Source organism: Oncorhynchus clarkii, chromosome 3, assembly GCF_045791955.1.
Source record: "Oncorhynchus clarkii lewisi isolate Uvic-CL-2024 chromosome 3, UVic_Ocla_1.0, whole genome shotgun sequence".
Classification (NCBI taxonomy): Eukaryota; Metazoa; Chordata; class Actinopteri; order Salmoniformes; family Salmonidae; genus Oncorhynchus; species Oncorhynchus clarkii.
The window spans coordinates 14,405,452-14,476,583 of NC_092149.1; the positions used below are offsets into that span (position 1 = coordinate 14,405,452).

General features: G+C 46.7%; 5 protein-coding genes across 6 annotated transcripts in view; 1 reads left to right on the forward strand and 4 right to left on the reverse strand.

Annotated features, from left to right (window-relative positions):
- The window catches only part of LOC139405974 (cytochrome P450 11B, mitochondrial-like), a 16,955-nt gene extending 6,466 nt beyond the window's left edge, over positions 1-10,489 (reverse strand). The window contains exons 1-7 of the mRNA XM_071148435.1: positions 10,256-10,489; positions 9,666-10,153; positions 9,376-9,463; positions 8,539-8,751; positions 7,133-7,425; positions 6,056-6,211; positions 5,272-5,486 (exon numbers count right to left, since the gene is read on the reverse strand). Of these exons, the coding sequence (XP_071004536.1) occupies positions 5,272-5,486; positions 6,056-6,211; positions 7,133-7,425; positions 8,539-8,751; positions 9,376-9,463; positions 9,666-9,859 (1,159 nt within the window). The 5' untranslated portion in view covers positions 9,860-10,153; positions 10,256-10,489. The remainder of the gene's footprint in view (positions 1-5,271; positions 5,487-6,055; positions 6,212-7,132; positions 7,426-8,538; positions 8,752-9,375; positions 9,464-9,665; positions 10,154-10,255) is intronic.
- Positions 10,490-12,417: 1,928 nt separating this feature from the next.
- On the reverse strand, positions 12,418-25,675 carry LOC139405984 (dual specificity protein kinase CLK2-like). Its single transcript, XM_071148443.1, has 10 exons — positions 25,544-25,675; positions 23,185-23,209; positions 21,543-21,609; positions 21,327-21,443; positions 21,039-21,205; positions 20,508-20,602; positions 18,026-18,155; positions 17,864-17,946; positions 17,199-17,278; positions 12,418-12,498 (listed from the first exon to the last, which is right to left on the reverse strand). The coding sequence occupies exons 1-10, from the start codon at positions 25,673-25,675 to the stop codon at positions 12,480-12,482; spliced, it is 915 nt and encodes a 304-aa protein (XP_071004544.1). The 3' UTR covers positions 12,418-12,479.
- A 1,612-nt stretch (positions 25,676-27,287) lies between these two features.
- Positions 27,288-36,566, reverse strand: LOC139388544 (KH homology domain-containing protein 4-like). Of its 2 annotated transcripts, none has more exons than XM_071135268.1 (14): positions 36,335-36,566; positions 34,528-34,720; positions 34,191-34,319; positions 33,900-33,979; positions 33,691-33,743; positions 33,411-33,577; positions 31,636-31,847; positions 31,394-31,454; positions 31,177-31,234; positions 30,878-31,092; positions 30,577-30,717; positions 29,526-29,641; positions 29,264-29,355; positions 27,288-28,227 (listed from the first exon to the last, which is right to left on the reverse strand). In XM_071135268.1, the coding sequence occupies exons 1-14, from the start codon at positions 36,361-36,363 to the stop codon at positions 27,974-27,976; spliced, it is 1,800 nt and encodes a 599-aa protein (XP_070991369.1). In that variant the 5' UTR covers positions 36,364-36,566; the 3' UTR covers positions 27,288-27,973. The 2 variants fall into 2 exon arrangements, with proteins under 2 accessions (XP_070991369.1, XP_070991377.1); XM_071135276.1 differs by having other exon boundaries at positions 29,264-29,352; positions 36,335-36,505.
- Positions 36,567-37,416: 850 nt separating this feature from the next.
- LOC139405738 (low affinity immunoglobulin gamma Fc region receptor III-like) lies at positions 37,417-39,379 on the forward strand. Its single transcript, XM_071148161.1, has 7 exons — positions 37,417-37,429; positions 37,621-37,753; positions 37,980-38,149; positions 38,355-38,693; positions 38,855-38,947; positions 39,042-39,122; positions 39,257-39,379. Exons 2-7 carry the CDS (start codon positions 37,632-37,634, stop codon positions 39,274-39,276), a joined length of 825 nt encoding a protein of 274 aa, XP_071004262.1. The 5' UTR covers positions 37,417-37,429; positions 37,621-37,631; the 3' UTR covers positions 39,277-39,379.
- Positions 39,380-55,950: 16,571 nt separating this feature from the next.
- Positions 55,951-59,866, reverse strand: LOC139405739 (urotensin-2 receptor-like). Its single transcript, XM_071148162.1, has 2 exons — positions 59,587-59,866; positions 55,951-57,953 (listed from the first exon to the last, which is right to left on the reverse strand). The coding sequence occupies exon 2, from the start codon at positions 57,852-57,854 to the stop codon at positions 56,703-56,705; it is 1,152 nt and encodes a 383-aa protein (XP_071004263.1). The 5' UTR covers positions 57,855-57,953; positions 59,587-59,866; the 3' UTR covers positions 55,951-56,702.
- Between the last annotated feature and the right edge of the window lie 11,266 nt (positions 59,867-71,132).

Consider the following 71,132-nt stretch of genomic DNA (forward strand, 5'->3'; position numbering starts at 1 on the left):
CCGTAAATCTCAGTAAGGCAAAAATAATGGTATTCCAAAAAAGGACCAGTTGCCAGGACAACGTTGCCCTAGAGCACACAAAAACTATACATACCTCGGCCTTAACATCAGTGCCACAGATAACTTCCACAAAGCTGTGAACGATTTGAGAGACAAGGCAAGAAGGGCATTCTATGCCATCAAAAGGAAGATAAAATTTGACATACCAATTATGATCTGGCTAAAAATACTTAAATCGGTTACATGAAGCATTGCCCTTCATGGTTGTGAGGTCTGGGGTCCGTTCACCAACCAAGAATTCACAAAATGGGGCAAACACCAAATTGAGACTGCATGCAGAATTCGGCAAAAATGTCCTCTGTGTACAATGTAAAACACCAAATAGAGCAGAATTAGGCCGATACCCTCTAATTATCATAATCCAGAAAAGAGCCGTTAAATTCTACAACCACCTAAAAGGAAGCGATTCCAAAATCTTCCTTAACAAAGCCATCACCTACAGAGAAATTGTCATGTATCAGTATGCCGAGGTGAGTACGGAGTCAGGTGCAGGACACAGAACTGAGTAAAAATAACGTACTTTACTCTGAAAATATTCAACCATAAATTCCACGCAGGGACAACCCACCATAACACAGAAGACTGATAACACTAGACAAGGAACAATCACGCACAAAACATAATGAGAACCAGGGGGTTAAATAGGGAAATACAGTGCCTTGCGAAAGTATTCGGCCCCCTTGAACTTTGCGACCTTTTGCCACATTTCAGGCTTCAAACATAAAGATATAAAACTGTATTTTTTTGTGAAGAATCAACAACAAGTGGGACACAATCATGAAGTGGAACGACATTTATTGGATATTTCAAACTTTTTTAACAAATCAAAAACTGAAAAATTGGGCGTGCAAAATTATTCAGCCCCCTTAAGTTAATACTTTGTAGCGCCACCTTTTGCTGCGATTACAGCTGTAAGTCGCTTGGGGTATGTCTCTATCAGTTTTGCACATCGAGAGACTGAATTTTTTTCCCATTCCTCCTTGCAAAACAGCTCGAGCTCAGTGAGGTTGGATGGAGAGCATTTGTGAACAGCAGTTTTCAGTTCTTTCCACAGATTTTCTATTGGATTCAGGTCTGGACTTTGACTTGGCCATTCTAACACCTGGATATGTTTATTTTTGAACCATTCCATTGTAGATTTTGCTTTATGTTTTGGATCATTGTCTTGTTGGAAGACAAATCTCCGTCCCAGTCTCAGGTCTTTTGCAGACTCCATCAGGTTTTCTTCCAGAACGGTCCTGTATTTGGCTCCATCCATCTTCCCATCAATTTTAACCATCTTCCCTGTCCCTGCTGAAGAAAAGCAGGCCCAAACCATGATGCTGCCACCACCATGTTTGACAGTGGGGATGGTGTGTTCAGCTGTGTTGCTTTTACGCCAAACATAACGTTTTGCATTGTTGCCAAAAAGTTCAATTTTGGTTTCATCTGACCAGAGCACCTTCTTCCACATGTTTGGTGTGTCTCCCAGGTGGCTTGTGGCAAACTTTAAACTACACTTTTTATGGATATCTTTAAGAAATGGCTTTCTTCTTGCCACTCTTCCATGAAGGCCAGATTTGTGCAATATACGACTGATTGTTGTCCTATGGACAGAGTCTCCCACCTCAGCTGTAGATCTCTGCAGTTCATCCAGAGTGATCATGGGCCTCTTGGCTGCATCTCTGATCAGTCTTCTCCTTGTATGAGCTGAAAGTTTAGAGGGACGGCCAGGTCTTGGTAGATTTGCAGTGGTCTGATACTCCTTCCATTTCAATATTATCGCTTGCACAGTGCTCCTTGGGATGTTTAAAGCTTGGGAAATCTTTTTGTATCCAAATCCGGCTTTAAACTTCTTCACAACAGTATCTCGGACCTGCCTGGTGTGTTCCTTGTTCTTCATGATGCTCTCTGCGCTTTTAACAGACCTCTGAGACTATCACAGTGCAGGTGCATTTATATGGAGACTTGATTACACACAGGTGGATTGTATTTATCATCATTAGTCATTTAGGTCAACATTGGATCATTCAGAGATCCTCACTGAACTTCTGGAGAGAGTTTGCTGCACTGAAAGTAAAGGGGCTGAATAATTTTGCACGCCCAATTTTTCAGTTTTTGATTTGTTAAAAAAGTTTGAAATATCCAATAAATGTCGTTCCACTTCATGATTGTGTCCCACTTGTTGTTGATTCTTCACAAAAAAATACAGTTTTATATCTTTATGTTTGAAGCCTGAAATGTGGCAAAAGGTAGCAGTTGATACAAGTTCAAGGGGGCCGAATACTTTCGCAAGGCACTGTAATAATAACGTAATGGGAACCAGGTGTGTACAATCAAGACATAACAAATGTACATAACAAATGTACAGACAGTGAGCATAGCCTTGCTATTGAGAAAGGATGCTGAAGGGAGAGAGAGAGACTAAGAGAGAGAGAGACTAAGAGAGAGAGAGAGAGAGATTCATCCACGCCAACACATCCACACCAATACATCCCCACCAACACATCCACACCAACACATCCCCACCAACACCAACACATCCACACAAACACATCCACACCAACACATACACACCAACACATCCCCACCAACACATCCACACCAGCACATCCACACCAGCACATCCACACCAACACATCCACACCAACACATCCACACCAACACATCCACACCAACACACATCCACACCAATACACATCCACACCAACACATCCACACCAACACACATCCCCACCAACACATTTCCCCACCAACACATCCACACCAACACATCCACACCAATACACATCCACACCAATGCACATCCACACCAACACATCCACACCAATACACATCCACACCAACACATCCACACCAACACATCCACACCAAAACATACACACCCACACATCCAAACCAAGATATCCCCACCAACACATCCCCACCAACACATTTCCCCACCAACACATCCACACCAACACATCCACACCAACACATCCACACCAATACACATCCACACCAATGCACATCCACACCAACACATCCACACCAATACACATCCACACCGACACATCCACGCCAACACATCCACACCGATACATCCTCACCAACACATCCACACCAACACATCCCCACCAACACCAACACATCCACACCAACACATCCACACCAACACATCCCCACCAACACATCCACACCAGCACATCCACACCAGCACATCCACACCAACACATCCACACCAACACATCCACACCAACACATCCACACCAACACATCCACACCAACACATCCACACCAACACACATCCACACCAATACACATCCCCACCAACACACATCCCCACCAACACATTTCCCCACCAACACATCCACACCAACACATCCACACCAACACATCCACACCAATACACATCCACACCAATGCACATCCACACCAACACATCCACACCAACACATCCACACCAACACATTCACACCAACACATCCACACCAAAACATCCACACCAACACATCCAAACCAAGATATCCCCACCAACACATCCCCACCAACACATCCATACCAACACATCCACACCAACACATCCACACCAACACATCCCCAACAACACATCTACACCAACACATCCCCACCAATACATCCACACCAACACATCCACACCAACACATCTCCACCAACACATCCACACCAACACACATCCCCACCAACACATCCACACTAACACATCCACACCAACACATCCACACCAACACATCCACACTAATACACATCCACACCAACACATCCACACCAACACATCCCCACCAACACATCCATACCAACACATTCACACCAACACATCCACACCAACACACATCCCCACCAACACACCCACACCAAAACATCCACACTAACACACATACCCACCAACACACATCCCCACCAACACACATCCACACCAACACACATCCACACCAACATATCCACACCAACACATCCCCACCAACACATCCACACCAACACACATCCACACCAATGCACATCCACACCAACACACATCCACACCAATGCACATCCACACCAACACATACCCACCAACACATCCACACCAACACATCCACACCAACACACATCCACACCAACACACATCCACACCAATGCACATCCACACCAACACATCCATACCAATACACATCCCCACCAACACATCCACACCAACACATCCACACCAACACACATCCCCACCAACACATCCACACCAACACATCCACACCAACACACATCCACACCAACACACATCCACACCAATGCACATCCACACCAACACATCCATACCAATACACATCCACACCAACACATCCACACCAACACATCTACACTAACACACATCCCCACCAACACATTCCTACCAACACAGCCACACCAAGACACATCCCCACCAACACATCCCCACCAACACATCCACACCAACACATCCACACCAACACACATCCCCACCAACACATCCACACCAATCCACATCCACACCAACACACAGCCACACCAAGACACATCCCCACCAACACATCCCCACCAACACATCCACACCAACACATCCACACCAACACATCCACACCAACACATCCACACCAACACACATCCCCACCAACACATCCACACCAATCCACATCCGCACCAACACATCCACACCAACACACATCCCCACCAACACATCCACACCAATACACATCCACACCAACACATCCACACCAACACATCCACACCAACACACATCCACACCAACACATCCACACCAACACATCCCCACCAACACCAACACTTCCACACCAACACATTCACACTAACACATCCACACCAACACATGCCCACACACACCAACACATCCACACCAACACATCCACACTAACACATCCACACCAACACATCCACACCAACACATCCACACCAACACATCCACACCAACACATCCACACCAACACATCCACACCAACACATCCACACCAAGACACATCCACACCAACACATCCACACCAACACATCCACACCAAGACACATCCACACCAACACATCCACACCAACACATCCACACCAACACATCCACACCAACACATCCACACCATCACATCCACACCAACACATCCACACCAACACATCCACACCAACACATCCACACCAACACATCCACACTAACACACATCCACACTAACACACATCCACACCAACACACATCAAATGAGGAATTTTAGGAAAAATGAAAATGTGAAAGAAGACAACCTTCCAGGGCGAAGCGGAAGAGGTCAGGGCTGGGGTCGATAGTCAGACTGTGCCCCCTCTCCTCCTTTCCTCCCTCTTGCTCCACACGGGTCGCTAGCTGACAACAGAAATCCCTCGCTACTTCGTCTAGGAGGGGCAGGAAGCGACGTACGGCAGGAGCCATCATCACCTCCCTGTTGAGCAGGAGACGGTCGGCACGCCACTCTGTCCCGTTCCTGGTGGTAGAGAGGACCACAGTCAAATTACTGACTATATTCCCACCCTCCATACACTCTGTCCCGTTCCTGGTGGTAGAGAGGACCACAGTCAAATGACTGACTATATTCCCACCCTCCATACACTCTGTCCCGTTCCTGGTGGTAGAGAGGACCACTGTCAAATTACTGACTATATTCCCACCCTCCATACACTCTGCCCCGTTCCTGGTGGTAGAGAGGACCACAGTCAAATTACTGACTATATTCCCACCCTCCATACACTCTGTCCCGTTCCTGGTGGTAGAGAGGACCACTGTCAAATTACTGACTATATTCCCACCCTCCATACACTCTGTCCCGTTCCTGGTGGTAGAGAGGACCACAGTCAAATTACTGACTATATTCCCACCCTCCATACACTCTGTCCCGTTCCTGGTGGTAGAGAGGACCACTGTCAAATTACTGACTATATTCCCACCCTCCATACACTCTGCCCCGTTCCTGGTGGTAGAGAGGACCACAGTCAAATTACCCTCCATATACACACACACACACACACACACACACACACACACACAGGTATGTACTTGAGGAAGACTCCCTTGCTGTGCTGCCGTGTCTCTCTGTGTGTGGCCCATGGCTGCAGGGTCATGCGTCGGGGGTGAAGGCCCTCAGAGCGGAACAGCTCACTGATGTCAGACGGCAGCAGGATATTCACAGTGCTCTGGGTGCCCAGACGCTCCCTGTTGGTGACACACCCGACACAGTACATGAAACATGACAGCACACACACACACACGTACACACACACTCACACACACACACACACACACACACACACACACACACACACACACACACACACACACACACACACACACACACACACACACACACACACACACACACACACACACACACACACACACACACACACACACACACACACACACACACACACACACACACACACACACCGTAGTACAAGACCCTGTGGATGGACACCAGCCAGGTCACCAGTGATACAAGTCAGTATTCAACATCCATCCATGTCTGAGGACATTGGGAGATGACGTGGAAACTGGACACCAAGGGCAACAGTTACCTTCAAGTAGGTTTCAGTTTTGTCAGAGAGTTGTGGATGAGGATGGTGGATGGGTGTCAGCATCTGCCTCTGATTCCAACGGTTACTACCTTAACCTTTCAGAGTTAATACCTTAACCGTTCAGAGTTAATACCTTAACCATTCAGAGTTAATACCTTAACCTTTCAGAGTTACTACCTTAACCTTTCAGAGTTACTATATTAACCTTTCAGAGTTACTACCTTAACCGTTCAGAGTTACTACCTTAACCTTTCAGAGTTACTACCTTAACCTTTCAGAGTTACTACCTTAACCGTTCAGAGTTAATACCTTAACCATTCAGAGTTAATACCTTAACCTTTCAGAGTTAATACCTTAACCTTTCAGAGTTACTACCTTAACCGTTCAGAGTTAATACCTTAACGTTTCAGAGTTAATACCTTAACCTTTCAGAGTTAATACCTTAACCATTCAGAGTTAAGAGAAACATGATGTGAGACTGTGAGAGCTGGTAGGGCCCACAGCGTCACACTGCCACACACACGTTCATACAAACACACACGCACACACACACAGGTACCTGTAAATGGGGCCGAGGGTGTTGAAGGTCCTCTCCATGTGTTTGTGTAATAGTTTAAATCTGTCTTCTCTCCAGAACTTCACCAGGTTGAGCCAGCCACTGCTGCCCGTGTGGGGGATCTCCTCAAACCGCCTCAGCCCTCTACCTCCACCCCTCCCCGCAGGACCCCCTCTGGCGGGGGTTACCCCCTCCACACCGAGCCCTGCCACTGTCCCCGCCGGACACACACACATCCCCCTCTGTATCCTCACACACGCTGCTTGTCGCACGGACACACACATCCCCTGTATCCCCTGGAACACGGACGGGCTCACAGATACACTCCACATGGTCTGAGGTAGGGATGACCCTCACAGACTCTCATAGCTTCACCGCTACTCTCCACTCTCTACAGCGCAAATGTGCTTTTTTCTTCTCAATTATTGCTCCATCCCTCCATCCCTCCCTCCTCTCCTCCTTCGCCTGGTTGTCCTCCATCTCTCATAGAGCTGATAGAGGTGATGATTTATGTCTCAGAAGGTCAAAGTTCAAGAGAAACATAGCACAACAAAAATGTCAGAATGGTGTAGGATTAACACACGCACACACAGTCACAAACACTCATAGTCACACACAGACACGCAGGAACACACTCACACACACCTACAGTCACACACAGACACGCAGGAACACACTCACACACACACACACACACACCTACAGTCACACACACACATCTCTGTAGTACGTCAGTACCAAACTAGTCTTTATTAACAGTTTCTTTGTAACAACATAATAAGGACAGCGTTTGACTTATATATACCACAAAAGTCAAAGGTTATGTACAAAACAAAGATTAACAAGACAAATATTTGGGAACTAAGAACTGAAGTAAATGTGAAAACAACACTTAAGGTTATTATCTTGTTTGGGTTACTTCCCTGTGTGTGTGGGCCCCAAATGGGCCTAATGATCTGAAACAGGTACAGTCCAGTTTCATCCAGTTAGTTCCTGTATGGTCCAGACCAGTTCTATGCAAATAGTAACAATGACAGCCATGTCCTACTATCAGTGACATAGGGATGACGTCATTTCCCCTGACGAGTCATCCTCACAGCCTGGCTCTATTGTCAACAGTCTGATCAGCAGATAACTCAGTGAGAGAGAGTGAGAGAGATGGGGGGTGAGAGAGAGAGAGAGAGAGAGAGAGACAGGGAGCGCGAGAGAGAGAGAGAGTTAAAGACAGATAAGGAGATAAAGGGATAGAGGAGCAACTGTGACAAAGTCGTCTACCATTGTGTTCCCTCCAATCTGCTACTACGTTGTGTTAAAATGTTATTCTTCATCATTTAGGCATATTGCATGTTTTTAGCATGTTGCAGGTTGATTCTGTCTAGTATCTAGTATGTTCTCTTTGATCACATGACTTTGCAGGCCTCTCCGTTGACTGACATTGGAGTGGACGACTTGGTCTGCTTGCCTCCAAGCATCCCCATGTTGAAGTTGAGGCCTTGGAAGGCGCTCAGCAGGCTGTAGCCATCGTCCTTGGCCGGGGTCTCAGGACCAATCAGTTTAGCCAGTTGACGGGGGAGTGCCACTTTCCCTTGCGCCGCACTCAGGTGGCTGGTGTCCTTGGAACTCTGGGGGTTGGGAAGAGAGTTGGGAAGAGAGGGGTAGGGTGATGAGGAAAAAATACAGTTTAAATCTAGTCCTGCCATTTTTAACTTCAGTCTCAAATCCCCGAAGTAAGAAACATGGTCAGTATCAGAACTGGGAGGATGCCAGACAGATAAATGGTGAAGCAGCACTGCTTTAAGGGCTAGAAGATAGGGGCTAGGGGCTAGAGGCTAGGAGATAGGGGCTAGGAGATAGGGGCTAGGGTATAGGAGATAGGAGATAGGGGCTAGGAGATAGGGGCTAGTGGCTAGGGGCTAGGAGATAGGAGATAGGGGCTAGGAGATAGGGGCTAGGAGATAAGGGCTAAGGGCTAGGAGATAGGGGCTAGGAGATAGGAGATAGGGGCTAGGAGATAGGGGCTAGGAGATAGGGGCTAGGAGATAGGGGCTAGGAGATAGGAGCTAGGAGATAGGAGATAGGGGCTAGGAGATAGGGGCTAGGAGATGGGAGATAGAGGCTAGGAGATAGGGGCTAGGAGATAGGGGCTAGGAGATAGGGGCTAGGAGATAGGGGCTAGGAGATAGGGGCTAGGAGATAGGGGCTAGGAGATAGGGGTATAATTTGTTCTGCTAATGCAACACACTAACCTTGGAGAGCTGGTACTTCTTCCTGAAGTGATCCCTCATGGCGGCTCTCTCTGCGTGCTTCTGAGCATTCAGGGCTTCCCTCAGCATCCTGGAATCAACACAACTACATGTAACACATAGACAGACACACACACAAACATAAATACATCCCTGCCCTAAAACCCATCACCGCCAACCCCCAACCTGTCTGTTACCAAGCTGGTTTTCATCCATAATCTCCTCATGGTGTTGTTTCTAATCTCCACATTGACCACAGTGGTCATGTTGTAGTTATGTTTGCGGTCACTCACCTCTCTTTCTCCAGGTCAGTTTGGTAGGAGCGTGTGACGGAGGTCTGTCCCGTCCGTGGAGGGCTGCTCTTTACTCCTCCTGTCCACCTCTTGGCCCTGCGCCTGGCCCACACCTCTCTCTCCTTCACTCCTGTCACACAGCTGGACAGCTTCTTCATGGGCACCGCCAGAGACTGCTTCACCATAGTATCCATGTCTCAGGGGGTGTGTGTTAGGGTGTGTGTGTGTGTGTGTGTGTGAGAGAGAGAGAGAGGGAGAGAGAGAGAAAAAGGGAGAGTAAGTCCAGAACTCTCTGTAGTGTAACCTGGGTGTTACTTTACACTCAGAAGCATCAAAGAGTGTCCTTTTTCATTCGTGTTCTGTAGGACATATGTTTGTGTCTGTGCGCATCTCCCACATCTTCCTCCTTGAGGTTAGCTTGCTTGGACACACTCACTACAGTACAGACATCCAGTGTATTCATAGACAATGACTCAGGGGCTCAGTACCTGCAAGGACAAGGACACAGACAGGCAGTTAGAGATTACACCCAGACAGCATGTGCAGCGTTTCAGATAGACACACACAAGCCCAGTCCAGTACTTCCTTACCCAGACATCCACAGTAGGCCTGAGCCTCAAACACCCACAAAGTCCTTAGAGCTTCAGCCAGAGGCCATATACTGTAGCTAACCGTGTCCCATAGTCCAGTTCCACAAAGCCTTGAGGTCAACTGAAGGCAATGAGAAGAGCAACCCCACAGACAAAGTTCTTCCTGCTCTCCTTTCCTGCTCTCCTCCACTCCTTGTGCTGTGTGTACTATTGCCCTCTCAGGTGAAAATAACAGCTTTCCTCCCCGAGGATCTACTATTCAACCCATTTCCCCCTCATCCTCTATACCCCTCCCTCTTTACTATTACCCCCCCCCCCCCCCCCCCCCCCCCCCTGTGATGACCTCCTTATGGACTTAACGAGGGGAATCTTGTTAGCAGAAACAGGGACTGCACCCTGTGTATGAAGAAGACTTAGAGACACATTAGCTGATGTCATGTTGGGTTAGACACTCTCCTGACTGACTGTGTGCTTGTGTGACAAACAGAAAGGATGGCAGGGTATTATTACCTTTAAAAAGTTCCAACAAGTTACCATCCCTCACGCCTTCTAAATAGACGATGCCCTAAGCACAGGTCTGGGATCTGTTTATGCAATCCCAATACCCAATCTCCAACCATTAGAAGGCAGAAAGACAAAGTGATCTTCGATCAGGATGACGGTGGAGGTTTAAGACAGGCCAGATGGATGGAAGGGCTCTGAGTTCAGTAGATAATGGGAGTATAGAGGCAGACAGAGAGAGATAGACGGCGTGAGGGAAAGTCAGTCTGTCAGTATGAGACAGCAGTCTGTGTTCAGAGCAGAAGACAGTAGTTACTACATACTGATCTGAAGACCATGCAGCAAAAGGGGCGGGAATGAGGAAAAAGGACAATGTCTTTTCATACTCTAGATTCTGTTCTAGTCTCAAACAGCACCACTTCAACCATTATGGATCTTCAACAGGCTTGGAAATATAACAGTGTGCAGCCGTTTCCCCAATTGTTTTCCTATGTAAACCACCTGAGACTGACAGGGCAAGTCATTCCAGGTACTCAGACACAGCAGATAGAGAGAACAGGTGATGGAAAGGGAGGGATGGAGGTACAGATGGAGGGATGGAGGGATGGAGGGATGGGCGGGATGGAGGGATGAAGGTACAGATGGAGGGGAGGAGGGATGGAGGGGAGGAGGTATGGAGGGATGGGAGGGATGGAGGGATGGAGGTACAGATGGAGGGGAGGAGGGATGGAGGGGAGGAGGTATGAAGGGATGGGAGGGATGGAGGGACAGATGGAGGGGAGGAGGGGTGGAGGGATGGAGGGGAGGAGGGGTGGAGGGATGGAGGGGAGGAGGGATGGAGGGAAGGAGGTATGGAGGTACAGATGGAGGGGAGGAGGGATGGAGGGAAGGAGGTATGGAGGATGGATGGGAAGGAGGGATGGGAGGGACGGAGGTATGGGAGGGATGGGGGATGGAGGTATGGGAGGGATGGAGGTATGGAGGGATGGGAGGGATGAAGGTACAGATGGAGGGGAGGAGGGGTGGAGGGATGGAGGGGAGGAGGTATGGAGGGATGGGAGGGATGGAGGTATGGGAGGGATGGAGGGATGGATTGAGGGATGGGGATGGAGGTATGGGAGGGATGGAGGGATGGGGGATGGAGGTATGGGAGGGATGCAGGGATGGATGGTGAGGAATGGAGGGATGGGAGGGATGGAGGGATGGATGGGGGTATGGGAGGGATGGATGGAGGGATGGGAGGGATGGAGGTATGGAGGTATGGATGGAGGGATAGAGGGATGGAGGTATGGGAGGGATGGAGGTATGGATGGAGGTATGGATGGAGGGATGGATGGAGGGATGGATGGAGGGATGGTGAGGGAGTAGAGAGCAGTGAAAGAAGACATATGACCCCTGTTTATCTCAGGTCTGTTGTGAGACGGACAGAAAGAGTAGCTGTCAGGACACAGACAGTCTGGTTTACTAGCCGTGTGGCTAGTGCCAGGCATGCTAGGATGTGTGACAGGAATGCACACGAGTATGTGTGTGTAGGTGTGTGTATGGGTAGATGTGTGTGTCTATAACATTACACAAACTAAAAACACAACGAAAGGAGACATAAAACTGTGACAGAACCTTTGAGAAGGACATCAGGTGGCCAGCTGTTCCCTTTGGCTTGGTGTCCATTCATCTTCTCCTGCTGCATCAGGAATTGCTACAGTATCTTCATTTGACCAGTTTCTCACAGCAGGAAAATGATCCTGCAGCATCAGGAAATGTGAGTTATTATGTGGTATTATATAATTAATGGACAATTTTGTAGGGATTAATACATTGGACATTAGGGCAAATCAAATCTGACATATTTAAATGGGAATTACAAACTTTAGAAGCCTTTTTAAACCTTGAACACACTACCAGTTTGCATTTCCTGCTGCGCAGGAAGATGCTCTGCCTCAACATAGTGATGAAATTAAGATAGTAGATCTGTACAGTTCAAGCTCAGCCAGGACATATTAGACAGGACATGGGGAATGGAGGGAGAGAGTGTGTGTGTGGGGCCCCCAAGGTTCGCCATCTCCCAGTCAATCCAACCTCCCCTCTCCCCTCCCCCTTCTCCCCTCCCCTCTCCCCTCCCCCCTCTTCACCTCCAACCCCCTGGGCCTTGGTTTGTGACAGATGAGGACACCATTAATTCCTTAACGAGATGGAGGAGAGAACCCACAGTCCCTCTGTCACAGATCCTTATGCACAGATTTAGGACCAGCTCTTCAATAATTATACTCGTTGGGGGAGAAATTTGAAACTGACGACATCCTACTGCCACAGAGGGTGAGATAAGTCAACGGGCAACGTTAACACCTTTCAATGTACCACACAGATGCTGGGTAGGGACACTACAGTGTCTTTAGAGGGACATAATACTTAGAAACTACTGTTAGGAGAATAGTAGTTACATGGGATCTTTCATGATAAAGATAGATGTTATACAAACTGTGTAATGTGTTTGTAAAAAAATCAAATTAAATCTGAATTTATTTAAAGTGCATTTAACAAAGTCACAACACACTTTACAAAACAACAACAACAACATAATAATAATAATAAGACAAGAGACAACAGAGAAATCAAGAAGAGAGACAACAGACAGAAAATGACAAAAAACCTCAAGCAAACATAAGGAGGGTGGGGGGTCTGGGGGGGCTGGGGAAGGGGGTAAGACAGAGTACAGGGACACATGGGACAGCAAGACATTAAGGAGTCCAGTAGGGCAGGAGTGGTAGTGAGTCCATTTATAGCCAGGAGGAAGGTGGACGGTTAGCAGGGTGCAAAGTGTGTATGTCAGTGGAGGCTGCTGAGGGGAGGACGGCTCATAATAATGGCTGGAACAGACAAATGGAAACCAGGTGTTTAATGTATTTGATACCATTCCCCGTATTCCGCTCCAGACATTACCACGAGCCTGTCCTCCCAGTTAAGGTGCCACCAACCTCCTGTGGTGTATGTGTGTTGGAGCTTCCAGAATCACTGCTGTCTGAGCTTCTTAAGGGATTCCACTGTGGATCAGTGTCCAGCATGTGAAGGGCGGCCAGCCTGACCAGAACACACACACACACACACACACACACACACACACACATACACACACACACACACACACACGCACACGCACGCACACACACACGCACGCACACACACACTCTGTTTCTCCCTCTTTCTCTCTCATACACACGCACAGGTCAGGGATGTGCTAAGGTCATTCCGTTCAGACCAGTACAATAACAGGGCTGTCTAATGTTAGTGTGTGTGAATTACCATGACTCAGTCTGAGACTGCTCTCACTGACAAGACACACAGAGACTGTGAGCTTCACACACTCAAACACATGAGAATACAGAAGCCTCTCCAAAACATGCAACTAATAGTCGATCACACACACACACACACACACGCTGACTCACACACACACTGACTCACACACACTTCCTCCTTCAGTGTCTCTCTCTACACTCAGATATATACCGGTGAGGTCTCACTCAACTTTAATGTTATCCTGATTCACACACATTAACACCGTATGTTGACTTTCAGACTGAGCTTATGTTCAGTACTGCCAAGAGAAGGGAAAACACACACATTTGGATCACAACAGCCCTACAAGTAACTCACACCATTCTGGAAGAAGGGTCTCATGCAGACAGACACCAACACACTGCCTTAAAGCCACCTCTCAGCACTGCCTTAAAGCCACCTCTCAGCACGGCCTTAAAGCCACCTATCAGCACTGCCTTAAAGCCACCTCTCAGCACTGCCTTAAAGCCACCTCTCAGCACTGCCTTAAAGCCACCTATCAGCACTGCCTTAAAGCCACCTCTCAGCACTGCCTTAAAGCCACCTCTCAGCACTGCCTTAAAGACACCTATCAGCACTGCCTTAAAGACACCTCTCAGCACTGCCTTAAAGACACCTCTCAGCACTGCCTTAAAGACACCTCTCAGCACTGCCTTAAAGCCACCTCTCAGCACTGCCTTAAAGACACCTATCAGCACTGCCTTAAAGACACCTATCAGCACTGCCTTAAAGACACCTATCAGCACTGCCTTAAAGACACCTATCAGCACTGCCTTAAAGCCACCTCTCAGCACTGCCTTAAAGACACCTCTCAGCACTGCCTTAAAGACACCTATCAGCACTGCCTTAAAGCCACCTCTCAGCACTGCCTTAAAGCCACCTCTCAGCACTGCCTTAAAGCCACCTATCAGCACTGCCTTAAAGACACCTATCAGCACTGCCTTAAAGACACCTATCAGCACTGCCTTAAAGACACCTATCAGCACTGCCTTATAGACACCTATCAGCACTGCCTTAAAGCCACCTCTCAGCACTGCCTTAAAGCCACCTCTCAGCACTGCCTTAAAGACACCTATCAGCACTGCCTTAAAGACACCTCTCAGCACTGCCTTAAAGCCACCTCTCAGCACTGCCTTAAAGCCACCTCTCAGCACTGCCTTAAAGCCACCTCTCAGCACTGCCTTAAAGACACCTATCAGCACTGCCTTAAAGACACCTATCAGCACTGCCTTAAAGACACCTCTCAGCACTGCCTTAAAGCCACCTCTCAGCACTGCCTTAAAGCCACCTCTCAGCACTGCCTTAAAGCCACCTCTCAGCACTGCCTTAAAGCCACCTCTCAGCACTGCCTTAAAGCCACCTCTCAGCACTGCCTTAAAGACACCTCTCAGCACTGCCTTAAAGACACCTCTCAGCACTGCCTTAAAGCCACCTCTCAGCACTGCCTTAAAGACACCTATCAGCACTGCCTTAAAGACACCTATCAGCACTGCCTTAAAGACACCTCTCAGCACTGCCTTAAAGACACCTCTCAGCACTGCCTTAAAGACACCTCTCAGCACTGCCTTAAAGACACCTATCAGCACTGCCTTAAAGACACCTCTCAGCACTGCCTTAAAGACACCTCTCAGCACTGCCTTAAAGACACCTCTCAGCACTGCCTTAAAGACACCTCTCAGCACTGCCTTAAAGCCACCTCTCAGCACTGCCTTAAAGCCACCTCTCAGCACTGCCTTAAAGCCACCTCTCAGCACTGCCTTAAAGACACCTCTCAGCACTGCCTTAAAGACACCTCTCAGCACTGCCTTAAAGCCACCTCTCAGCAAATGCAACAGTACAGATTAATAAACAGTTTATACAACTCATAAACAAAAGTGTCAACAACAATCTTCAGTTACAGCATTACAAAAATAAAACTGTAATAGATAGAGTATGTGTGTGTGTGTAATGTTATGCTACAGTTAAAACAGTGTGCTCTACATAAATAATGCATGTTTCACTGCCACTAGGCCTGCCTCCACTGTGCAGCGAAGCTGTCAATCAGCATAAGGAGACTGCCAATCAAACCACAGGAGATTGGTGTCACCATAATTAAGGAGGACGAACTCATGGTAATGGCTGGAGCGAAATGAGTAGAATGATATCAAATACATCAAACATCTGGTTTGATGCCATTCCATTCACTCCGTTCCAGACATTATTATGAGCCTGTCCTCCCCTCTGCAGCCTCCACTGAATCAAACCCTAAAGGGAAGTGACAGACTCTCTCCATTCCATGTTTTATGTTAAAGGTGGAGAAGGATACTGTGAGGAATGTGTATGTGTGTCTGTGAGGAGTGTGTATGTGTGTCTGTGAAGAGTGTGTATGTGTGTCTGTGAGGAGTGTGTATGTGTGTCTGTGAGGAGTGTGTATGTGTGTCTGTGAGGAGTGTGTATGTGTGTCTGTGAGGAGTGTGTATGTGTGTCTATGAGGAGTGTGTATGTGTGTCTGTGAGGAATGTGTATGTGTGTCTGTGAGGAGTGTGTATGTGTGTCTGTGAGGAGTGTGTATGTGTGTCTGTGAGGAGTGTGTATGTGTGTCTGTGAAGAGTGTGTATGTGTGTCTGTGAGGAGTGTGTATGTGTGTCTGTGAGGAGTGTGTATGTGTGTCTATGAGGAGTGTGTATGTGTGTCTGTGAGGAGTGTGTATGTGTGTCTGTGAGGAGTGTGTATGTGTGTCTGAGGAGTGTGTATGTGTGTCTGTGAGGAGTGTGTATGTGTGTCTGTGAGGAGTGTGTATGTGTGTCTATGAGGAGTGTGTATGTGTGTATGTGAGGAGTGTGTATGTGTGTCTGTGAGGAGTGTGTATGTGTGTCTATGAGGAGTGTGTATGTGTGTCTGTGAGGAGTGTGTATGTGTGTCTGTGAGGACTGTGTATGTGTATGTGTGTCTATGAGGAGTGTGTATGTGTGTCTATGAGGAGTGTGTATGTGTTTCTGTGAGGAGTGTGTATGTGTGTCTATGAGGAGTGTGTATGTGTGTCTGTGAGGAGTGTGTATGTGTGTCTGTGAGGAGTGTGTATGTGTGTCTGTGAGGAGTGTGTATGTGTGTAACTGTCATCATGTGTTACCTGGTCTTGCAGATCATCGTAGAGGGGAGAGGTCCCCGTACTCTCTCCATCATGGCCAGGTGCTCCTGGTTGTCATGGGTCTGAGACAAACACAAACACTGGTCAGCAGAAGCTATAAACTCCCAACTTCACTTTCACTTGTATCACACAAACAACAAACACACACACAGTCTTTTGTAACTAACATTGTGGGGACACACAATTCAGTCCTTTTCAACATCCTGTTTTCCCTAACCCCTAACCCTTAACCGTAACTCTAACCCTTACTTTAACCCTAGCCCCAAAACCTAACTTTAACACTAACCTTAATCCTAACCCATAACCCTAAAACTAACCCTAACTCTAACTCTAACCCCAACTCTAACTCTAACCGTAACTCTAACCCTAACTCTAACCCTAACTCTAACCCTAACTCTAACCCTAACTCTGACCCCTAACCCCTAACCCTAACCCTAGCTCATAACCCTAAAACTAACCCTAAATCCTAACCCTAACTCCTAACCCTAACTCTAATCCTAACCCCCCTAGAAATAGCATTTGACATTGTGGGGGCTAACAAAATGTCCCCAGTTGGTCAAATGTTTGTTTGTTTACTATTCTTGTAGGGACTTCTGGTGCCCACAAGTATAGTTAAACATGTCCACACACACACGTCCACACAGTACCTGATATAGGGTGAAGCCTTCATAGTACTCAAACAGGATGCAGCCGATACTCCAGACATCACACGGATGACTCCAGCCCAGCTCTGAGTTGGAACAGTAACAAATGTTCAGCTAGCCAATAGTCCAAGATTAGAGTGTGTGAGTGTGATGTGTGTAGGTTACCCAGAATAACTTCAGGAGCGCGGTAGTGGCGTGTAGATATGATGGTGCTGTGGTGTTCGTGGTCAAACGTGGCACTGCCAAAATCCACCAGCTTTACTGTTGTATCCTTCACTTTCCTCTCATCCCGCTTCTGAGAGAGCGAGAGAAATAGAGGTGGGGGGGACAGAGAGAGAGGGGGGGGCAGAGAGAGAGAGGGGGGGACAGAGAGAGAGAGGGGGGACAGAGAGAGAGAGGGGGGACAGAGAGTGAGGGGGGGACAGAGAGAGAGAGAGAGGGAGGGACAGAGAGAGAGGGGGGGACAGAGAGAGAGAGGGGGGGACAGAAAGAGAGGGGGGGACGGAGAGAGAGAGAGGGAAGGACAGAGAGAGAGGGAGGGACAGAGAGAGAGGGGGGGACAGAGAGAGAGAGGGGGCAGAGAGAGAGGGGGGGGTGGACAGAGAGAGATGGGGGGGACAGAGAGAGAAAGGGGGGGACAGAGAGAGAGGGGGGGAACAGAGAGAGAGAGAGAGGGGGACAGAGAGAGAGGGGGGGACAGAGAGAGAGAGAGGGGGGGACAGAGAGAGAGGGGGGGCAGAGAGAGAGAGAGGGGGGGACAGAGAGAGAGATGGGGGGACAGAGAGAGAGAGGGGGGGACAGAGAGAGAGGGGGGGAACAGAGAGAGAGAGAGAGGGGGACAGAGAGAGAGGGGGGCCAGAGAGAGAGAGGGGGGGCAGAGAGAGGGGGGTGGCAGAGAGAGAGATGGGGGGGACAGAGAGAGATAGGGGGGGACAGAGACAGGGGGGGCAGAGAGAGAGAGGGGGGACACAGAGAGAGGGGGACACAGAGAGAGAGAGGGGGGGAGAAAGAAGAAGACAAGAAGAAAGGAGGGGAAAGGAAGATACTGGCATTTTATCAATTAGATATGCTCACCTTCTGCATCCACTATCCTCAGTCCTCTATCCTCCGTCCACTATCCACCGTCCTCTCTCCTTCGTCCTCTATCCTCCGCCCTCTCTCCTTCGTCCTCTATCCTCCCTCCCCCCTCCTTCGTCCTCTATCCTCCCTCCTCTCTCCTTCGTCCTCTATCCTCCGCCCTCTCTCCTTCGTCCTCTATCCTCCGCCCTCTCTCCTTCGTCCTCTATCCTCCGCCCTCTCTCCTTCGTCCTCTATCCTCCGCCCTCTCTCCTTCGTCCTCTATCCTCCGCCCTCTCTCCTTCGTCCTCTATCCTCCGCCCTCTCTCCTTCGTCCTCTATCCTCCGCCCTCTCTCCTTCGTCCTCTATCCTCCGTCCTCTCTCCTTCGTCCTCTCTCCTCCGTCCTCTCTCCTCTATCCTCCGCCCTCTGTCCTTCGTCCTCTGTCCTCCGCCCTCTGTCCTTCGTCCTCTGTCCTCCGCCCTCTGTCCTTCGTCCTCTGTCCTCCGCCCTCTGTCCTTCGTCCTCTATCCTCCGCCCTCTGTCCTCCGTCCTCTATCCTCCGCCCTCTGTCCTTCGTCCTCTATCCTCCGCCCTCTGTCCTTCGTCCTCTATCCTCCGCCCTCCGTCCTCTATCCTCCGCCCTTCGTCCTCTATCCTCCGCCCTCTGTCCTTCGTCCTCTATCCTCCGCCCTCTGTCCTTCGTCCTCTATCCTCCGCCCTCTGTCCTTCGTCCTCTATCCTCCGCCCTCTGTCCTTCGTCCTCTATCCTCCGCCCTCTGTCCTTCGTCCTCTCTCCTCCGTCCTCTGTCCTTCGTCCTCTATCCTCCGTCCTCTATCCTCCGTCCTCTATCCTCTGTCCTCCGTCCTCTATCCTCCGTCCTCTATCCTCCGTCCTCTATCCTCCGCCCTCTATCCTCCGCCCTCTATCCTCCGCCCTCTGTCCTTCGTCCTCTATCCTCCGTCCTCTATCCTCCGTCCTGGTAAGTAATGTCCTCTCTCGCCTCATTTTGAAAAAGGTAAAAGTTCATCTAGGATAATCGACAAGGAGAGTGACCGTGGATGAAAATGTGCTTGGTTGAAATGAGACGGTCCTTCTCCACTCAAATGACGTTTACAGGGGTGGAACCCAAAATAAATGTTTAAAGTGATCAAAACAAATTAAGATGCAAAACAGTTTATGGTTAAAACAATACAATACAGTAGCATATTGTTTTTAAAGTGTGCATGTTTTTATATATATTTCAAAGGGGGTGTGGTATGTTTCAAATGGGGTGTGGTATGTTTCAAATGGGGTGTGGTATATTTCAAATGGGGTGTGGCAGATGTCAAAACTCTTCTGCAGTAGGATACTGTAGACATGAGTATCCTCAATGAAAAGTGGCTATCGAGGAGGGGACGACACTCTTCTTTGCCTACTAATAAATTGACACACTCCTCGACCACTCATTGGTTTCCGGGTCACAGATGAGAGAGGACAGAGGAGAGAGGACAGAGGAGGGTCTTTTGCCCAAAGGAGAAACACCCAGATACAGCGTAGGTAAAGAAGAGAGTGATGAAGGAAGGATAAAGCCCTCCCCCTCCCTCTCACCTTCTCAGCGTTGTAAGTGATGGTGTAGTCAGAGTTGACAAACAGGATGTTCTCAGGTTTGAGGTCAGTGTGGGTCAGCTTGTTGATATGGAGAACTGCAGAGGGAAACAGATAAACCATGCATCCATCATGATAATACCTGGACAGCCAAGTTGAAACTGCCCAGCGTTGCACTTGCTGCCCATAGCTCCTCTACAGTATGTAGTAGACCAGCGGTATTCAACTCTGACCCTACGAGGTCCGGAGCCTGCTGCTTTTCTCTTCTACCTGATACTTAATTGCTCTAAATCAGTCCCTGATTAGAGGGGAACAATGAAAAAAGCAGTGGAAATGACTTTGAGGCCCAGAGTTGAGTTTTAGGCTTGTAGACTGAGCTACATCAATGAACCAGCACCCTCTTCTGGTCAACCAGACACGAAACAATCCCTGGTAAGTAATGTCATAGTCTATGGAAGTAGTCACCACCAACCCTGGTTCTGGAGAGCTACCAGCATGCACATGGGCATACATATATGTGTGTGACACACTCACAGTTGACAGCGAGGCAGATCTGGTAGGCCATCTGGCGGATGTGATCCATACAGTACGGCAGGAAGTTGTTCTCCTTCAGGAAGTCAAAAGTGCTGAGGGCTAGCAGCTCCATGGATATACACACATGACCATGGTAGTCAAACCAGTCCAGCATCTGAACACATTGACTGAGAGAGAGAGAGAGCGAGAGGGGGGGGGGGGGGGGGGGGGGGGGGGGGTAAAGAGAAAGCCACAGAAGGTGAGGGAAACAACTTCTCAAACTTTCTACTGGTTCATCAGACTCCGTACTGTTTGTTGTGTGGGTCTTTCTCGTTGATTTTCTCCAGGACATTGATCTCCAGTTTAGCAGCTTGTCTGTACTTCTCCATGTTCTTAATGATCTTCAGAGCTACACGTGCCCCAGCCCTGAGAGAGAGACAGAGAGAACAGCTAGCTAACAACCAGCACACGCTCCACCTGATGCTCGACGAGTGTGCATGTGTATTTTATAAATGCCTCTCATACCTGCGCTGGTCCACACACGTCACCACCTTCCCAAAGGTGCCCTCTCCCAACAGACTGATAACCTCATCTGATGGGGAAGACGAAGAGATGGAGGCATGGGGATTCAATTAAAGACTGGGAAGTAGAGGAGTCTCTTTTATGAGAGGGCTCGAAAACATTCACCTATCCTGTCTTTTCAATGTGTGAAGACTAGAGGATAGTGGGAGGGACTAGTAGATGAGAAGGTAAACATAACCTACATCTCTCTTGTAGAACGTCTCCATTCTGGTAGCCCAGGTGACCATCGTCAGGGTCCTTCTCGTTCTTCCCTGGCCCCCCACTGCTGCTCCGCTAGGGGTCAGAGGTCAGGGGTCAAGGGTTTAGAGGAGGGGACAACAGGGCAAAAGTCATCAGCATAGTTGGACTGGGCCTCTCAATAACACACACACACACACACACACACAGCTGACATAACAGCTGCTTAATAATCTAAAATGCTTGTAAGCTGAGGACTAGTGTTGCAAGCCCCCGATGATGTTATCCAATTCCACAGGCTCCTCCTAACTCTTTAAGAAAACAGTCCATTCCTGATGAATGTAATGACTTGGGACTGCCACCTGGAACTGAACTGCACTTAAACAGAGTATGCACTAGTGAACTATATCAGTAGTGGACTATGTTATCTGTACATACAGTAGAGTGGAGCCCTAAACCCTCTCCTGTCCTGTCCTGGTATTACGGGCCTAAATGAGAAATGTCATGTGACTGGCTGGCCTGCATGGAGCAGCTCTGTGACTATTTCCATCTACATTCTAAGACTGTTATTAATATCAGAACATCACAAGGAGAAAGAGTGCTGAGAGAAAGAGGGAGCCAGAGAGAAAGAGAGAGTGCTGAGCGAAAGAGAGAGCGAGAGAGAAAGAGAGAGTGCTGAGAGAAAGAGAGAGCGAGAGAGAAAGAGTGCAGAGAGAAAGAGGGAGCGAGAGAGAAAGAGAAAGAGTGCTGAGAGAAAGAGGGAGCCAGAGAGAAAGAGAGAGAGTGCTGAGAGAAAGAGAGAGCGAGAGAGAGTGCTGAGAGAAAGAGGGAGCCAGAGAGAAAGAGAGAGAGTGCTGAGAGAAAGAGGGAGCCAGAGAGAAAGAGGGAGCCAGAGAGAAAGAGAGAGAGTGCTGAGAGAAAGAGGGAGCCAGAGAGAAAGAGAGAGAGTGCTGAGAGAAAGAAAGAGAGTGCTGAGAGAAAGAGGGAGCCAGAGAGAAAGAGAGAGAGTGCTGAGAGAAAGAGGGAGCGAGAGAGAAAGAGAGAGAGAGTGCTGAGAGAAAGAGAGAGCCAGAGAGAAAGAGAGAGAGAGTGCTGAGCGGGCAACTTTCTCTGACTTAGAGGGTGGCTTACAGACTGAATGAACACACACACAGACTCTCTCTCTATGAGTTGTGGTAGAGAGGCAGAACACAGGTAGAGAGAGTGAAGGGTTGCTAGGAATAAAACTGAGCTGTATCAAACTTCACAAAACACAACTAAATGAATTCAAACATTAAGAAAAAGGCAGTGAACATATGAACAGTGCATAGCAGAGGAAAGGAGGGGATGGGAGAAAGAAGGAAAGGAGACAATGGGAGAGAGAAGCAGACGAGGAGGAGGAGGAGGGAAGATGCAGATGGGTACTCACAGAGAGGCAGAGACAGTCCAGAAAGCTCTTATACACAGAGTACAACTCTGTCTTCCCCATAACTCAGAGAGACAGAGAGAGGGAATTAAGAAGATAAGGGAAAAGAGGGGAGAGGAAGATGCAGCGTAGGTAAAGAAGACAGCGAAGAAGGGAGGATAAAGTCCACAAACAGTGAAACAGGAAAAGGAAAGATGACTGAAGAGAGGAGACAGAAACTAATGACAGAGCAAAAAGGAGTGCAGAGGAAGACAGAACTAATATAAGAGTGAGAAAGACAGAACAGACAAAGTAAACAGAGGGAAGAGAAAACAGAAAAAACAAAAGGACAGTGGCAGAGACAAAAGTAAGAGTGAAGTACAAATGAAAACAGATGAGAGAAAAAGACAGATTAGATGAACCGATGAAGACAGAACAGAGAAGCAAAGAGACAGACAGACAGATAAGGAGAAAGTAGATAGGGAAGGAGAGATATGAGAAGGATACAGGAGATTGAGAGAGATAAAAAGAGAGATGAGACAGACACTAATAATAACCTTTGGTCACACCCCCCAGGGAAAGTCCTGAGACCAGAATCAAGATGTGGAGTGTGTGTGAGTGTAGGTGTGTGTGAGTGTATGAGGGACATATTTTGTTTCCCTCCCTGACACTCCTGTCACCTCCTTAATCCCGGCACTCTGGCATAGTGCTTTTCTACACCTGTCCTCTGTGTATGCTGTTGAAGAAAAACTTGTTCCAAGGATCAGGCAGGGCTCATTTTCAAGTTAAGATTTTATTCAAGCAATTACAAGGAAGTTAACTCTCCGGATATACCAGGGAGGAACTTCAACATGTACACATTACTCAGTCATTTATATTCTTCACCTACACAAAGAACTGCTTTCAACGTGGCACCGTCATAGGATGCTACCTTTCCAACAAGTCAGTTTGTCAAATTTCTGCCCTACTAGAGCCGCCCCGGTCAACTGTAAGTGCTGTTATTGTGAAGTGGAAACGTCTAGGAGCAACAACAGCTCAGCTGCTAAGTGGTAGGCCACACAAGCTCACAGAACGGGACTGCCGAGTGCTGAAGGGTGTAGCGTGTAAAAAGTGTCTGCCCTCAGTTTCAACACTCCCTACTGAGTTCCAAACTGCCGTGTAGTGCATCTCTTCACTACAAGCACAGGTGCAACTTCTGAAACTTTTTTAGGAATAATGTTACCAAGCAGGACTAGACCCATCTCTAAGCTTTACACCAAACCAAGTGGGTGGGCTGCTGTTGGGCTGACACAAACTCAGGATTGTACCTTTAAAGTTTGCCGTCTGTGTTTGGTGATACTGACCGGCCTGTATGTCGGTTAGTAGATGGATAGGTGTAACAGATCAATATGGGAGCAGTATAGCTTTAATAGGCTAAATGGGCTGCTAGTGTTATCATTAAACAAACATTCACTTTAGCATCGTAATTGATTAGTCAGTTAGTCAGTTAAACTGACTGTTGATCTGGACGGTTATTTCATTGTCTGTAGTTACATACAATAAATATATTACCACTCTAACCCCCCAACGCTGACCCTTTGCCTTCCACCCAAACTACTGAGCTGAATAACATTAATCTATATCCAAGTAAATACAGTCAAACGTCAACAGAACAGAAGACATTAAGTCATTTTATTTTACCGTCATAATGTTTCATGGAATGTTATAACAGATTGGACTTTTTATTTCAGCTTTTGTGGTGTTCATCTCACATAGGAAAGAACAGGAAGTCACTGAAGGAGCTGTGTTTATTTGAATCATCATAGATCCTTTAGCCTGATGGGAGACGCATGTAGACCAAGTCCCCCTCCTCCAGTTCTAGAGTCCCAGAATTGGAGAGATACTGTCACCTTCCATGACTATTGTACTGTCCATTACACATTACACCCTGGTCATTCTTGAACAAACCAAAGTCCATGTACTCCTCTCACTGGAGCACTGAAGACAACAGCATCAGAGGAATAACAGATAAATCAACACGGTCAGTCTCTCAAAGCCACCAGACACTGGCGCAGTCTGTTAGTGATGTTGGACTCAGTGTCTGTATCTGGTCCCATTGGACATGTGTGTTTATACATGTAGATTGGTGTGTAAGCCAGCAACCTCTAGCTGCTTGGGCTGAAATTACTAATATAGGAACAATTTTGGGAACCTGTTCCTTGTCTGATTTGGACCAAATATAACATTCTCTTTACATACTGTCTTTTTAAATCTTTACATTACCTGCATGCTCTGTCTTCAGCTCCTCAACCTGGCTCTCACTCTGGCCTGCAATTCTACAATATCATACAAAGAAACTGTTGAATTCAATACAATGTAATCACATTAGATACAGCTGTCTTACTTGACCTGTGTTCTCTCTCTCCAGTTCCTCCACCTTGTTCTTGTAGAACTGCAGTTCAGTCTTAGTGATACACAGCTCCACTCTCTGTTCCACCACCATGTTCCTCAGCTCCACTCTCTGTTCCACCACCATGTTCCTCAGCTCCACTCTCTGTTCCACCACCATGTTCCTCAGCTCCTCTCTCTGTTCCACCACCATGTTCCTTAGCTCCTCTCTCTGTTCCACCACCATGTTCCTCAGCTCCTCTCTCAGTTCCACCACCATGTTCCTCAGCTCCTCTCTCTGTTCCACCACCATGTTCCTCAGCTCCTCTCTCAGTTCCACCACCATGTTCCTCAGCTCCACTCTGTTCCACCACCATGTTCCTCAACTCCACTCTGTTCCACCACCATGTTCCTCAGCTCCACTCTCTGGTCTACCACCATGTTCCTCAGCTCCACCACCATGTTCCTCAGCTCCACTCTCTGATCCACCACCATGTTCCTCAGCTCCACTCTCTGTTCCACCACCATGTTCCTCAGCTCCACTCTCTGATCCACCACCATGTTCCTCAGCTCCACTCTCTGTTCCACCACCATGTTCCTCAGCTCCACTCTCTGTTCCACCACCATGTTCCTCAGCTCCACTCTCTGTTCCACCACCATGTTCCTCAGCTCCACCACCATGTTACTCAGCTCCACTCTCTGGTCCACCACCATGTTCCTCAGCTCCACTCTCTGGTCCACCACCATGTTCCTCAGCTCCACTACCATGTTCCTCAGCTCCACTCTGTGGTCCACCACCATGTTCCTCAGCTCCACTCTCTGTTCCACCACCATGTTCCACAGCTCAACTCTCTGTTCCACCACCATATTCCTCAGCTCCTCTCTGTTCCACCACCATGTTCCTCAGCTCCACTACCATGTTCCTCAGCTCCACCACCATGTTCCTCAGCTCCACTCTGTTTCACCACCACGTTCCTCAGCTCCACTCTGTTCCACCACCATATTCCTCAGCTCCTCTCTGTTCCACCACCATGTTCCTCAGCTCCACTCTCTGGTCCACCACCATGTTCCTCAGCTCCACTACCATGTTCCTCAGCTCCACTCTCTGGTCCACCACCATGTTCCTCAGCTCCACTCTCTGTTCCACCACCATGTTCCACAGCTCAACTCTCTGTTCCACCACCATATTCCTCAGCTCCTCTCTGTTCCACCACCATGTTCCTCAGCTCCACTCTCTGGTCCACCACCATGTTCCTCAGCTCCACTCTGTTCCACCACCATGTCTCTCAGCACCTTCAGTTCAGTGCAATGTCAGGCTAGGTGGTCAACTGTTCAGCATCAGTCTTTCATCCTTCACTGTGACCCTGTTCAGTGATATCCTTCTCTCTGTCCCCTCTACTCTCTCCATGAGCCCATGTCCCAGACAGGCAGTGCAGCAACACCAGCAGAGCTACAACACCCCTCATTCTGAAACAATGTCTCTTCAGATCTAATGTAGTCTACTGGGCTCAGTCCCCTTCTTTATACACACTGGTGGTGTTGAACCAATACATGGACATTTAACAGGTGTCCTCGTGTAATATTTTGAGAACATAGCCAAGGAATGTGTGATAGAACAAGTAAATATGATTTCTTGGCAGTTGATTCAGATTGTGGGTTGTTAAAGACCATGGGAGATTCACACCTGCTAGTCAGTAAAACCACCCATTTTCTCTCTATTGCATGATCTGTCAAACTAGTCTTGAAATAAAACTCTCATACACAGAGATAATGCTAATTTATTCCACAAAAGCATTAGAACAGTTGAGTCAATTGCATTTTATAAAAGTCCAACAAGCATATTTATATGATCTGTACTCAAGGAAGAGAGAGATTTGATTAAGATTTGGACCAAGAAAGAAAATGGAGATGGGGGAAATATATTTTTTGACAAAGAAATAATTTAGAATGCATTGAAATCTCTTCTACCTCAGTGCTTTTCTACACTAGTAAAACCAGGAGTGGACACGTCCAAATCAACCAAAAACAGGGCACTATTACCCTCCATTTGTGTCTGTTCCTCAGCTGTCTCTCCTATACAGAGTTCAGAGTACACTTGAATCTGTGTGGAAGTCTGGGGCATCTTGCTGCTTGTCACCATATATCCAGTCTGTTGTGCCTGGTTGGCTGGTTCAGTCTGTTCTCTTTGTATCAGCCAGCCGGTCTGTTTAGTCCATTTTACACACACACACTGCTTTACTGCTGAGCACATGGCAAAACTGTTTTAACGAAATCTAAGTCATCACAAAATAAATTATATCAAGTGGAGGAGCAGGTAGGAGTGATGGTTCAAGGGAAAGGGGAAGAGGGGGGACTGGGGCTCAGTTTGGGGTGTAAAATCTTCATTTTGGCACCCTCCAAAAGGCCCTAGGTGTCAGGGGAGGGTATGAGGTTTAATACTCCTGTGTTATGGGGCCATCCAGAAGGGCATGGGCTGCTGTGACTGTGCCTGCTGTGTTTTGGCACGTTGGGGAGGCGGAGGGGGACAGCGGTACCCCAGAGTCCAGCCCGAGGATGACGTGGGGGTGGAGTGGGTTGCCCCAGCGACGTTACCATGGTTACCTGCCCCCAAGGTTTTGGGGGTGGAGTGGTCCTCCTCTTCGTCCGAGGAGTCACCAGCGTACGCCACGAGCCCCGTCTTCATCCTCTTCACTGAGGGATCTGAGAGAGATGAGAGGGAAAAACAGTGGGAGAAAGAGGGAGGAATGAGGGAGAAAGGAGAGGGGTGCAGGAGAGAGAGAGGGAAGACATACACACAAAGAGAAAGAACACAACCAAAGACCAGCACAATGGTTTCAAAAACAACAGTTGGAAGTCAATTGTTTTACCAACAGATAGGGAGAGAAAGTTAATAGATTGCATTGTGTTTGGCAGGAGGGGTGAGTTAGGTAGAGGAGGAGGGGCATGGGTCAGCAGCGGCAGTCATTGGTCGGTGGGGAGCGGCAGCGTTAGGGCCGTCCAATCACAATGCAGGACAGCGCCACAGGAGAAGAGCCCCACCCCCATCCGGCATCCCACCCAGAGAGACATGGAAGAGAAGAAAAACACAGAAAGAACACAAAAAAAAGAGAGAATCTTGTTAGTGAGGGAGTCAAACACGGGCACAGACACTCCTGTCTGATGACGTCATCAGAAAAGGACGGGCAGCGAGGGGACAGCACCAGCTAGACAGAGGGGGACTCCCAATCTGAAATCCATCCCTAAACACCTCCTAGATGTCACAAGATGAGATGCCAGGTGTAAGCAGTATGGTAATAGTTCAGCCGTACTCTTCTACAGGCCAATTGTAATTGTCTACATATCGCTTACACCTATAAAATACTCTCAGGCCTACACAGTGCCTAGGGCTAGGGGTTGACTTAGGATCAACAACAGAGTTACCTGAGGCAGTGGGGGATCGAAGCGTTGCCCAGTTCTTGATTCCGAACTGACTGGCTTTCAAAGCAGAACTTATCGAGGAACACTATGCCTGTCTGATGTAATCTGCTAGAACCTGTTCTGTCACGTGTGAGAACAGCATGTCTGCATGCAAAATGCTATTTGACTCTGACTACTGACAGCCAAGAGTCCGGGGGGGTGGGCAGCGTGCTTTATGGCTGAGGCCATGGATGGGGAGGAGTCAGGGGGGTTACATGGGGTGGGGCTGAGGCCATGGATGGGGAGGAGTCAGGGGGGTTACATGGGGTGGGGCCCTTACCCAGGGGGCCTTGCAGCAGCCTCCTCTCCTCCATCTTGGGTGTCATGCCTCCGTTCATTGGAATGGGTGGTGGAGGCATCAGCTGCCTACTGCTGGAGAGAAAGAGAGGGAGGGAGGGAGGGAGGAGGGAAGGAGAGAGAGGGAAGGAGTCAGTGTTGCAGAACATCAATCACAAGCAAACACAAGCCTGCACACACGGTGTGTCCAGCATCTGGGATGAAGGACACTGCTATAGAGCGACTTGTCGCCCCCCATCTCGTACCTGTCCCTCTCCCTCGGCGGCCCGGAGGAACTCGGTGGCGTGGGTCCTGAAGCCTCTGGGCCGGGGCTGCCCACAGGGAAGCCTGCACCTAAATTAGTCATATGAATGGGTCCATGCTATGAGCAGAAAAACACACAGGCGCATTAGCACACATCCTCCCCTAAATCACTATTATTAATAGTAGGCCTACAAGCATGTAGTTATCTAAACTATTGAATGGAACTGAACTGCAAAGTTATTATTCCAAAACGTTTTCCTTTTCACTACACCTTATTTAAGCAGCTGAGAATAAAAATATTATTTTAAGTTTATGCATGCTCTGATTGCACATAATCCAAAAATAGGAATGGACTGTATTAAAGTAACATTTCATTAAATCAAGAGGACACATTTAAATTAGGCCTGTGAAGAAACTAGTATTGCGATATATTTTCCAGGGCAAAAATTAAAACAGGAAGCAGACCAAACACTTTGGTCCTTTAAAAACCTGCTGTATGTAAAACATGATGTGCTATAGCCTGGAAAATAAACCTAATGACTCTGGGGGACAACATAACGATGGTTGTTTCCAACATTAGGGCCGTTTTCCTAAAGAAGTTCATCCGTTTCATGTTTGTTTCCTTGCCATGATACTGATATCGTACCTGCACTCATTTCAATATATTGAAGTACATTTGATGATTATCCAACAATACCTTTCCAGAATCTCCAGAATCTGAAAGTTCTATAAATCCAATACTACATGGACTCAGATAATAACAGCTATGGTTACAATGCTTTTCAATGAACGCCATAAGATCTACTAGGGAAAAAACAAGTTGACACAGAACAGACACTTAGACCCATTCAACAAGCAAACCTTTTCTATAGAATGCAGACAGGGACTCACAGAATTACAGACAAGAGACAGTGAGAATCATAATGAATTGAGTCTAACAGAAAGAGGAACAGATATCAGATACATGGACAGAAGATAAGAAAAGACAGGAAGACAACAGAAGCAGAAGAGACAGACTGGACGAGGTGGAAGAATAAAAGAATGGGAAATCACCTGGTATCCCAGCAGACCGCTGTCACTCTCGTCTGGCACCTCCTCCGTGAAGCGTCTTTTCTGCGGCGGATTGGCTGAGACTACAGGAGGCGGAGCTTTGGGCGGAACCGGAGCAGCGGGTGGGAAAGGAGGTGGGAGAGTCTGGGGACAGAAAAAAACAACTTGGATGTAATGCATGTTGAATACATCATATATACAGCCTATCAAGAAAATGTTTTTCAACTAGTTTCATAACTCGGATGTAATAGTCTTAATCTACTGTATTATAGTTCCAAGTCTAAATCTGATTGACCAGTCTTACCTGTGGTAAAGTGACAGGTGCAGGGGGGAGGGCGTACCGGGTGGGAGGGGGGAGACCGGCAGGCAGCCCAGGGGGAATGGGAGGGGGGACAGCGTAGGGGGGAGGAATGGGCTGAGGGGGAGGTACAGGGAGGGGGTAGCTGGGCTGGTACCCCGATGGGGGGTAGTAAGGGGGCTGGGGGGGCATCCCATTGGCCATGGGGGGCTGCATAAAGCCTGGAGGAGGAGAGGAAGAGGAACACGTCAGTATGTTGACACATTGTAGAGGCTGTAAAAGAGAAAGACAGCCAGAGTCTGTACCGGGAGTAGGCATCATGACACTCATCTGGTTGAGGAAGACAGAATAGTCTGCATGGACCTGGAGGGAGGAGAGAACAGTCACAGATCCACATGGCAAACAGAGCCCAGCTACATAATACAACACACTTCACATGGGACAGCTTGAAACAGGATTTAAGTGAAAGTAGAGCAGTGTACAGAGAACAGAGTGCCAGTCAGCAAACCATTAGACACTCACCGTCTGCAGCAGGTTGTCACACAGGGTCTTAGCTGCAGCAAGGCCCTCTGGTTTGGGATGACTGGGGAAGAGAGAGGAGTTAATGTGTGCCTGGTGTCTAAGCTGTGTCTCTGAGCTAATACAAATCAACATGGACTTTACTCCCCCATTAATACTGCCATTTACCTGATGTAGATGTACATGAGTTCAAGGCCCTCTCTGAGTTGATACAGATGAACACGAGTCTAGTCCATGAGACTTACCTGATGTAGATGTACATCGGTTCGAAGGCCTCTCGCCCAGAGGCGGGCTCCAGACAGCCTGATCCCTTCCCCCTGAGGAAGACCTTGGCCCCAGTCTCACCCTGGATGTGCTGCAGGTAGGAGCTGCCTGGCCCTTCCACCCTCTCCTTCACTGAGAAGCCCTGGATGGCATGCTCCAGACCCACAAACAACTTTTCCTGCACATAGTGCATCTGAAAGGATATGGATGTGAGTCTTAAAGATTCATCAATGACATTGACACTCATAAAATAACATTGACACACACTGAGCGACAATCACACACACAAACTCTGTTTTCTTATTAGTGTCAGCCATCAGCTAAATCAGCCGGTTACAGACTCATTTTCAGCCACCTACTTTTTCCACTTTATATTAACTAGGCTACTTTCCATTTAAACATTTCAATCCCTAGTCCGCCGTGTGGATAGAGTGAACGATATGCATCTTCTAGTGATCTATTGATAGGATAGGTGCCCATCAGTCACAAAGCAAGCGATGACAGGGAAACGCAATGTGCTGTCTGTCCCGCCTCCCAGTACAATTTGTGTGCACTGTGGTTGGTTGCAGTCTAATTTCTTTACACAGAGGAAGGAGAGAGCATGATGCTAGTGAATTTGCACGCCCCGCGTAGCGGATGGGCGAGGTAACGCCCCACGTAGCGGATGGGCGAGGTAACGCCCCACGTAGCGGATGGGCGAGGTAACGCCCCACGTAGCGGATGGGCGAGGTAACGCCCCACGTAGCGGATGGGCGAGGTAACGCCCCACGTAGCGGATGGGCGAGGTAACGCCCCACGTAGCGGATGGGCGAGGTAACGCCCCACGTCGCGGATGGGCGAGGTAACGCCCCACGTCGCGGATGGGCGAGGTAACGCCCCACGTAGCGGATGGGCGAGGTAACGCCCCACGTAGCGGATGGGCGAGGTAACGCCCCACGTAGCGGATGGGCGAGGTAACGCCCCACGTAGCGGATGGGCGAGGTAACGCCCCACGTAGCGGATGGGCGAGGTAACGCCCCACGTAGCGGATGGGCGAGGTAACGCCCCACGTAGCGGATGGGCGAGGTAACGCCCCACGTAGCGGATGGGCGAGGTAACGCCCCACGTAGCGGATGGGCGAGGTAACGCCCCACGTAGCGGATGGGCGAGGTAACGCCCCACGTAGCGGATGGAAGAGGTAACGCCCCACGTAGCGGATGGATGAGGTAACGCCCCACGTAGCGGATGGATGAGGTAACGCCCCACGTAGCGGATGGGCGAGGTAACTCCCCGCGTAGAGGACACAGTATTTTCCTTTGCGTGTTTCACATAGCCAGCCACATGGAGTCGTGGTGCATAGTAGACTATTTACTGTGCTTTGATTGACAACTAAACAGCAAGTGTTGACTAGTTTATAAAAAGTGTCAAACTGACTAAAGAAAAAAAAGAAAAATAAATCTCCTATATCCCTTTGCCATTCATAAATCATACAGCTACAGCGTGGTTATACTGCATGTCCATGGTGACATAAACCAAAGGATTCCCTAGGTTTCCTTTCCTAAGATGTCGGGACTAAAGTCACTGTAAATAAGACTTTAATCTCAAGAGAAGACATGTTAAACGCTCCCTTACTTAGAAAATAGTCCTGATCATATAAGCCTAGGCCATACCCCAAACAACTAATTCATTCATTTTCAGTAAATTAAAAAACTGCCCTGGCTGGCTACTTTTTCTATTTGGCTGGCTACTCTATGCACTTGTGGAAAACACTGCTTACCCCAGACTGAAAGTGTGGTCTGTGATGGTGGTTGATGGGAGGCAGTGAGGGAGGCTGGGGTTTGTGTTGCTGGTAGACTGGGACTGTGGCTCCGGTTCCGCTGTAGGAGGAGGTGGCCGCCTTCACCACTCCGTTAGTGATGATCTCCTTGATGCGGTTCACAGCTCCTGGAGAGAGATTGGATCGTCACAACATAGAAAGTCAGGAAAGAAGGACCCTGGTGATCATAAATGGTGATAATCTTAATCAAATTAGGTGAGGTAAATAAAAATGTACTGACTGTCAACAAGCTCCCTGGTCTGGCCCTGGACGTGAAGATAGAGGGGTCGGTCCCTGACGACAGAGAGAGAAGCAGTCTAAGCAGTAGCCTAAGACTTGATTGTATGACGCAATCAGACAACAGATCCACTTGTCTGTATAAAGAAAAGTAAATACCAGTAACATCCTTGGTAGAGCAGTGTGGTAATAAAGGTGTGAAGCAGGACTCACCCTTGTGGAGCCTTGTACTTCTCCACTGCTGCCATGTATCGCCCCCTGGTGGACACAGCAGCACCGCTCACTTTGCTGATCTTCACATAATAGGATGAAGAAGAAGCTGGTCATTTACTATCCTCAAGTGAGACACTTTCAGTCCCATACTGGTTTACATGACACTGATCCAGTCTGTACATGTGCGTGTCACACAGAGAAAGAGCTGGGTAAACATAGCAGTAAGTTTGACTGTTGACCAGATTGTCAATCAATGGGTCTAAAGATCACAATGATGTCATGGACTCTGACCTCGTCCTGTGTCTGTCCGCGGGTCAGCAGGTTCCGGCAGGGGAGAGGAACGTCGTTGATCTCCACCTCCGCAACCACCAGGTCATCCTTCGCTTTCATAGGAGGCTGGGGCTTCCCTGCACCCACAACCTGGTGATGACAAAGATTCATTTTTATGTGTCGCATGCTAACATTTACAACAATATCTCTAAAAAAAGAGAGAGATTAAGAGTGAGGGGATTATAGAATTTGGAGGCGAGAGAGGGACAGACAACGAAGACAGAGAGAAGACAGATTACAGGTGAGAGACTGAAAGCGTTTCTAATGTTTTCAGTGTAAGAGGTTTCCTGACCATTACCTTGTCTGGGGGTCCAGATGGTCCAGAGGGTCCTATCTGGGAGGGCTTGAGCTTGCCCTTGGCTACCAGCATGGCGTTGATCTTAGCTGCCACAGCAGCTGCAGCGTCCAGAGCACCTGTAGGAGCTGCCTCCGCCTCCCCCATCTGGTCTGAACCAGGACCTGGGCCCGGCTGGTCCCATTTACTACGGCGCCTGAGGAACAAAGAGGGGAGCGGGAAGTGGAACAGAGACAGGGGGAGGGGTAGTGAAAGACGGAGGGAGAAAAAGAGGGCAATGGTAAGTGGAAGGGATGGGAGAAGCAGAGGGAGAATGGAGGGCAGTGCAAAAGCAGCAATCACAAGGCCTCTCCCCAACCGTTTCTGTAAAAAGCTGGAGGGATCGGTGCTGGAGAAACGAAGGCCTAACAACTCTGACAGAGCTATGGATGCAAAAACTGACCATCTATGATATAACAATAAAAAAAGTTAACCATTTGTGGCAAAAAACAGTGTTTGTTTACATATACTTTTGGTTTTACTCCCATGTGGTAAAAAAAAAAAAGGTATATTTTGGGTTCTGATGTTGTATGTCAGTTGAGCTAAACTTTTTGGGTGACCGACTAATTTCACATGTTAGTTATATGCCTCCTGAGTGGCGCAGCGGTCTAAGGACCTGGAGTCCAACAGGGCGGCGCAAAAATGGTCCAGCATCGTCCGGGTTAGAAGAGGGTTTGGCCGCGGGGGCTTTACATGGCTCATCGTGCTCTAGTGACTCCTTGTGGCGGGCCAGGCACCTGCAGGCTGACTTCAGTCATCAGTTGAACAGTGTTTCCGCCAACACATTGGTGTGGTCGGCTTCCAGGTTAAGCGAGCAGGTGTTAAGAAGCGCAGTTTGGCGGGTCATGTTTCGGAGGACGCATGAGTTGACCTTCGCCTCTCCCGAGTCCGTTGCGATGAGACAAGATCGTAAAACGTAATAATATGAAATTGGGGAGAAAACAGGGGAAAACATTTTTTTTTAAATGCATGCTAGTTATAGATTTGTCAAATCTAAGAAGCAGTAGATTTTCTATGCTTCCCGTTATTAAGTTTTGTTTTTGTCTTTTACATTTGGTTTTGTACCCCAGCTTCAAACAGCTGAAAATACATTTTTGGTTATGGAAAATATATTTCACAGGGGATTAGATGGTACAATGATTCTCTACACACTGTACCTGCTTGTTTTGTCAAACTGAAATTAGGTTAACTAAATTATTACAATCAGGAAATCATGAAGTAAAAAATAATAAATGGATGTAGCAACTGCAGGTTGCCCCTTAAATGACCACATCAATTACAGGGTTCAGAGGTCGTAGGCTAACAAGTTAGTTTAGTCATTGCCATCTAACGTTACAATTAATGTTAACTTTGTGGATTAAATTAATGTTGTTGACTTGCTAACGTTAGCTAGCTAGTTATCCAACAGTTTTGTTCAAGTCGCTGTGCTTAACGTTAGTTAACTAGCAACCATACGTAGTTAGCTAATGTAACTTACCAAAACAAGTTATCGAGCTAACTAATCGATAGCTAGGTAACCAACTCACATCGATTTAAAAAAAAATAGACGTAACACCCAACGGCGCTCTTAGTTAGCTATATAACCAACAATTTTCTAAACTGGGTAGCGACAGCTAGCTACCTACAACGTTGGCTACTAAGCATACCCCACGTAGTTAGCTACAAGCACTCCGCCATTACAAATTAACTAGCTAGCTTTGTGCTGCTCAGTCAGTGTTGGGCAAGTCTGTGGTCAAATGCACCGTGATAACGCAACGTTCTTTCAACTCACCCGCCGTTTTGCGTTCCACTAAATGACATTAATCTTCTATTTGGTTGAATTTCTCTTTGCGTAAAAACACTAACGTTAATACGGACTCCGCCAGACTTTCAATATTGTCCAGACAGTGGAGTACTTCAAGTGCTTTCACTCTATGCGATATCGTTCCCACTTCCTGTTTTTGGGGGAAAGGACCGGTGCTGTGTTGAATTTTGCTTCCCTCACACAGATTATTTTCTTCAATCATGTGCGACGCTAGGGGACGTAGTGAGCGGGACGCAGCGTCTCACCGGATGATGCAGTCCTGTGGCTGCCTGCTATCATCGTTTTCCTGCCACCCCAGGTGAGTGTTGCGGATATGAACCAGATTCATCTCGGTTCAGGTTTCCCAAATGAAACCCCACAGCTTGGTCTACGTCTACAGACATCTTTACAAGCAGGATGCTGAGGTGATGATTGCCAGAGCCAGGTAAACTATGGTTGTTAGCCAGGTAAACTATGGTTGTTAGCCAGGTAAACTATGGTTGTTAGCCAGGTAAACTATGGTTGTTAGCCAGGTAAACAAACTATGGTTGTTAGGCCAGGTAAAGTATGGTTGTTGTCAGCACGTGGTGTTGTCTCTGTGTTTAAAAACAATAACATTGGCCCAATTGCAGTTTATTGCATGTGTAAAATGTATTGTTGTCAACTTTTTTTCAATAGGTGTGGGCCTTTGTGGACCGTTTAATTAGCCCAACTGTTTATTGACATTTTTCAGTAAACTGATTTCCCCTCCAACTACATGTTGTTTCTTAAAAACATGTTTGTCTAGCTACCGTTGCTAACCATGATTTATCTATGTACCATGATTCACTGAATAGCTCAGGAATGTCTCTCCTTCCTGTACTTTGTAAGTAGGCTATCAGCCAAGTTTAACCTTTTTTAACTACCTTGGCAATTAGATCACGGATCTGCAGTCTAAAATTAAATACCCAGTGCCACATAGACTTAGCCTATTTTTACTGCTTATGTCTGAGTTTGGGTTATCAGGTCCTATGCCTTATTATGCATAATGTCTTGTCTATTCTGTTCTAGTGTTGAGTACACTGGTGGTCTATCCATCATCAGGTGAGTATCATTTTAATACCACACACTCTTCATTTTTAGATCATGAATTATATTCAAGTTTACGGATCAAGTTACTTAATTTAGACTTTAGGTGTGGCAGACTGGGCAATATCTTGAAATAAACACTTTGGGTGCTTTGCCAAAACAGCCCAGAATGTGTTGAAATTCTACACTACTGCATGTGTTCACAGAGGTTCTACTGATGCCGACTCTGACCGTGGAGCCTTCAGGACGACAGGTGTACACTGAGGACACAGTCACCTTGGCATGTCGGTTACCTGGCCACTCTGGGCTGGGCTGGCAGTTCTACTGGCACAAAGACAGGTGTGACCTCCGGCTCCCTCTTTATGTTGCTTCTCTGATGGTGTATATTGGAGGTCGGGAGGTGTGATAGATTTCAGTGCAATCTAATAGAATGTGGGTGTTAGGCTACTTGTTGTATCCATCACTCCCTGAGTGATGATCGTAATACATGGCACTGGATAACTGTGTACAGGAACTGGAATATACTAACAAGTGGAACAAACTAATGCTCATAACACTATATTAGGCAGGACACTGTCCCTGTGGAGCAGATGTGGGGCAGTGGTGGAGGTGGGGCGGTCTACCAACTGTGGCGTGCCTCTGTCACACACACAGGCCAGTACTGGTGCAGAGCAGGGAGAGGACAGCCAGTCTTCTACACCCAATACAGCCAGGCAGCCTCTGTTAATGTCATTGGTGAGTGAGGAGACTAGCACATGAGTAATGGGTGTCTTGCATGTGGTGCCATGCTCTTTTTCATAGATTACTTGACAAGCCCCACTCATTACTCTAGCTCTTGTCAGTGACAATTGGAATATATTTCACTTCTCTACTTCTTTGTAATCTATATTTTTCTCAACTTCCTCCTCTAATCAATCTGTGTAATCAATATCCTCTCCAGAGCTCTTCACATCAGTGACTTTGTCAGCATTTCCTTCGACCGTGGTCAAAGAGGGCGGGGCTTTCAACCTCACCTGTGAGGCCCAGTTTAGCAACTGCAAGCTGAGCCAACATCATGGTAACCACAGTCTACATAGTCACCCTGATCCTGACCGTAACTGGACCACAGTGGTTGTAACATTCTCCTTCCTGCGGGACGGCTGGCCAGTGGCCAGGGACTCTGTCAGTGGGATGTACAGCGTAGCGAGGGCTTCTAGGTGTCACATTGGGACCTACAGCTGTGTGGCCAGAGCAGGCCGGGCCAGGAGGAGCAGTCAGGAGATCAGCATCACACTAGACAGTGAGTTCTTACAATATCACCTGAACGTTTAGTTTGCCAATTGCTATAGGTTTTCATTCCTCATTGCTGGTCTGAAATCATATTCATTATTCTGGTGCCAAAACTGCCACTCTTTACCGTTCACTTTGTATCCTGATCTCTCTCATGCTGCCTTCATCCAGACCTGTCTCTGATACTGGTCACCTGCTTTGGCACCTTCCTGATCCTCTCCGTGGCTCCATTGGCATTTTTTGTGAGACTATACGCGATGAGATGTAAGTGGCAGCATAGTGGATCTTAGTCTGACTCTTGAGTCTCTGGGACTGAGTCAGTTCAACACCTATCACTTCTCTTTGTGTGACCATGCAGTATGGCAGCTCAGAGGCAGAGGACAAGGAGAATTGCAGTGCAATGAGTGCAGTACAATACAGGGACCAAAATGGAGGACAGGTGAGACATGCTGTGAGAACTCATGTAGTTCACATGGCTGTATTAGTGCACAGGTGTAGGATCTTAATTTGATCACCCTGTTGCTTGTTTTTTACTCAAAATATTAAAACAGATGTTTTATTGTAATCTTGCAGATGTATCTGGACCCAGCTGACTTGAGAAACTTTATATAATTTATTACAAAATTGGAGTGTAGAATAATAAACATATATTTATTTGGAGAATTTTGACCAAAGAAGGTTTTTGTTTTATTTTCACCACACCCAAATAATACATTGATTCAACACTGCAACATGCCTGTATTGTCAAATAGAGCCAACTCTTTTCTCATAACAGGTTCCATATTTTGTAAAGAAATAACTGCCCACCACCAGTTGATTAAAAGTGAGTGTGAGTGAATCTCAACAGTGTAAGGCAAGCTATAATATGTTTGCCCTTATGTTCCATTTATTGGTGAATTGTTAGACCTAAAGGATTGTATGATGAATGGGCCAAGATCTGAGAATTGCATTCTGTCTCCATATAAACTCACAAAAAAAGAAACGTCCCTTTTTCAGGACCCTGTCTTTCAAAGATAATTCGTAAAATCCAAATAACTTCACAGATCTTCATTGTAAAGGGTTTAAACACTGTTTCCCATGCTTGTTCAATGAACCATAAACATTTAATGAACATGCACCTGTGGAACGGTTGTTAAGACGCTAACAGCTTACAGACGGTAGGCAATTAAGGTCACAGTTATGAAAACTTAGGACACTAAAGAGGCCTTTCTACTGACTCTGAAAAACACCAAAAGAAAGATAGGACAGACAGCTGATTGTCCTCACAGTGGCAGACCACGTGTAACAACACCTGCACAGGATCGGTACATTCAAACTTCACACCTGTGGGACAGGTACAGGATGGCAACAACAACTGCCCGAGTTACACTAGGAACGCACAATCCCTCCATCAGTGCTCAGACTGTCCGCAATAGGCTGAGAAAGGCTGGACTGAGGGCTTGTAGTAGGCCTGTTGTACGGCAGGTCCTCACCAGACATCACCGGCAACAACGTCTCCTATGGGCACAAGCCCACCGTCACTGGACCAGACAGGACTGGCAAAAAGTGCTCTTCACTGATGAGTCACAGTTTTGTCTCACCAGGAGTGATGTTCGGATCCGTGTTTATAGTTGAAGGAATGAGCATTACACCGAGGCCTGTACTCTGGATCGATTTGGAAGTGGAGGGTCCGTCATGGTCTGGGGCGGTGTGTCACAGCATCATCGGACTGAGCTTGTTGTCATTGCAGGCCATCTCAACGCTGTGCTTTACAGGGAAAACATCCTCCTCCCTCATGTGGTACCCTTCCTGCAGGCTCATCCTGGCGTGACCCTCCAGCATGACAATTCCACCAGCCATACTGCTCGTTCTGTGCGTGATTTCCTGCAAGACAGGAATGTCAGTGTTCTGCAATGGCCAGCAAAGAGCCCGGATCTCAATCCCATTGAGCACATCTAGGTCCTGTTGGATCCGAGGGTGAGGGCTACGGCCATTCCCCCCCAGAAATGTCTGGGAACTTGCAGGTGCCTTGGTGGAAGAGTGGGGTAACATCTCACAGCAAGAACTGGCAAATCTGGTGCAGTCCATGAGGAGGAGATGCACTGCAGTACTTAATGCAGCTGGTGGCCACACCAGATACTGACTGTTACTTTTGATTTTGACCACCCCTTTGTTCAGGGGCACATTATTCCATTTCTGTTAGTCACATGTCTGTGGAACTTGTTCAGTTTGTCTGAGTTGTTTAATCTTGTTATGTTCATACAAATATGTACACATGTTAAGTTTACTGGAAATAAACGCAGTTGACAGTGAGAGGACATTTCTTTTTTTGCTGAGTTTATTTTGAAGTCTAAGTTCGGGAATGGGGTTCAGATGAGCTAAGTGTCAATAGGTCAGAGGAGCTTTGATGCCCAACTTGACAAGGGAGGACTGTTTATGGGCAGAGACATGGAAAGAGGGAAAGACGGAGGGATACTCTGCTTTGACATAAAAAATGTATCCACTTGTCCTTCGATATTACAATGACAGAAGAAGTTAGCGCAAACAACAAACACTCCCTCCCTGATAGAAGGGCACTAATATGTACAGATCTTTTTTTAACCATGCTGCCCGACGCTCCTCAGCTCAGCAACAAAACAATAACAGCTGTGGTGGGGTGGCCAGTGGCGCTGTTTGTCCCTAATGCGGATTCCATCTTTAAGGCTCCCCTGGAGGATGGTTGACCACCCTTCATAGCGTATAAAATATTGCAGCATTAAGCCTATAATTACAACCAAATACTTGATATTTCTTTATAAAATAATTTACTTATTCAATGAATCAGGGATCAAATGGATTTATTTGGCTAATTCAAAGCAAGGTAACTAACTAAGGCGTGTTTATCTATAACCTTGTAAGGCTAAAATATTCTGGTTTCAGTGGAGATCTATTGACAGCATTGGAGATATTTGTCAACTAGGCTATTCCAAGAATATATTTTACAGTTGTCAGAATGACATAGCGAATGTTGAACAGAGGGGAATTCCAGCTTTCCACACAGATTTATTTTTCAGCTCCCAATATTCAGCGCTGTAGAGGCGGTTGGTCTCTACAGGAGAATGTGGCATTGGTTTGTTAAAGATGGAATCTGCAGTAGGGGGAAAAGGCTCCAATGGCCGCCCTTCCACCGTTCGTATCATTTTTGTTGATGAGCTGAGGAGTGTCACACGGCATGTTAAAATTCTTTGACAGATTCCAGCTTTAAGGCACCAGTTCATTAACTGCTTGTCGGTCATTTGCAGTTGGAGTACCGGTGACATTAATACATGATAATGTTAAATAGATAACTGTCGAGATAACTAGCCAGGCTTCACGATGTGTAGTTAGTTATGTAGTTATCTAATTAGTCTGTTGTCTATCATTATTTTATAGGCTAGGCCTACCTGCTGCTGTCTCTCTCTCTCTCTACTCTGGCCGACTCACACTGGCACACATGCAGGTGATGCGCACAGCTGCACACCATGACTTTTCTAGGATTTTCATGACTGTACAAACCCTGTTTGCTGACCAAAATGTGCGTTAACTGTGTAAATAACTCACTAATTAGCACCGAATATCAACATGTGCACACACACTGCTACACACAGCTCTTTGCTTTGATCTCAAAAGCTCACAACCCGGGATGATTGAAAGACTGCTCCTACCTGTCATTTCAATACAATCCTACTCGATGCAGTCTGCAGAAATGGGGAGAACAGCAACACATCGCATTCAGAGGGGACAAGGATCCAACTCTGATCCAATTGTCATTGTTTGATATTGCAATGTTTTTGTGTGATTGTTTTACTTGTCCATTCGGACAACTCAAATCTATATTCTTCTTGTTCAACTTTTTTAAATATTTTTTTTCTACAAGCCCTGTAGAAGGATGGAGAGACATGCCATATTTACAGTCTTTACTAGTAAGAGCCCATGTGCGAACTGCAGAGCCTATGTAGGTTTATGTAACCTCCAGCCTTCAAGGCACGCAAGCCTGGGTCTCGCCTGATGTTGGCGGCTGACACAGAAGTGTGAAGACAGGGGACGTGGCTGGGAGGAGGGTTCCTCATGGTGGGGGTGCCATACGGTGAACAAAGAGACTGTCTGTTCCCTGGTTTGAGTGTTTGCTGTCAAACCAGCAATTACGAGTAGGGGAGTTTTGAACAGGTTTTCGATTGCATTCGCTAAAATAAACCCTACCCTAATACTTTGATAAATGTTGTTACCACATTAAATGATGTAGTAAGTAACCATGTGTCAGTTGTGACTGGTTGTGATGCTTCAGGGAGTCAATAAATTCAGTTTCTTTGCTCACACAGCTTGGCCTACAGGACATGAGTAACTACACTGACATGAGTAACTCTCACAGCTTGGCCTACAGGACATGAGTAACTACACTGACATGAGTAACTCTCACAGCTTGGCCTACAGGACATGAGTAACTACACTGACATGAGTAACTCTCACAGCTTGGCCTACAGGACATGAGTAACTACACTGACATGAGTAACTCTCACAGCTTGGCCTACAGGACATGAGTAACTACACTGACATGAGTAACTCTCACAGCTTGGCCTACAGGACATGAGTAACTACACTGACATGAGTAACTCTCACAGCTTGGCCTACAGGACATGAGTAACTACACTGACATGAGTAACTCACACAGCTTGGCCTACAGGACATGAGTAACTTCAGGGCGTGAGTGACTACAGGACATGAGTAACTACAGGACATGAGTAACTACAGGACATGAGTAACTCTTACTGCTTATTATGATAGCTTGAGTAAAGAGTTAAACCTTTTTTTAGTAGTCATGTTTTTCATAATTTTCCAGGATTGATGGACGTGCTTCAGTCTGTAACCTTTATAAAGTCATATGGGGTGAGAGAAGGGACAGGGAGGCAGAGAGAGAGGGAAACAGAGAGACTTGTGAAGTAGAGAAAGAGTGATTTGAGAGAGGGAAAACAGATGGGAAGATTGCATTTTGGAGAGAAACGGAGCGAGAGAGGAGGAGGAGTGCAAGGCAAATCTTTTTTGTGTGTGTCTGGATAGAAGGGAGCCTCTTTATACCCCTCACAGCATGAGCTTGGCCCGGGCTGCGGCCCAGTCTCGTCTGCACAGCAGGGACCTTTCCTGAGCAGGCTGCCCAGGGGAGGGGCACCTGCTCCAGGCCTAAACACTGACTGAGAGAAGGGTCTGGAGGGTGGGGCGGAGGGGAGAGGGGATGGAAAGACACTCAACAGTTCCAGGAAATAGACGTGCTGGATTTATGAAACTCTCAGGTAACAGAGCGACGCTCCTGAAAGAAAATATTTGTCTTCTTGCTCTCCCTGCGGACGAGAGGATAGGATGAAGACACCCGTCTCTGGTGTGAAATAAGAAGTTTCTGTGGAGAGCAGGAGGCAGAAGTTATGGTTGGACCCGACCTGCAGGAGCTAGTTACTACCAACACAAACCCACAGTTTATGGATTGGCTAAGCCTCCGACTGAGGCAATATTTTCCGCCGGTTTGGTTGGGTTGAATAAACACAACGTGTTTGAAGTTTATCAAACACTCAGTCATCCCAGCAGACGTGAGGGATAACTTAATCATCTGATATATGGAGTATGAGAATACACTGACACCCACGGCCTGTCCAATATGCCTGAGACGGGCTATATTCAACGACCAACTCCACTGCCAGTACTGTCAAATCCCCAATGGCGAAAATGGAGTGAAATGTCTGTTTTGGATGAGCTTCAGTTTAACCCTCCATTTCTGTCATTTTGCTGTAAGTTTGGGATCCGTGGAGCACATTCCCACATGAACCCTACATTCCCACATGAACCCTACATTCCCACATGAACCCTACATTCCCACATGAACCCTACATTCCCACATGAACCCTACATTCCCACATGAACCCTACATTCCCACATGAACCCTACATTCCCACATGAACCCCACATTCCCACATGAACCCTACATTCCCACATGAACCCTACATTCCCACATGAACCCTACATTCCCACATGAACCCTACATTCCCACATGAACCCTACATTCCCACATGAACCCTACATTCCCACATGAACCCTACATTCGTCCCAAGAGCATGCCAATATGTTTTTCTTTATACAGCGTCTCTGTCTGTCAAATATGCTGTATCTCTACGGTAACGTCTAGTCCGAGAGCCCAGTTGGACTAAGAAGGTCTCCGAGACCGACTACTTGTCTGTGACATTAAGGGTCTCAAGGTGGATGGCTATTGCATTGACTTCACACGGAGTGACTGCACAGGGCGCTGGATAATAACTGCGGTGGGAACGTCACGCTCCGAGGTAACCCAGGTAAATGGAAACACATGGCGGCAAAACCCGAGACTTCAGGAGAGTCTCCCAACCATACAGACAGAACGGCCAGGACGCACATTCAGATGGCTAGAACAGTTCTGAAGTCCACAACAATTTCCACAGTTCACCCATATCGCCATGAAAGTAAATGCGTAATTTGTTGACTTATCGTGGATAGCGATCTGTCAAAACAAACTTTAATTGGTTTGGGATGTCTCCAGAGGGTGTTGTTGCTGTGTATGTTGATAAAAGTACCATGGAAAAGGGTGTTTGCCCATCAGCCAACCAATCCAACGAGCTACTGCTCACCAATGTTTCTCATCATCAGTGTTTTAGGGGTCAGGTGTTACCAATATGTCTCTTAGTTACAGGACTTACCAGCCCCCTCCTTACCCCCTGTGTAGGTCCACTCTCTCTGCGGATTTGAGATTCCCTTCACTAAGTTACATTTAGGCCTTTCTGAATACAGACCAGAGACTTAGATGCAGTTTTAGAAACTCTTTTTTCTTTTGTAAGCATTACATGATACCAGAAAGTTGTGATTCGCAGACCACCGCTGACAAGGGTAGGGGTGAAAAGATCTCCATTCTAATAAAAGCACGGCATGAATCTATCATCTTCTTTGCGGTCTGAGAAACTAGACTTTAAAAAAGAGGATAGTCTAAGTCTGGAACAGTGCTAAAGTTGTCCATCAACTGTAAACATGGAGCTGAACATAACCAGTTACATCTGAAGTATCTGATCATACATGAATTCGAGAAAACGTCATTTGTTTTTTAACACAGCAGCCGCCCGCATATTATCAGGTAGGCCTACAGTATATGCACTTGTAAATTTACAAATGTATTCTATTTTATTCCATGATATTGTTATCACAAAATAGATTTGTGTTTACTGTGATTAGGGCATAAGAGCATTTGTTAGGTTAAATTAACTAGGCATGCATGGCTCTCCGCATGATTCTCAAACCAAAGACTGGCCAAACTCATGTTTCTAAAAGTGAATTCAAAGGCATTGTAGAATGACTCTATAGTCTAATAAGACATTTTTAATTTCATTATTATTTAACTCTAAGTAAAAAATAAAGTAATTGTTTATAGCCTAAATGCAAAATGTATAGGCATGTTGTTAAAGTCCTGTTGTTGAAATGCTGAGCTCTCCTGCCAGCCTGTAGCATGTCACAAATGCTTCACAATTGATTTCTTAAATGGTGGCTTTAGCTATATCACTGGACAATATTTTTGTACACCTCATTGCCTTTTATAGAATTCTGTTGGCTGGGAGTCTCTGCCTACCAAAAAGGCCCAACATTGGCTGCTATTTGTATGTAAAACAGTTCTCCAGAAACTCCCTAGCTACCTCACTTCTTAATTGGAAATAAAGCCACCAGACTTGCTCTCAAGACTGAATAGTTCTAGAGGTTCCTCTGGTTTCCACAGAGTTGGGGAAGATTGCCTTTAGTTATTGTGCCCTTAGTGCATGGAATGACATGCAGCCCACTTTGAGGCTTGACTCTCTGGTCTCGAAGGGTCAGGTTGGGACTTGCATGAGGAATGTGGTGAAGGAGAAATGCACTTGTTTTGATTGATGTGTAATTTTATCTGCTGCTTTTGAATTTGATTTGTTGAAATGTGAAATTGTAAATTGATTGTGTTGTTTTGATTCTGATTATGTTGATTTATTGTTGATTTATTGTTCCCAGGGCAACCTTCAAAATGAAACCCTGGTCTCAATGGGTTTCCCCTGGTTAAATGAAGGTCAAATAAATAATAATAATATAGCCTAAATTATTATTTTTCTTTCTTAGGCTACCCAGCTTGCTCCTGACTGATTGAGAGTTAGTGTATTGTTTTATAGCCTGTTGACATTTTAGACGTCAATTGACAGTGACAGAATTACACATTACTTCAAAGTAACATTTTTGTCTCCTCTGCAATAGGTTGTAGTGCATCCTCTGAATGTCGTAGAGTCATAAATTAATTAGGCCTTCTCGAATTAGCATTTCAGCACCCATGCACCCATGCACTGTCCATGCTGCCGCTTCATAGTAATGTAAAGTTATGTAAATTAGTCAAATCTGGCTTATTGTGAGGTCAATAGCTCTGACAAATAGCTTCACTTTGGGCAACAAAATATTTTTAATTTAAAATTTTCATTAAAAATAAATTATAGGTGTAGCAAGCTTAACTCCAGTCCTCCTTCTCGTCTTCGCGCTCTCCCTCCTATACGGAACAGAACATCAGTAGGCCTAGACTGTGCACACAGACATTGCATTTTTATTTTATTTTTACAAATAACATTTTTTTCTGGAAGAAGCCTTTGACTGGCCTTCTGCCACTGTACACATCACAGCCATTGGTTAGACAGCACAAAAGGCTTTATGTCTACATCAGTAAGAGCAGGGCAGACCAGGGCTCATGATTGGGATAGCCTATCCATTGCTGTGTGTAATACAGTATAGCCTAGTTTTGCACCATCCCAGCAGCACAAAACACGGGAAGGAAGTAGATTTTCTTAGAAAATGCCTTCAGAAAGTATTCACACCCCTGGACTTTTCTACATGTTGTGTTACAGCCTGTATTAAAAAATACCCATTAATGTCAAAGTGGAATTATATTTTTCTAAATGTTTACAAATGAATTAAAATAAAAAGCTGACATGTCTTGTGTCATTAAGTTTTCAACCCCTTTGTTATAGCAAGCCTAAATAAGTTCAGGAGTACAAATGTGCTTAACAAGTCACATAATAAGTTGCATGGAATAATTGTGTTTGACATGATTTTTGAATGACTACCTCATCTCTGTACCCCACACATACAATTATCTGTAAGGTCCCTCAGTCAAGCAGTGAATTTAAAGCACAGATTCAACCACAAAGACCAGGGAGGTTTTCCAATGCCTCACAAAGAAGGGCACCGATTGGTAGTTGGGTATAAAAAAAACACACAAAAAAACAGACATTGAATAGTCCTTTGAGCATGGTGAAGTTATTCATTACAGTTTGGATGGTGTATCAATACACCCAATCACTACAAAGATACAGGTATCCTTCCTAACTCAGTTGCCAGAGAGGAAGGAAACCTCTCAGGGATTTCACCATAAGGCCAATGGTGATTTTTAAAACAGTTGCAGAGTTTAATGGCTGTGATAGGAGAAAACTGAGGAAGGATCAACAACATTGTAGTTATTCCACAAATCTAACCTAACTGACAGAGTAAAAATAAGGAAGCCTGTACAGAATAAAAATATTCCAAAACATGCATCCTGTTTGCAACAAGGCACTAAAGTAATACTGCTAAAAATGTGGCTAAGCAATTCACTTTTTGTCCAGAAGGCAAAGTGTTACGTGTGGGGCAAATCTAATGCAACACATTACAGAGTACCACTCTCCATATCTTCAAGCATAGTGGTGGCTGGATCATGTTAATAAATATCAAAGATTCAAACCATCTGCCTCCCATGTCTGCATCTGGGTCTCTATCCTTGTGCCCTTATAGTGGAAAGTAGTCTGAACCAGGTTTTACATTTAGCCTGTGCTTAGCTCTATTCTGTACATTTTGTGTCCTGAAAAACTTGTCATTCCTTAATGGATTACAAGCATTATCTTAATCAATCCAAAAGGGGAAGGCAAGAGAATGGTCGTGGACAGGCAAAAGGTCAAGCCAGGAGTCCAGGAGTCCAGGAGGTACAGAGTGGCAGGCAGGCTCGAGGTCAGGCAGGCTCGAGGTCAGGCAGGCTCGAGGTCAGGCAGGCTCGAGGTCAGGCAGGCTCGAGGTCAGGCAGGCTCGAGGTCAGGCAGGCTCGAGGTCAGGCAGGCGGGTATGGAATCCAGAAAACAGACAAGGGTCAAAACCAGGAGGACTAGCAAAAAGAGAATAGAAGCAGGAGTACGGGAAAACACACTGGTTGACTTGAAAGACATACAAGACGAACTAGCACAGAGAGACGGGAAACACAGGGATAAATACACCAGGGAAAATAAGTGATACCTGCAGGGGGTGGAGACAATCACAAGGACAGGTGAAACAGATCAGGGTGTGACACACCCTGGAAATGAATTCACCTTTCAGCAGGACAATAACCTAAAACACAAGGCCAAATCTACCCTGGAGTTGCTTACCAAGCAGACGGAATGTTTCTCAGTGACTGATTTATAGTTTTGACTTAAATCTACTTGAACATCTATGGCAAGACTTGAAAATGGTTGTCTCACGATGATCAACAACCAATTTGACAGAGCTTGAAGAATATTGAAAAGAATAATGGGCAAATGTTGTACAATCCAGGAATGCAAAGCTCTTAGAGACTTACCCAGTTAGACTCACAGCTGTAATCACTGACAAACGTTCTTCTACAAAGTATTTTCTCAGGAGTGTGAATACTTATCTAAATGAGATTTCTGTATTTCATTTTCAATAAATTAGCAAAAATGTCTAAAAACATGTTTTCACTTTGTCAAAATTAGGCATTGTGTGTAGATGGGTGAATGAAAACAATCTATTTAACCCATTTTGAATTCAGGTTGTAACACAACAAAATGTGGAATAAGTCAAGGGTATGATTACTTTGCCCTGTGATTCTCAGAGCATGCTCTTCATATAGCCTATAGTATAGGGTATGGATCATTTGATGGAGAACACACTAGGCAGACTCTATTGCACGCCCAGCAGAGAATCAGGTATGAGGGGCAGCATTGGGCACACATCGAGATATAATAAGCAACTCATTCTCAAACACGGAGCAATATGACATTTAATTGATTACAAATGACATGCCCCTCCCCTGAACTAAATAAAACAAATATTAAACCCTCCCCTTGAAAAAGTACAACCATCCCCGATTTTCCTCTGGGTAACAATTGTGTACATTTCAACCACTACCTTATGTCCTTGAATGCCACATGATTTGAATGGACAGAGGAAAAGCATAATTAATCAGTAATGTAATATTAGACAGGCCTTTTACCTTCTGCAATTAATTTAAAGCCCTACTTGATGGATCTGTGTTGACCCTGAACCATTCATCTAAAGGAGAATATCTGAGGGACTGGGATGGATAAAGTGCCCTTCTGTCTCTGTTTCTTTAACTCTGGAGTTAATGGTCACATCATAAAGAAGACAGAACCATAGTATGGTGATATAACTGATATAAATTGATATTTCTATTATATAATAGGATGTTACGACTAAACGTTGTATTGAATCAAATAATGTCAATTATTACATACAGTGCATTCAGAAAGTATTCAGACCCCTTGACTTTTCGACATTTTGTTATGTTACAGCCCTTCTCTAAAATGGATGAAATAAAAAAAATCCTCTTGAATCTACACACAATACCCCATAACTACAAAGCGAAAACAAGTCAAATGTTTGCAAATGTATTACAAATGTATTACAAATAAAAAACAAAAGTATTCAGACCCATTGCTATGAGACTCAAAATTGAACTCGGATGCATCCTGTTTCCATTGATCGTCCTTGAGATGTTTCTACAACTTGATTGGAGTCCACCTGTGGTAAATTCAATTGATGGGACATGATTTGAAAAGGCACACACCTGTCTATATAAGGTCCCACAGTTGACAGTGCATGTCAGAGCAAAATCCAAGCCATGAGGTCGAAGGATTTGCCCATAGAGCTCCAAGACAGGATTCTGTCGAGGCACAGATCTGGGGAAGACCAAATGTCTGCAGTGTTGAAGGTCCCCAAGAACACAGTGGCCTCCATCATTCTTAAATGGAACAAGTTTAGAGTAAGCTTAGAGTAGAGCTGGCCGTCTGGCCAAACTGAGCAATCTGGGGAGAAGGGCCTTGGTCAGGGAGGTGACCAAGAACCCAATGGTCACTCTGACAGAGCTCCAGAGTTCCTCTGTGGAGATGGGAGAACCTTCCAGAAGGACAACCATCTCTGCAGCACTCCACCAATCAGGCCTTTATAGTAGAGTGGCCAGAAGGAAGCCACTCCTCAGTAAAATGAACATGACAGCCCATTTGGAGTTTGCCAAAAAGGTACCTAAAGACTCAGAACATGAGTCACTGGTCTGATGAAACCAATATTGAACTCTTTGGCCTGAATGCTTAGCGTCACATCTGGAGGAAACCTGGCACCATCCCTACGATGAAGCATCGTGGTGGCAGCATCATGCTTTGGGGGTGTTTTTCAGTGGCAGGGACTGGGAGACTAGTCAGGATTGAGGGAAATATGAACGGAGCAAAGTACAGAGAGATCCTTGGTGAAAACCTGCTCCAGAGCACTCAGGACCTCAGACTGGGGCGAAGGTTCACCTTCCAACAGGACAGCGACCCTAAGCACACAGCCAAGAAAACGCCGGAGTGGCTTTGGGTCAAGTCTCTGAATGTCCTTGAGTGGCCCAGCCAGAGACCGGACTTGAACCCGATCCAACATCTCTGGAGAGACCTGACAATAGCTGTGCAGCGACGCTCCTCATCCAACCTGATAGAGCTTGAGAGGATCTGCAGAAAATAATGTAAGAAACTATCAAAATAAAGGTGTACCAAGCTTTTAGCGTCATACCCAAGAAGACTCAAGGCTGTAATCTCTTCCAAAGGTGCTTCAACAAGTACTGAGTAAAGAGTCTGAATACTTATGTAAATGTATATATATTTTTTTTAATAATAAATTGGCAAAAATGTATAAAAAATGGGGTATTGTGTGTAGATTGAAGATTTTTACATTTATCAATTTTAGAATAAGGATATAACGTAATAAAATGTGTAAAAAGTCAAGGGGTCTGAATACTTTCCGAATGCACTGTATACACTGCTCAAAAAAATAAAGGGAACACTTAAACAACACAATGTAACTCCAAGTCAATCACACTTCTGTGAAATCAAACTGTCCACTTAGGAAGCAACACTGATTGACAATAAATTTCACATGCTGTTGTGCAAATGGAATAGACAACAGGTGGAAATTATAGGCAATTAGCAAGACACCCCCAATAAGTGGGGGGTGGTTCTGCAGGTGGTGACCACAGACCACTTCTCAGTTCCTATGCTTCCTGGCTGATGTTTAGGTCACTTTTGAATGCTGGCGGTGCTTTCACTCTAGTGGTAGCATGAGACGGAGTCTACAACCCACACAAGTGGCTCAGGTAGTGCAGCTCATCCAGGATGGCACATCAATGCGAGCTGTGGCAAGAAGGTTTGTTGTGTCTGTCAGCGTAGTGTCCAGAGCATGGAGGCGCTACCAGGAGACAGACCAGTACATCAGGAGACGTGGAGGAGGCCGTAGGAGGGCAACAACCCAGCAGCAGGACCGCTACCTCCGCCTTTGTGCAAGGAGGAGCAGGAGGAGCACTGCCAGAGCCCTGCAAAATGACCTCCAGCAGGCCACAAATGTGCATGTGTCTGCTCAAACGGTCAGAAACAGACTCCATGAGGGTGGTATGAGGGCCCGACGTCCACAGGTGGGGGTTGTGCTTACTGCAGGACGTTTGACATTTGCCAGAGAACACCAAGATTGGCAAATTCGCCACTGGCGCCCTGTGCTCTTCACAGATGAAAGCAGGTTCACACTGAGCACATGTGACAGACGTGACAAAGTCTGGAGACGCCGTGGAGAACGTTGCCTGCAACATCCTCCAGCATGACCGGTTTGGCGGTGGGTCAGTCATGGTGTGGGGTGGCATTTCTTTGGGGGGCCGCACAGCCCTCCATGTGCTCGCCAGAGGTAGCCTGACTGCCATTAGGTACCGAGATGAGATCCTCAGACCCCTTGTGAGACCATATGCTGGTGCGGTTGGCCCTGGGTTCCTCCTAATGCAAGACAATGCTAGACCTCATGTGGCTGGAGTGTGTCAGCAGTTCCTGCAAGAGGAAGGCATTGATGCTATGGACTGGCCCGTCCGTTCCCCAGACCTGAATCCAATTGAGCACATCTGGGACATCATGTCTCGCTCCATCCACCAACACCACGTTGCACCACAGACTGTCCAGGAGTTGGCGGATGCTTTAGTCCAGGTCTGGGAGGAGATCCCTCAGGAGACCATCCGCCACCTCATCAGGAGCATGCCCAGGCGTTGTAGGGAGGTCATACAGGCACATGGAGGCCACACACACTACTGAGCCTCATTTTGACTTGTTTTAAGGACATTACATCAAAGTTGGATCCGCCTGGTTTTCCACTTTAATTTTGAGTGTGACTCCAAATCCAGACCTCCATGGGTTGATAAATGTGATTTCCATTGATCATTTTTGTGTGATTTTTGTGTGATTTTTTTTTTTTTTGGAGGGGGGGGGGGGGGGGGGGGGGGCGTTACTGTCACGGATCCCTCCGGAACTTTCATTACACACACCTGTCCCCTATTCCCACTGATTAGCAGCGTGACATGCATCAACAAGTCCATTGTTCTTCTCCCCTCTCTTAAATGCACCCATGCAATACTTCTAAACAAACTCCTTCACATATGTACACCTCCACCACCCAGCCCCTATCCCTCCCACCACCCAACCCCCTATCCCTCCCACCACCCAACCCCCTATCCCTCCCACCACCCAACCCCCTATCCCTCCCACCACCCAGCCCCCTATCCCTCCCACCACCCAGCCCCCTATCCCTCCCACCACCCAACCCCCTATCCCTCCCACCACCCAACCCCCTATCCCTCCCACCACCCAGCCCCCTATCCCTCCCACCACCCAACCCCCTATCCCTCCCACCACCCAACCCCCTATCCCTCCCACCACCCAACCCCCTATCCCTCCCACCACCCAACCCCTATCCCTCCCACCACCCAACCCCCTATCCCTCCCACGACCCAGCCCCCTATCCCTCCCACCACCCAACCCTCTATCCCTCCCACCACCCAGCCCCCTATCCCTCCCACCACCCAGCCCCCTATCCCTCCCAATACCCAACCCCCTATCCCTCCCACCACCCAACCCCCTAACCCCCTATCCCTCCCACCACCCAGCCCCTAACCCTCCACCACCCAGCCCCTATCCCTCACCACCCAGCCCCTATCCCTCCCACCACCCAGCCCCTATCCCTCCCACCACCCACCACCCAACCCCCTACCCCTCCCACCCTCCTACCACCCAGCCCCTATCCCTCCCACCACCCAACCCCCTATCCCTCCCACCACCCAACCCCCTATCCCTCCCACCACCCAACCCCCTATCCCTCCCACCACCCAGCCCCCTATCCCTCCCACCACCCAGCCCCCTATCCCTCCCACCACCCAACCCCCTATCCCTCCCACCACCCAACCCCCTATCCCTCCCACCACCCAGCCCCCTATCCCTCCCACCACCCAACCCCCTATCCCTCCCACCACCCAACCCCCTATCCCTCCCACCACCCAACCCCCTATCCCTCCCACCACCCAACCCCTATCCCTCCCACCACCCAACCCCCTATCCCTCCCACGACCCAGCCCCCTACCCTCCCACCACCCAACCCTCTATCCCTCCCACCACCCAGCCCCCTATCCCTCCCACCACCCAGCCCCCTATCCCTCCCAATACCCAACCCCCTATCCCTCCCACCACCCAAACCCCTAACCCCCTATCCCTCCCACCACCCAGCCCCTAACCCTCCACCACCCAGCCCCTATCCCTCACCACCCAGCCCCTATCCCTCCCACCACCGAGCCCCTATCCCTCCCAACCCCCACCGCCCAACCCCCTACCCCTCCCACCACCCGGACCCTAACCCTCCCACCACCCAACCCCCTATCCCTCCTACCACCCAGACCCTAACCCTCCCACCACCCAGCCCCTATCCCCCCACCCAGCCCCCTATCCCCCCCAACCTCACTCCTCTCTGTCAAACAACAATATTTGCTCATCTGCATCAAAGAGCCACAGGGTTTTGTTGGGTGTACAGTACAGTCAGTGTTTGAGTCAGACACAGACAGACACGCCGTTGCTACAAGGAGACACAGAGAGAGACTGCCCAACGAACACACACAGGGAAGGGGAAGACCTGAGAGACTCACAGACACGCTGACACAGACACACAAATACAAGTATGAGTGCAAACTCAAATCCAGGGATTTTTCCACTCAGCACTTTCTTCTTGGCCTTTCCTTCTCTGCTTTTTTCTTTTTTTCTGTCGCTCCTTCTTCTCGCCTTCTGTCCCTCCTTCCCTCTACATCTCTTTGCTCACTCTCTCTGGCCATCCCTCTTTTTCTCACTGTCCTTCCCTCTACATCTCTTTGTCTCTCTCTCTCTGGCCATACTGTCTCTTTTCTGGCCATCCCTCTTTTTCTCACTGTCTCTCTCTCTCTGGCCATCCCTCTTTTTCTCACTGTCTCTCTCTCTCTGGCCATCCCTCTTTTTCTCACTGGCCATCCCTCTTTTTCTCACTGTCTCTCTCTCTCTCTCCATCCCTCTTTTTCTCACTGGCCATCCCTCTTTTTCTCACTGTCTCTCTCTCTCTGGCCATCCCTCTTTTTCTCACTGTCTCTCTCTCTCTCTGGCCATCCCTCTTTTTCTCACTGTCTCTCTCTCTCTGGCCATCCCTCTTTTTCTCACTGTCTCTCTCTCTCTCTGGCCATCCCTCTTTCTCTCACTGTCTCTCGCTCTCTGGCCATCCCTCTTTTTCTCACTGTCTCTCTCTCTCTCTGGCCATCCCTCTTTTTCTCACTGTCTCTCTCTCTCTCTGGCCATCCCTCTTTTTCTCACTGTCTCTCTCTCTCTGGCCATCCCTCTTTTTCTCACTGTCTCTCTCTCTCTCTGGCCATCCCTCTTTTTCTCACTGTCTCTCTCTCTCTCTGGCCATCCCTCTTTTTCTCACTGTCTCTCTCTCTGGCCATCTCTCTTTCTCTCCCCTCGTCTGCTATTGTCATAAATACCATAAAACGGTGGGTATGAGATCTGTATTTTCAGTTATGTTGTGTTCTTTTCTGAGGGGTCAAGAGGAACACATCCTCTCCTCTAGGGAACAAAAAACCCGTGACATAGACTCTAGTATATAAAGCATGTTTTTATTTGATATATTATATCATATTATACACACCAAACTGGATATAAATACAGGCGTCATCATCACCATGCAAAGCATTGCAGAGTTCATTACAAAATAAAAGTCCAAACCCAACATGCAGGTATTGCTAATAAAAAAAGGTCTGACTTTAGGGGTGCATATCAAACGTTAAGGGTCTGTGACACGAGGTCCTCTCTACCCCCTCAAACATCAGTCTCTGTGTCAATAAACATCTTTTTAAAGAAACATATCCAAATATGTCATGGCCAGTGACAATCAGTTGCTGTTCAAAAGCAAAACCTTTTCTGTCCTTCCAGACTGATAGAAGTGCGTTGTCATTTTACTGTAAATGCACAGTTCCACTAAAGCCCCCTAAATGATAACAGAACACACAAACGCTGCTTCCCTGTTGTCATACTCCACTCATGGCCCGTATGTGGATGTATTTTTGTGAATTCATACAATCAATGAGATATTTCTCAAGTTTTGAAGCTTTGGTATTTTCGCTCAGCCCGTCACATTTTTAATCTCCAAATAGGAAGTATGGTCCAGTCACATCCGTGCATACAAAGTGCTGTCTTTAATATAGTCCTTATGAAGTAACAATCACACAGTGAAATGCCCTTTGATATTTCCGGTGGGAGACGGGGGTGTTTGAATCGGACAGTTTGTAAGCAGCCCCCCACCAGCCCCCAGAGCAGTCTATTATACCGGACTGTCTGTGTTGTCACGAACACTACTGCGGACTGCTCTTGCGGCAGAGCTGATTCGCTGACGTTGGTGTCTGCCTGTTTTTCCGTCGTTTCCCCCCTGTGAGCAGCGTGTAGAAGAATGGGTTCACGCAAGAGTTCCCGTACGTCAGCCCCGTTAGGATCCGGTTCACCGTCACCTGGGTACCCACCGGTACTGTCCGCAGCATGTCGGGCCGGAATAGCGGCAGCAGCTGCCACACCCAGAAGGGCAAGAAACAGGCCCAGAAGGCCAGAACTATCCCCAGGATGAGGAGCAGGACCTTGGGCCTAGGGGCCCGCGGAGGGTAGGACGTGCTACCCCCACTACCACTGGCCCAGGGCTGGGTCTGGGACACCCAGTAGAGACGGCCCAGAGTAGCATACAGCGCCCCGATGGCCAGCCCCGGCCCTATCATACTGGTACAGAACAGCACGCTCATATACACTTTGGAGCTCTGCTCGTCCCAGGCAGGGACACACAGCTGTCCGTCGTCTCCGTCCTCCAGGTGGAGGGTGATCATCATGGGCAGGCTGAGGGCCACCGCCAGGCCCCAGGCCAGGGCCACACGGAGCAACCCAGAGGAGGGGGAGGACGAGGTGGCCAGGGGGTTGGCCACAGCCCGATAGCGGTCCAGACTCATGGCGGTGAGGGTGTAGATGGAGGCGTGCAGGGTGATCAGGTCCAGGCTGAAGAGGAGGCGACAGCCCAGCTCCCCAAACGCCCAGTCAGCCGCCAGGCTGTCGTACACGATGAAGGGAGCCGTGAAGAGGTAGAGGAGGTCCGCCAGAGCTAGACTCAGCACCTGGAGATGGAGGGAGGTGGAGGAAGAGGAGGTGGGAGAGGAGGAAGGGGAGAGGGAGGGGGGAGAGGAGGAGAGGCAGGATGGTAACGGTACTCCTCTCCCTCCTAAACAGCAGCTAGAACACCCTCGCCTCCTTCTGCCTCTCCTGCGTCTGATGAGGAGACCCATGGTGTAGAGGTTCCCCCCAATGCCCAGGAGAGCCAGGAGGGACAGGAGGGAGCAGAAGAGAGCGGTTGAGGCCAGGCTGGGGGAAGGAGAGATGTATGGAGAGGCGGAGGGGAAGGAGGAGTTGGGGATGAAGGGGGAGGTGTATAATGGAGAAGGTGAGGGAGACAGGGAGCTAGAGAAATCCATACTTTTTAGTTGAGACTTCTGAAATGGTGATGGTGTGGAGGTTAGCTGGGTTTATATAAATGTCAGAGGGAGAGGAACTATTATTTTGATTCCACTTGGCTGGATGGGAGGGTTTTGGTGGTGGACAATGGTAAGAGTGTGGGGCGTAGACATAGGAGATGAAAGGGAAATGGGAGAGGAGAAAGTTATATGTATTAGCATTGAAACACAGAAAATGGCCTTCTGAAAAGCATCTACAGCATTTAATGATTTGACATATGGATGAATGTTCTGGCAATGTATTGTATGTGTGTAGTAGTCCCAGTAACAGAGGCATTTTAGAAAGGCAAAGTCGTTGTATTGGCAAAGCTTCAATTCTAGATACGTTTATGGTGCTTTTTTTCACACTGGCTTTTCTGTGTAGGGGTGTAGAGCCAGTTGTAGATCATACATTTACTGATGAACCCCCTGCACTCCTGTTAAGGTCGCACCGCTGGTTGTGGGCAACAATTTCACCGCGCGCCTCATGAAGCTGACCATGAGGCAAGTAAGCTGACGCGTTTTTCGGCCCTTTCCAGATTTATGTCTACGTGCACATTTGCGCACCGGGGGCACGAGAATGCAGAGACTCCGGAGTCAAGCTGTCACCACATGTTTAACTTAACAGAACATATTCCTCACCAGTTTATGAAATTCCATCGGCTTGCTACACCGCTGTGGCTGAGGATAGGAAGAGCAAGGCAGGAGACAGAGAGAACCCATGTTGTTGGCAATAAAATATCATGTTTTGTTTGACAATCGGTGATTTATTAGGGCATAAAATGAGGGTTGAAACCCACTGTTTCATTAAACAAAACATTGCGATATCTACATTAGGCTAATTATAATAAGTTAATAATGGTTATAAACACATAAGTATAGACTTGTTTGCAACATGGTTTCCTATAGGCGAATCCAAATAACCTATCCAACCTAACTTATAGCTTTCGGCGTAGTGGTAATTGTAGCGATTGTTATTGTACGCGGTAACGTCAAAGCAGATCGAGGGGTAAAGCTAGAGTGCAGAAAAAAAGCCTATGACACATGTTGGCTCCGCCAGTACGGGGGTTAAGAGCTACTGTTGAACTGTGGAGGGCCTGCCGAACTCCCGCTGTGGCACATGCCCCACGGGTTTAATGTGCCCCCTAAAATAACATATCTGTTAATATCTCTAACAAATTGACATTTCATTCAGACTGTTGCATTTTTCCTGGAGGTTTCATTCCTTAGATTGTTACTTAGATATTTAATATTTTTCCCAAATTTTTCTTTCTAAAAATATTAGGCCAAGGCTACCACATCATAATCTAAAACGGTTAGGCTATGTCTTCTAAATGTAGGTGACAGGTATTATTTTGTGAAAATATTTGTGCCAGCTCCAAATACAACGTTTTGTCAGAGAATATAAATGAGGTTTGAATTTAATAAAAATGTTGACAAACAGGCCTCGGCCTACGGTAAACACAGTGACATAAACATAACTGAAAAGACTGACTGAAGAGTAGAGTAGGCCTAATGATGACTTGTTAATTATTGATAATAATCATTTAGGCTAAATGGTCAGATGAATAGGTAGTGTATCCACCCAGCATTAGACAATTCTTCCACAGAAGTGTATATCCAAGACCAGAGCTCTTTATTACAGACTGCTCTAGCCAAGACAACAAATACACCTTTTTAAAGTAGGCTATATAATCTGTTAAGTTGTCTTTACCTTATTCAATCCAATTCCGGTAGTTGCAAATAACATCATCATCCATTTAATGTGTCTGAATGTCCGATTCAGTTTCCATTCAAAATCCACAGAGGCCTATAGTTGGTCCAGTTTTTGTCTATAGAAAAAATAGATATCCTCAATTCTTTATTATTCGTTGTCAGACAGGTGATGGTTGTTGGATCTGAAGCTGTTCCACCTAACTTTGTGCCTCGCTATGCTATGTTTCCTCTCCTCTCCCTCCTCATAGTGTGGCTCTCGACCCCTCGGCCCAGTCTCTGGTGTGTCTACGAGTCCACGGGAGGGGAAGGAGGAGAAACAGACACGCTCACAGGGTAGAGGGAGAGAATGATAGAGAGAGAGAGAGAGAGAGGTCTTTCACCCATCACTCATATATTAGTGGCACATAGAGTTCCATACTTTGGCTGAACATTTGTTGTGGTTTGTTTTATTTATTGTATTGGACATCTGGTTATATTAGTCAGTTATTAAAGGTCGTGGTTAAAGTAACTATTATAGCTGTCATTCATGCAGCCTATAATCAAGTCCGTACAGTAAATGGTTATTGTCAAATGGTGAAAGTTTGGACACTCTTCAAGCTTCCCTAATGCATATCTAGATCATATTTATTCTATTCTAAATTGAAATGATGAATAGATTTGGAAATGTAACATTGCTTGCTTGACTGAGTGTGTCTTTCAATACTTTAGGTTCATATGAAGTGTTCTGTATTTACAGCCTCATATAACACTTCATATTATGGTCAACATAACAGGCTCCGTTACACTTGACTTGGGCTTTCTTGTGTTACTATGTGCGTTTTTAGATGAGTTGTATTTGCTGTAAAGAAAAGGTGGGGGTTGAACAGTGTTGTTGCATGATCATTCTTGTGAAAATTCAATATTTTTGAGCCAGGTCCAGATAAACGTCTTGGAAAGATTTCCCCACAAAATTCAAGTATTTGACCATAAATGGTATCTCAAAATCAGACTGCAGTACATTGCAGATGCCAATGAGTCAGGGATGTATTACCATGATGTCTAAATGTTAAAAGTTCTCCATAAAGTATATCATTATAGATTTGTATCAGCTGGATGCTTTGGTCTCAGCTGTGATTCCAAGAGGAGGGATAAGTTGGGGATCTGGCATTCGGATGAGATGACTCAGCAAAGAGATTACTGTTGGAGGGTAAAACTAATACAAACCTTTCAATTAAGAGATCAAGAACATCCCTTTTAAAGCCAAATAAATATTTATCTAATGAACCCTTTACTGAAATAAAAAGCTAGTTTATTTTATATAGGATGTTATGTTACTACAAATACTTAAATGTCCCATAGGGCGGCGCACAATTGGCCCTGCGTCGCCTGGGTTAAGGGAGTGTTAGACCTTCATTGTAAATAAGACCTTCATTGTAAATAAGAATTTGTTCTTAATTAACTGACTTTCCTAGTTAAATAAAGGTTAAATAAAATGTTTTTTTTTAAATACAGTATCTGGCTCCCTCATAGCCTAGGCCAAGACATACTAATACTATTCACTGTGAATCAGTGAATCACTTTGAAATGAAATATTTCTCCTGCCAGTGCAATAAACAGTAGGCTTAATTACTTTATAACAACATGACACAGAAATGAACAACACAAGAACAAAACCAATGGTGAGTACACTAGACTAGAGTACAATACATATTGTACAAACATTGCTGCTATGAATTAACTAAATTGTACATTCTTCATTACAGACATTACGTTACTAGGGTTTACTGAACATGCACCTTCCAGTAAGAGTCACGATGACGCACGAGAATAGTCTTTCAGTGAAATTTACACTCGTGTGTTTCTTTAATTACAAAGTCAATCACTCAATTGGGGCTGAATAAGATAAGGTAAAGGGTGGCAGGCAGCCTAGCGGTTAGAGAGTTGTGTGAGTAACGGAAAGGTTGCTGGTTCGAATCACAGTGCCAACAAGGTGGGGAAATTATGTTGATGTGCCCTTCAGCAAGGCACTTAACCCTAATTGCTCCTGTAAGTCGCTCTGGATAAGAGCGTCTGTTAAATGATTCAAATGTAAAAATGTAACTTTATCGACCCCAAAAGGAATCAATCCTCAATTGCACCAGCCAATCCAACAGACAGAACTACAATCAGCAACGTTCTGCCGCAACATACTGTAAATTGAATGAGTATCTAGATTACACAAACACACTGGTCTTGATATGCGTGTTAGTTCCAGTATCTTCCAGTAAAAATGTGTGACTCATGAGGCTTTCCAGTGAAACAGACCAGAACAGGACAGGAGGCAGACGGACAGACGTGCTGACACACCAGTGAGACGTCGTTATTTGCTGTCATTTCGGGGAGCGCTGCAATAACTAACGCACTTCAACTACAGCCCAATGTCAATACTACACACACAGACACTCTCTCTCTCACACACACACACACACACACACACACACACACACACACACACACACACACACACACACACACACACACACACACACACACACACACACAGCTTTATATGGTGGTGGGATGTCTGAATTCTGAATTACAGTAAGGCAGCCAGTGCCTCTAACAACATATGTCCATGTCAGAAACAAGTTCAAATAGCAATGATTTGGTCATTAAGCATAGAAGAAACTTCTAACTCACATTCAGGCTTGTGCCCGGGAATTAAAACCACCATCTTGGGTCTGCCAGCACCACTATGCCCCTAGCAACTCAGCCACATTGACCTGGTTGTGTGTGGTACTTATTGAGTATTAACCTGTGCACTGTACGCCTCTTAGCATGATTACTGTATGTGATACCAATGCTGAGGTCTGGTCTTGATGTCCCATACATGTGTTAGCAAGACCGACTGAGACAGATCGTAAAGACGAGAAGTAGAGAGAGGGAGGGTGGAGGGACATACCTAGCCCCGCAGGGTGTGAGGAATTTGAACAAATACCTGGCACGGGCATGCCAAAGAAGGAGGAGAGGGTTAGGGGGAGAGGGGCTGGGGGGGAGAAGCTGGAGGGAGAGGGGCTAGGGGCGGGAGAAGCTGGAGGGAGAGGGGCTAGGGGCGGGAGAAGCTGGAGGGAGAGGGGCTAGGGGCGGGAGAACCTGGAGGGAAAGGGGCTAGGGGCAGGAGAAGCTGGAGGGAGAGGGGCTAGGAGGGAGAGGGTCTAGGGGCGGGAGAAGCTGGAGGGAGAGGGGCTAGGGGGGGAGAAGCTGGAGGGAGAGGGGCTAGGGGCGGGAGAAGCTGGAGGGAGAGGGGCTAGGGGTGGGAGAAGCTGGAGGGAGAGGGGCTAGGAGGGAGAGGGGCTAGGAGGGAGAAGGGCTAGGGGTGGGAGAAGCTGGAGGGAGAGGGGCTAGGAGGGAGAGGGGCTAGGAGGGAGAGGGGCTAGGGGTGGGAGAAGCTGGAGGGAGAGGGGCTAGGAGGGAGAGGGGCTAGGAGGGAGAGGAGCTAGGAGGGGTACAGGGACTAGGGGTGGGAGAAGCTGGAGGGAGAGGGGCTAGGAGGGGTACAGGGACATAGGCTTGCTCCGATACAGACAGAACAATGGACTGAAATAGAGATACAGTGTATATAGACAGGGATGAAGAAAGGTAGAAGGAAAGGCCAAAGACGGGAGAGAGCAGTGAGCTCTGGGTGCTCACTGCTTGGGCTCTCAAGTGGACAGAGATAGAGAGAAAGATAGAGATGAAGGGTTCCATACCCCTTCATCTCTATCTTTCTCTCTATCTCTGTCCACTTGAGAACCCAAGCAGTTAGGTGAGAGAATTTAGAGGTCAATGTTGACTCAGACAAATGAGGAGAAAATTGAGAACGACAAATTGGGGGAAAGAGGGGAGAAATGGAGAGAAGGGGGGATGAGAAGGGAAGTTAATCTGAGATGGAATGCGGCTTGTTTTCTTCTGTGGTACACATCCAGCCCATCGATCTCTGTTCACATGACAGTGCTGTCTGGTGTAATCTCTAATTACATGCACTTGAGCTATGACTGCGGCATCTTAACCTAGTCTACAGTTGTTTCAATGAACATTTGAGGGACGAAGAATAACCTCATTCAGAGATGTGACTTCAGAGATGTGTCCAGATCAATTATTTCATTTCTTATTTTCTGAACTATTATCTATTTCTTTCATCATTGAAACTGACCCCAAACCAGGGTCTTCATTCTCCTCCTGATAACATCTGTGCTCTATAACGTTACATTTATGTTGTTTTAGAGGTTGTGTCTGGAAGGGACCTGGGTCTAGCTGTCGCTGGACATCACATAGAGAACCTGGCTGGTCTAAACCCTTGGATGACAGAGGTAAATTGTAATATGCCAAGGTAGGAACCATATCCTTGAGGCAGCTGTCACAGTGGTACTACGCTGTCATGACAATGATGACAACAACAGACATTATATTTCAGTATTTCATGACAGCCAACAGTTATCCGTATTGTTCTGATGTAAGTCAGGTGTGTGTCTGATGTATGTAATTCATCCGTATTGTTCTGATATAAGTCAGGTGTGTGTCTGATGTATGTAATTCATCCGTATTGTTCTGATGTAAGTCAGGTGTGTGTCTGATGTATGTCATTCATCCGTATTGTTCTGATATAAGTCAGGTGTGTGTCTGATGTATGTAATTCATCCGTATTGTTCTGATGTAAGTCAGGTGTGTGTCTGATGTATGTAATTCATCCAGTGTTGTGTAGCCAGATGTAAGTCAGGTGTGTGTCTGATGTATGTAATTCATCCAGTGTTGTGTAGCCAGATGTAAGTCAGGTGTGTGTCTGATGTATGTCATTCATCCGTATTGTTCTGATATAAGTCAGGTGTGTGTCTGATGTATGTCATTCATCCGTATTGTTCTGATGTAAGTCAGGTGTGTGTCTGATGTATGTAATTCATCCGTATTGTTCTGATGTAAGTCAGGTGTGTGTCTGATGTATGTAATTAATCCGTATTGTTCTGATGTAAGTCAGGTGTGTGTCTGATGTATGTAATTCATCCAGTGTTGTGTAGCCAGATGTAAGTCAGGTGTGTGTCTGATGTATGTAATTCATCCAGTGTTGTGTAGCCAGATGTAAGTCAGGTGTGTGTCTGATGTATGTAATTCATCCGTATTGTTCTGATGTAAGTCAGGTGTGTGTCTGATGTATGTCATTCATCCGTATTGTTCTGATGTAAGTCAGGTGTGTGTCTGATGTATGTAATTCATCCAGTGTTGTGTAGCCAGATGTAAGTCAGGTGTGTGTCTGATGTATGTAATTCATCCGTATTGTTCTGATGTAAGTCAGGTGTGTGTCTGATGTATGTCATTCATCCGTATTGTTCTGATGTAAGTCAGGTGTGTGTCTGATGTATGTCATTCATCCGTATTGTTCTGATGTAAGTCAGGTGTGTGTCTGATGTATGTAATTCATCCGTATTGTTCTGATGTAAGTCAGGTGTGTGTCTGATGTATGTAATTCATCCGTATTGTTCTGATGTAAGTCAGGTGTGTGTCTGATGTATGTAATTCATCCGTATTGTTCTGATGTAAGTCAGGTGTGTGTCTGATGTATGTAATTCATCCAGTGTTGTGTAGCCAGATGTAAGTCAGGTGTGTGTCTGATGTATGTAATTCATCCGTATTGTTCTGATGTAAATTAGGTGTGAAGCCTTCCATGTGACCCACAATCCTTCTGACGTGTCTTTGTAGGCTACTGCTGAGAGTTCCAGAGGTTATGACTATAAAACATAACTGAGCTTGAAATCACACTCTCCTTGGAAAAACAGTTTTTATTTTTCTATATATCAGCATCTGTGAGTGGTAGTTACAAGGGATGTAACTTTAGTAGCCTGTCATGACAGAAATTAAATAACACCAAATAATCACCTCCGGCTTCTCGTGCTGTCCTTCCGCTATACCTTCATTATGTTAATTAATTTATTCCTGTTTCTCAACGACTGACTGACAAATTGCCCACCTGTTGGCCAGCTTCCCATACTAATAATTAAATGGGCGGACATCTTTTCTGCGTGACAAATGGTTGTTTCTTCCGGCTGATTAGCCGTGCTCGCGATGAGTTATTGATCCCTCTCCGCACACAGGCCTATGTAGGACTCTAAACAAGATGTTTCACTTTCACTAATCCACAGAGCAAGAGTTGATTTGGCTTTATTGTGTTGTCATTTACCAGCACAACAGATGCCGATATGTCTTTCAGCGAGACTGGCCTCTGCCAATAGGTCTAGATCTTTATGGCACAGGAAGAGTTACCTCCATATTGGTAGTCCTTTTCCCCCCTCAATTGCTACTCTCCCATGTAGTCAGAGTAACAGTGATGTGGCCGGTCTCTGAGGAAAGGTTGACAGCAGTATCGGACTTTGACTGCAGCCTCGCAAATCAATGTTTGTGTCTTTTGGACGAACATCCTATATATCAGTGAGTTTGTGAGATCGTGTTGGATGTGGCATCCCACAGGAGTCATATGAACTGCTGATGGCTGCTGTTACGCACACCTCTATGAAGAGGGAACGCAACACCCTGCTACAACTAAACTCTCTGTGAAGTGAAAAAGGTATGGACTGTAGGTGCGAGTAAGGATGACAACAGGCAGAATGTGGTACCGTTTTACAAGGACTTTATTCCTGTACACGGTAATATGGGGAAAAGGGGCTGGACGGAACCAAAGCAAAGAAAGTAAATCTTTAAGCCCCCCCCCCCCCCTCTCCTATCTTACCTGCCTACCCACTACTTACCTATTTTAGCACCACCTGGTGCCCTAACCAAAATACAGGGGGTGGTCCGCCCAGGTCTTACCTAGTGTGCCTAGACAGTGAATATACTACGGGTATATGTATGCCCGCGGGCCTCTTGCCTAAGCACTCCCAAGGTGCCTTCCCCTTCCCCCCTGGGAACAAATGAAACAGAATATTAAACAATTTCACAAACAAACTAAGAAACAAAGTACATCAAATAAGCTCTATCTGAGCAACAAACTCACAAAACATACCAACTTTCAGCAATGAACTCCCAGCAAAACTCTCTATCACAAACAATCGCTCTGCAATGACCTCCCAGCAAAACTCTAGCAAAATCTCTCTAGCAAAATCTCTCTAGCAAAATCTCTCTAGCAAAATCTCTCTAGCAAAATCTCTCTAGCAAAATCTCTCTCAGCAATCCCTACCTCCAAATATCTCTCTCAGTAATCCCTACCTCCAAATATCTCTCTCAGTAATCCCTACCTCCAAAAATCTCTCTCTCCTGAACAGAACACTGGCTTTTATATAGCTTCTGAATGTGTAACTGGAGACAGCTGTGTCTTGACGAGGGGGCGGGGTCAGCTCTCCAATTAGCCTTGGAGTCGACCAATCAGCTGCTTGAGGGATTTCAGGAAGCCATTTCCTGAAATAAAACACATGCAAATACACAACCTACAACACAAACTGGGGAACGTAACACGCCCACCACAAAAATTGCAAACCTAGTTTTGCAATAACAAAAGCCATCGCTTCCCCAGTTAGTAAACCCGTGATAGAGCGTCAGCAACCATATTCGCCGAGCCCTTCACATAAGCTATCTGTACATTATATCCTTGTACAATCAGAGCCCACTGCATAAGGCGGCGGTTCTGGTTGTACATTTGCTTCAAGAACACCAATGGATTATGGTCCGTGAAGACCATAACAGGCAAGGCACTGGAGCCCACATATACCTCAAAGAACTGTAAGGCAAGCAATAAAGCCAGCGTCTCTTGTTCAATTGTAGAGTATCTTGACTGACACGAGTTGAACTTACGGGAGAAGAAACTGACGGGCCGATCCACTCCGTCTTCATCTTCCTGTAAGAGAACTGCACCCACCCCCACTATACTAGCATCTACCGCCAACTTAAAAGGTTTGTCAAAGTTGGGGGCTTCAAGCACTGGGGCACTACAAAGTAGCGCTTTAGCGGACTCAAAAGCGTAGTTACAGTCCTTGGACCACTTGAATGGTACCTTGGGACTAAGCAGAGACGAAAGGGGAGCTACTACCGTTGAGAAATTCTTACAGAAGGTACGATAGTACCCTACCATCCCCAGGAATCTGCGCAACTGGCGGCGAGTAGTGGGAGCAGGAAACGCAACAATTGCTTCCACTTTGCCAGTTACTGGGCGCACTTGACCTCGTCCCACTTGTTTACCTAAGTAAGTCACTGTAGCCTTCCCAAACTCACACTTGGCCAGATTGAGGGTTAAAGAAGCCTTCTCCAACCGCTGAAACACACTTTTCAAAGTGGAGAGATGATCAGACCAAGTAGACGAATGAATCACCACATCGTCAAGGTAAGCAATACAATTTGGCAGATCTGCAAACACAATGTTAACTAGCCGCTGAAAAGTAGCAGGTGCATTACACATGCCAAAGGGCATCACAGTGTATTGTACGAAGTTATCTGGCGTAACAAAAGCCGATATGTCAGAAGCTCGAGAGGTCAGAGGCACCTGCCAATAACCTTTTAACAAATCTAACTTACTAACGTAAGCAGCAGAGCCTATTCTATCAATACAGTCATCTAAGCGAGGTAGAGGAAAAGAATCAGACTTTGTAACTGCATTTACGCGACGATAGTCCGTACATAAGCGGGATGTACCGTCAGGCTTAGGAACAAGAATACATGGGGAACTCCAGGAGCTGTTACTGGGTTTTGCCATGTCATTCTGTAATAAATAAGCTACCTCACTTTTCATTACCTCCCTTTTCTTAGCATTAACCCGGTACGGATGCTGACGTATAGGAACAGCGTTCCCCACATCCACGTCATGTTCCAAGATGGATGTGCGACTTGGAATGTCCTGAAACACACTGAGAAAACTGTTTATCAACAGGATAAGATCCTTAGTTTGATCATTATCCAAATGTTCCATTTAAGAGGGTAACTTCTTCAGCATCTCTGAATTACATAGGCGTTCACCTTGCTGTAACGTATGGCGTAACTCCAACCCGTCCTCCTTATCCTCATCTAGGTCCCAGCCAGGCTTCAGCACCACCGCAGCCACAACGGCGGGCTGGACCGGCTTACTTGAGGAGCTGTCTGGAGAATCACGCACATAATATGTTTTCAGCATGTTAACATGACACACACGGGAAGAACGCCTTCGATCTGGTGTCTTTATCACATAATTGGTGTCATGAGATGCCCATTTACGCATCAAAACTCCTGCTTCCATAAAGTAGGCGGTCTCTCTAGTTTTAGCTTCCTCAATGGAAATTACCGAAGCAAAACACTTGCGAAGACTGGTGTCTTCTTTTTGACATTCAATCACCTTCTCAGGGGTGACAGACAAAAGAATGTCATGTAATTGGGGCACAATTTCGTTTTCCCCTGCCTTAGTTTTTAAGGGGGTAAAAACTGTCGGCATTGCAGAAGGCATACTCGGTGCATTGTCTTCTACCTCAACATTCTCAAAAATAGAACTTGCCAAATCCACCACATCTCCTAGCTTGCGAGATTGTGCCCTCGTTAACACACAAGCAGGAAAAACATGTGGAAATGCTTGAACCAATTTCTCATCTGTAGTTCTGATTTCTGGATTGTCTACTACTTCTAACACAGGAGTGACATTACCACCAGCAATATCATTCCCTAGTAGCAATGTGACTCCTTTTACTGGGAGTGTAGATACTACACCAACACGGAAATGTCCTGATACCAAGTCTGACACTAAGTGGACCCAGTGTAATGGTACAGGTACGGTTTTTGTCTCTATCCCCTGTAATATGACATGTGAGCCACAATACGTTTCAGGAGACCAGGGTAAAACATCAGTAATGATTACTGACTGCGCCGCCCCAGTGTCTCGTAGGATTTGGATAGGCTTTTGATCAGCTTGTACTCCTGTTAAGGAAACATAACCGGTAGAGATAAACGGAGCATAGACAGGATCCGGTTTCTCAAATGCTGAATCAACAACTCGATCCAATGGACGAGCCAAAGACTTGACTAAACCCAAACTTTTCATTTTTGGGGACGGTGACTGGGACTGTTTCGGTTTATTTTTCAAAACGGGGCAGTCCGCAATCACGTGACCCTTTTGGTGACAGTAAAAACATTCACGGACTTCATGAAAAGGCTTAGGGTTGTCAGAGGAAAAGCGACCTGAACGAGGAACTGATGACGTAATCGTCCGGCCTTCAAAACGTGGTGCACCAAAGACAGTCTTGTGTGTCAAAGCATACTCATCTGCCAACACTGCTGCTTGGGCCAATGTCACCACCTTCTGTTCATTTAAATGAACTACAATTCTATCTGGGAGGTTGCCTTTAAAGTCCTCCAACAGCATCAACTCCTTAATATCAGAAATTGTGTTAGCTTTGCTGGCTGAACACCAGCGACTAAACAGAGACTCTTTGTCCCTAGCAAATTCAACAAATGTACGTTGAGGGGGTTTCTTGTGGTTCCTGAAGCGCTGTCTATAAGCTTCAGGCACCAACTCATAAGCCCGCAACACGGTAGTTTTAACTGTATCGTAGTGTAAACTGTCTTCCAGGGAGAGAGCAGCTACTACTTCCTGGGCTTTCCCAGACAATTTACATTGTAACAGGAGCGGCCAAACCTCGAGTGGCCAATGCAGCGCAGCGGCTACACGCTCAAACGCAGAGAAATAAGAATCAACTTCCGACTCTCGGAATGGAGGGACTAAAGCTATGTTTTTACTCACATCGAAGTGGGTTGGATGATGAGCAGCTTGTGGAGTCGCACTGGAGCCAGCGTCTAGCTCCAGTTGTCGGATCCTCACCTCCTTGTCAGCTTCTATTTTCCTAATTTCAAGTTCAAAATTCATCTGTCTCTCTTTATCTTTTTGCTCCATTTCTAACCGAGCCAGCCTCACCTTCAGCCTAGCAGTTCCATCTGAACGACCCGAAGCAGAAGATAAAGGATCGAATCGGGGCAATGTAAAAGGGGTACGAGGAACCCCTTCCTCCGCCTTGTCCTCCGACTTGGCATCGGAAGGTCTACCCGTCTCCTCTCCTTGCAATGAGAGAATCCGTTCTCTCACTAAACCCTCCCTGACGAGCAACAAAAGCTCAGCCTTTAGGGCTTTCTCAGGGACAACAAATCCATAATGGTCAGCTATAGCTATAAGGTCTACTTTACGAAACCTACCCAAACAATCAATAGAGGGCGCTTCAAAAAACTTAGAGATGGCTGATGCAGCCATCTTATACAATGCAGTCTCCTGAACACACTTACTAAACAAGTCATCCAAACTCACAACCTACTATCACACCTCAATCACGAACCACAGAGAGCTCAGAGCAGCAGGGTCCGGTGGGTTTAATGGAAATATCCCGGATGAGCCCCCATTATGTTACGCACGCCTCTATGAAGAGGGAACGCAACACCCTGCTACAACTAAACTCTCTGTGAAGTGAAAAAGGTATGGACTGTAGGTGCGAGTAAGGATGACAACAGGCAGAATGTGGTACCGTTTTACAAGGACTTTATTCCTGTACACGGTAATATGGGGAAAAGGGGCTGGACGGAACCAAAGCAAAGAAAGTAAATCTCAAAGCCCCCCCCCCCCCCTCT

Excerpts from the sequence above, each read along its gene's own strand:
- LOC139388544 (XM_071135268.1), bottom strand. The coding sequence starts at position 36,363 with ATGTCATTTAGTGGAACGCAAAACGGCGG. Across the intron at positions 33,744-33,899 it reads AAGTACAAGGCTCCACAAGG|GGACCGACCCCTCTATCTTC; the intron begins GTGAGTCCTGCT and ends CTCTGTCGTCAG. Across the intron at positions 31,093-31,176 it reads TGTCATGATGCCTACTCCCG|GCTTTATGCAGCCCCCCATG; the intron begins GTACAGACTCTG and ends CTCCTCCTCCAG.
- LOC139405984 (XM_071148443.1), bottom strand. The coding sequence starts at position 25,675 with ATGGTGGTGGAACAGAGAGTGGAGCTGAGGAACATGGTGGTGGAACAG. Across the intron at positions 23,210-25,543 it reads AGAGAGAGAACACAGGTCAA|CTTTCTGGACTGTCTCTGCC; the intron begins GTAAGACAGCTG and ends TGTGTATAAGAG. Across the intron at positions 20,603-21,038 it reads GATCTGCCTCGCTGTCAACT|TTCTCCATATCAACAAGCTG; the intron begins GTGAGTGTGTCA and ends TTCCCTCTGCAG.
- LOC139405738 (XM_071148161.1), top strand. The coding sequence starts at position 37,632 with ATGCCGACTCTGACCGTGGAGCCTTCAGGACGACAGGTGTACACTGAG. Across the intron at positions 38,150-38,354 it reads AGCCTCTGTTAATGTCATTG|AGCTCTTCACATCAGTGACT; the intron begins GTGAGTGAGGAG and ends TATCCTCTCCAG. Across the intron at positions 38,948-39,041 it reads GAGACTATACGCGATGAGAT|TATGGCAGCTCAGAGGCAGA; the intron begins GTAAGTGGCAGC and ends GTGACCATGCAG.
- LOC139405739 (XM_071148162.1), bottom strand. The coding sequence starts at position 57,854 with ATGGATTTCTCTAGCTCCCTGTCTCCCTCACCTTCTCCATTATACACC.